Source organism: Bidens hawaiensis, unplaced genomic scaffold, assembly GCF_021521415.1.
Source record: "Bidens hawaiensis isolate Kalapana, Puna unplaced genomic scaffold, B.hawaiensis_p1.1 tig00047692_1, whole genome shotgun sequence".
In the NCBI taxonomy this organism is placed as follows: domain Eukaryota; kingdom Viridiplantae; phylum Streptophyta; class Magnoliopsida; order Asterales; family Asteraceae; genus Bidens; species Bidens hawaiensis.
The window spans coordinates 30,761-102,849 of record NW_027498540.1 but is presented as its reverse complement, the minus strand read 5'-3'; the positions used below and the strand labels follow the sequence as shown (position 1 = coordinate 102,849).

The following is a 72,089-nucleotide window of genomic DNA, read 5'->3' as shown; positions in this document are numbered from 1 at the left end:
ATGTTTTTATTTTATGATAATTTTTATAAATTATTGATAACGAACACGAAACGATTTGCGAGTATTTAGTATTTACTTTGAGATATTACTTTTCTGAAACGCTATCGAGTTATGAACGAATGAATACGTTTAACGCCGAGTCACGGATGTCAATATGACAGCTAACCACTACCTAATATTAATCGTACTCTTACTAGTTTATCTGAATTAGTTAAAAGCCTTACTAAGTACCAAAATATCTCTAGCAAGAACCCTTTATTTAGTCAAACAAAATCTATGTTATCTTACCATCCATCAAACAAAATCTATGTGATCATACCTACCATATTTCTTCATGACATCCTTATCTTTCAAATCTTTTCAAAATCATTTCATCAAAATTTGGTCACAATTTTAATAAATAAATGAGTGAACCATACTCCTCCCATGTTATTAAAAGAAAACTTGAGTTGTTGAAGCAAATCATTTAAAAAATTATAACATCACAAAACATACCTCACTGATCTCTCGTTGGATTTTTGTGTCAGCCACACCCGCAAATCTAAACTCTCTTTGATTTACAAACATATCTCTCTACCTCTCGATATTCTTCACAGCTACAGCCCTACACCACCACTAGACACCAACGTACAACCACCAAACTCTCTCTCACTAAATCTCCGTTACACCGTAACGCCACCGAAACGTCACCATAACACCCCCCGTAATACACCATCACCAATCCCGTTGTCACTAACAGTCACCACCAGAAACAATCTCCAGCCTCCAGCGACCATCGCGAACGACCGCCCCGGAACCACCACTAGCGTTCATCACCTTATCTCTCTAGAATGTCCCTCTTCGGGTAAGGAACACACTACCCACGTTCACTTTCTCGCTCTCTCTTCGATTTATATACAAACACACATACAACCTAAACTAATCTCTATCTCCTTTTGTTCAAGAACAAGAAAGTGTTGGAGGCCCCTTCCAAGAAGATAAACAAGCTTCACTTGGAGAAACGAGCACAAGACTTTCTAATATCTCTGTAAACCTTAATCTCGACTAAGTGAGCTACACCTTCCTAAACCTATTTTTATGTTTTGGTTATGCTAAGCTATCACCTAATATAACAACATACATGCTCATTATGTTATAAGAAACTCTAAGCATATACACATAAACTTATCATACTTAAAAGGGAGTTAAACACTTGAGAATCACTACAAACCGGTTAAATAGAATATAACAAGTGTGTCAATAATATTCTAAGAAAGTTTTAAATATAAACATGGTTAGTAAAGTGGGGTTTATGGTTGAAACGTGGTTTGAAAATGTCTAATATGTCTAGACATAAATTCTAAAAAGGTATAACTTTTTATGACTAGAACTTGGATTAAGAATGATTATTATTTTATACATAGGAATGTATAAAAAGGGTGGACATTTTAGATAAAAACACAAATGTATAAATATGGCGGATCCTGGTAAAAAAATAGATATTTGAAATAACATATAAATGAGATGTGAAAATATCGTTTTAAAAGTTTGAAATTCATAATACGATCAAAAGTGTGCATACGGTTTTATTACCAAAAATAAATGATTTTTTTAAAGACAACGAATTCTATAATTTTGAGTAAATATAACCTTAAAAAGCTTAAATGTGATTTTCAATAAAACTATAAATTTTACGTTTGAAAACAAGAAATAACAAGTATTACTTTTAATAACGCTATTTTGCTTCAAAACGATAATTTTACATAAATATATATTTTTGAGAAATATATATATGTTTGACGTAAAAATAATATTTTTTTACGTGTTAAACGATCAAAAGGGTATATAAAGTTGGTTTGGAGAATTCAAACGAAAATATAAACATACTAGTTTTTACTACAAATATTAAGCGTTACTTAACAAAATACCAAGTAGAAATAAATATAATTTTTATATTTATTAATTACTCGACCAAACGAATCATTTATATATAAATGAAACCGCCACTAATAAGAATTATATTCCTAATAGTTTTACAAGTATATAAATATTTATAATACAAAATTTATCACCAACGGATCGTCTAAAAACTATCGCATGAAAAGCTACTTACGAAATAAGCGAAACGTTCGGTTGGTGAAAGCAACCGACACAACAAGATAAATGTTCGGACGGTGTAAACATTCGACACTGGCAAACGAAACGTTCGGTTGGCGAAAGCAATCGACACAAACAAACGAAACGTTCGGTTGGTGAAAGCAACCGGCACAAACGTATTAACTAAACTCCTAGTTGGGTGAAAGCGACTAGCATAAACCGACTTGTGAGTCTATAACGAACTAACTGACCTTACGCGTTTAGGACATGTGAAGGCGGCGAACTATGATTAATCTGAAATTGCTAGCGAAACTACCACTGAACTCACAAGGTGAGTTTCACTACCCCCTTTTTTACGGTTTTACTGTTTTATTTATTCGGGGGTGGAAAACATACACATATACTTTTATATACGATAATTAGAAACAAAACACACAATCCTTATGCGAACATGAGTTGAACTATGTAGTACTATAAGTCCCTTTCTTGCATACTATAACCATTAGCTAATGTAGTTAGCCACAGGAATATACGAATAGTACTATTGACGTTGACATTTCCCCCTACTGTTAGGTTAGTCGCGCTAACCTCCGATATTGCAACAAAACAGGGTGCGTATATTCCGTCTGTGAGATTTGAATAGGGCAAACGGTTATAAGTCGTGGTTTGGTTATAGGCTCAGGGTTCGTCATATTAATTCGTAGAATTAGCTAGTCTAAGCAGGATCATCGTATTTGTTTCAACATATTATCATATACTTGTTTACAAACTGATTCAAAGATTTATGAATAACGTATTTTCATACGAGTATCAAAACCTGTGAACTCACCAACCATTGTGTTTACTTTTTAAAACGTATGTTTTTCAAGGAATTAACAAGCACGAAAGGAATCATGAAGACGGGACCTCAATGCATAATTAGGATACCTTTTGGGGTTTGCTTGTATAACCCTATTGATATTTAGGGTCATATATGAGAAATCCAAATTTTGTCTCAAACTTATTTTGTTTAAAATCATGTTATGGTTTGTAAACGCTTTTAAAATTAATGGTATCATAATGCTACTATGTTGGCGATAATATATGCTTACGGTATACATGACGTCACGCGCCTGCGCTTCTGTTTTGGCGGGGTGTGACATGATTAACCAAGAGCTTGCTGGGAAGCAAACCTTTCTTGGCTTTGAAGAACAACCTTTCTAGACATAGTGAACCCTGCTCGGATTGACACTAAAGAAGACTTCAAGAAGATAACCTTGCCCGGAAGGCAAAATACCATGCTAGGCTTAAGTAAAAGCTTGCTCAGAGGCCTAAGTGTGCCCGGTGTCCATACTTAGCCATTTTCAGGAAGGTTGAGAAGATTTCAATCTTCCTTAAGCCATTTTCTCTTCCCAACAAAATTTGACTCCATAGAGATAGTGCCTCCATATCCTTAAGGCAAAGATTATGGCGCCTAACTCGAGAACGTGAGTTGTGTAATTCTTTTCGTGTACCTTGAGTTGACGAGAGGCGTAAGCGATTACTTTCTTTCGTTGCATTAGTATGCATCCCAAACCGGAATAAGACGCATCACTAAAGACAACAAAGTCCTCGGTACCTTCTTGCAAGGCCAGTATAGGTGCTTGGGTGAGTTTTTGTTTAAGTATATCGAAAGCCTCTTTTTGTTTGGTTCCCCATTCATATTTGACATTCTTATGAGTTAATGAGGTTAGAGGAACAGCAATTCGGGAGATATTTTCGATGAACCTACGATAATAGCCGGCCAGACCTAAGAAACTATGGATCTCGGTCGGCGACTTTGAAATTTCCAACTTAGAGATAGCTTCAATCTTTGCGGGGTCCACTTGAATTCCATTCACGTTTATGATGTGACCAAGAAATTGTACTTCGTGGAGCCATAATTCGCATTTTGAAAACTTGGCGTACAAGTTCTCGGTTCTAATAATGCAAGTAAGATTCGGAGATGCGAAACATGATCTTCTTTTAACTTACAATAAATAAGTATGTCTTCGATGAATACGATAACAAATTTATCTAAGTAAGGGTTACAGATTCGGTTCATCATGTCCATGAATGCAGCTGGGGCATTAGTGAGACCAAACGACATGACCGTGAACTCATAATGTCCATACTTTGTTCGGAACGCGGTTTTTGGAATGTCTTCAGATTGAACTTTGAGTTGGTGATAACCAGAACGCAGATTGATTTTAGAGAAAAAGCTTGCGCCTTGAAGTTGGTCGAATAGATCTTCGATTCGGGGTAATGGGTATCGGTTCTTGATGGTTACTTTGTTTAAGGCTCGGTAGTCGATACACATACGCATTGATCCTTCATTCTCCTAGACAAAGAGAATCGGCGCTCCCCACGGTGATGAACTTAGACGGATGAAACCTTTCTCGAGCAGTTTGTCTAGTTGTTTCTTCAAATCCTTCATATCGGTTGGTGTTAGTCGGTATGGAGCCTTGGCGATTGGTGCGGTTCCAGGCATAAGATCAATTCTAAACTCGACTTCACGATCAGGAGGGATTCCAGGGAGTTCGTCTGGAAAGAAATCGGAGAATCCGGAGACAATAGGTACGTCCTTTATCTCCTTCGGTTTGGATTCTTCGGTGACGTAGGCCATGAATGCTAAACATCCTTGTTTAAACATTTGTTAGCCCTAATCATGGATATTCTGCTAACTTAGCCAGCGTCTTTGTCCCCTTCAATTAGAATGGTTCGTTTATCAAGGGCTCGAAGTTCAACAATTTTGCTATTACAAATGATACGGGCATGATTGTTGGATAACCAGTCCATTCCAAGTACTATATCAAAACTAGCAAGAGTCATTGGAAACAATTTAATAGGCAGAACATAACCAGCTAATAAGATTTTTCCATTTCTAAGGCTTCAGAGATTTTAACGATTTCACCACTAGCGGTCTTGAAGCTTGGAATTTTATTTAATTTCGTTAGAGGTTCGTTTAATAGAATATAAAAGCTATAATCTATAAACTTAAGTTAGCACCTGAATCGAAAAAAACCCTAGCATATTTTCCGTTAACTAAGAATGTACCGGTGATGGTTTCCGGCATGTCGGCCTCTTTCTTGGTATCTAGCATGAAGACTCTTGCATAGCCTTTCTTCGCCTCATTTCTTTGGCCACTTTCACCCTCACCACCAGCAGCGGGTTTGTTTTTGGGGCACTTGAAGTTGAGGTGTCTCATTTCCTTGCAGTTGTAGCAAGTCATAGTCTTCTTCCAACAATCGGCCATTGCATGGCCAAGTTTGTGACACGAGTCACAAACAGTTGTGGTTGTAGACGGAGCAAAGTGGCATCGGCCTTTGTGGTACTTTTTACAGAATTTGCATTGGGTATAGTTGGAGTTGGTTCCAATCTTTCATGGCTCCACACCCTTGCCCTTGAATCGGGCATTTCCTCCGGTCTTCTTGTGATCGTTAGATGGCACAACCTTCTTGTCTTCTTCCTTATTACGAATTATACCATTCATCAAGTAAACAGCCAATTCCATGGCGGAATCGGCGGTTTGAGGTAAATGAGACCTCACCATGTCGCGGATTTCCCGCCAGAGTCCCCAAATGTATTGTGTTACTTTGCTGGATTCATGAAACTTGATGTTATATTCTCGAAGATTGGTTCCTACGACTCTATGGTTTAGGTATTTGGTTTGAATTTCGTCAGTTTCGTGCATCAGACAGAACTTTGCCAGCACCATCTCTTTGAACTCTTCCCACACTAAGGGTCTGTTTGGTATGGGGTAATGGAATGGACGACGGAATAGAATGGACGTGGTAATGGAATGGACAAAGGAATGGAATGAGTTATTACCATTCCAATGAAATGTTTGGTTACCACATGGGAATGAAATGAATTATTACTTTGTATTGTTGGTAGGTAAGAAAAAAGTAAAAAAATAAAATTAAATTGGTAGTGAGTGGTGGTGGTGGTGGGAGCGGTGGCGGTAACGGTGGAGGTGGTGGTGGCGGTAACAGTGGAGGTGGTGGTGGGCAGCGGTGATGGTGGGCGGCGTGTGTGATGGTGGGGCGATGATTGATGGATGCGGCGGGCGGCAAGAGGTGGTGGGTGGCTGGCACTGATGGCGATGGTTTGTGGAGGTGGGTGGTGGCGGCAGTGGACGTCGATGGTGGTGATTGGTGGCAGTGGCGGCGGTGGTGGGAAGCATTGAGATATATACGGCGGGCGGCTGGCGGTGCTGGGTGGCTGGAACCGACGCCGATGGTTGGTGGAGGTGGTGGTGGCGGCGGTGGACAGCGATGGTGGTGGCTGGTGGCAGCGGCGGTGGTTGGTGGTGGTGGTGGGTATTGATGTTGGGTGGTGGTGGTGGTGGTGATGGGAGGGTGGTGGAGGTGATGTAGGGTGAAGGAGAGAATGGAATGAAAAAAAACATGGGGGTATGGATGGAATGAAATTGGGGTATTTCAGAGGGAATGGAATGGACTAGGTAATGGGTCATTCCATTCATTTGGTCAACCAAACACACTATTTTCCATTCCGTCACAATGAGTCATTCCATTTCATCCCCCATTCCTGCATACCAAACGCTACCTAAGTTGTACAACACCTGTCTTCCTTTGCTCATGATCAGTGTGTTCCACCACTCCAGAGCTTCGCCCTTGAACATTTGTGTCGTATACTGTATCTTCTCTTGCTAGGAACACTTGCTAATAATCACGATTGACTCCGTCTCCTCTAGCCATCTTACAGTCGCAATGGCGCCCTTGTCGCCATAGAATTCTTTTGGACTAAAGTTTTTGAAATCCTTAAAAGAACAACTTTCGATTTTCATTTTCTTAAATTGTTGTTTTACGCCGCCATCATCATTAGACTCATGAACGCTCTCCTCAATATGATATGGTTTAGTACGGGACTAAACGGAATTTCTAGAGGGTTCGACAGAATGAGTTTGTCTAGTTTGGGTTCTTATGTGTGACTCGGCTCTTACGGCTTTCTTGATCATTTCTTGTATTAGATTCATGTATTTTTCAAGTATTTGTTCTTGTTCTTTATTCTTTTTGTGCATGGTTTTCTGCTTCCTTTCGAGAAGCTTTCGTATTACTTTGATTCGACATACTGAAATTGAATTACATTTTTTTCTTAGTGACATATTTTATTCATTATATTTATTTATTCACATATATATATATATATATATATATATATATATATATATATCATAAATGATATATATATATTATTACAAACATATATATATCGTTACTCGATATATATATTCATATCCTTATTTAGAACGATTTAACTTTCTTTATGTGGAACACACATAGAACGATTACAACAACACTTAATTCTATTCTTAGTCCTTCATGAACTTTTTCACCATCTTGGTCATCTTGTTGCATTTGTGAAGAAGCTTGTCTCTTATATTCTTATTTTTGCTTCCTTCTATGGCCACCTTCTTCCTTAACTCATCTGTCTCGTGTAGTGCTTGATCGAGATGTTATTCTTGGGACTGTGGGATCACATTCGGGTAACCGTATTGTAGCGGTGGATCACGGTATCCCATCATCACGATGTCATAGTGAGTCTTTGGATATGGTGACGAGGTAACATCAGACGGGTAGTTATAGAAGGCTTCTGTTGCTGCCTCTTGTTCACGGATCTCGTATGCTTGTTCTTGAATTGAAGGAATTTTGCCTTGATGTGGTGGAAAGGTTGGCGGATACTTGTTCTTGATTTCTTGAAGATATTGCATATACGGATCTACAAAACCATAGCTTGGACTCATATGGAAGAATGGTTGCACACTTCCTTGACCGGATGGGCAGTCACATTTTGTTGGTTCCTCCATTGGAGTTGTTACTGCCTCAGAGGTCTCTTCGTCGGGATCTTCCTCAGGGTCTTCTTCTTCTTCCGGATCTTCCTCTTCTTCTGGGTCTTCATCTTCCTCTATAGCTTTTGCTGTGTCGGCTACCAAAGGGTGCAAGCGATAACTCTCGTAAGGTTGAATGACTCTCATCTTCGGCTTTCGAGAAGGTCTTTCGTAAGGATTGGGGTGAGAATTGATAGCATTGTAGTCAGAGCTTCCAGTGTGCCATCGCCTTTGGTCAGAGTGACATTGCATCCAGTCGGATGAGTCGGACTCTGGTTCCTCCATGATTGGTCTATTGACTAGGAATGTATAAGATGGATGGGGATTGGATGGATGATACATCGGGATGTCAGACGGATGATACTCCAGGATGCTTAACGGATGATACGTCGGAATGTCGGACGGATGATACTCCTGAATGCTTGACGGATGGTAACTTGAGGTTCTTGGGGGATCGTACCTTTGCATAAGTGGATCATCGGGTATGTTGATTGGTAGTTGTGCAGTTCCAGGGAAGTACACCGGTGCGGGTGGTTCGATTGGGTGATCTTGATTGAAGAAGTCTTCGTAGTAATCTTCAATCATGTTGTCTTTCGGCATTGGATCGGGACATCCGGCTCTCCTTTCGCAGCGCATGAAGCCGGAGATTATTTTATTGAAAGACATCTAAGGGTGGTTTAGATTGAGAAGGGATGGAAAAGGTTTACCAGCTTATCTTATCCCTATTTAAATTAAACAAATAATAAAAATTCTTATTCACTTGGATCGAAGCTTAGGTATTAATTAATACCTAATTCGCTAAGATCGATGGCTCCGATACCAACACTTGTCACACCCCAAACCACGGCCCGGGCGTTCGACACAGATGTTGGTACCTCTTTTGTAAATTAATCAGAATTGCGGTTTAAGTGCGGAAATATTATTTGCGTGGATTAAAATATTATTATTTACAATCAAAAGATGGGATTATAAAATACCCATTAAGTGTTTACAAATATTACTTGTTTATCTAAACCATTATTTACATGTTTTAATATTTAACAAAAAGATCTGAGCCATCAGATCTTCTACCATCAACTTCGATTCTTTAAGCGGCTAGTCTTCATTACCTGTAAAATTTTTGAAAATTCGTCAGCAACACATATTGGTGAATAAACTGACGCATAAAATATTTTTCTTTACTTTGTTGCCCCTCGATACATAACTTCGGTCCAACCATCGTGGCTTAGGAATAACTAAGTTAAAACAAAACACAATGATAAACTTAGCTCTACTCGAAACCGCTCGGCAAACACCGCAGCGTTTGATATAACTTAGATACCATCAGGATACACATGATTACCCTTACTCGGACGTAATTTAGGTCCGGCCCATCGTGGCGGAGGCTAATAACCAGGTGTGGCACGGTGTGCCCACTGACCTACCACATAAGTAAGGATCCAAACAAACGTACACGACAGTCTGAGGGCCAGCAGTTACCTTTATTTATAATGTTTTAGAGATACGTAATCTCATGTAATCAATTTTAATTTGACTCGATTAAACAAGTTTAATAAGTTGGGCGTATACACCTTTTAAAGTATCAGCTTCACTTCAGTGATCGATTCTTTCTTGAGCTATCTCGGACCTATAGTACAAGTATAACATTTTATTAATACCAGATCTTTAATCCGGCTTAAGACCTGTAGTCTCTTTTGTATAATCTTTACCTTGATTATATTTTCTTTTTAAACATTTAGTTTAAATATACTTTCTTTCTTTTACAAGTTAAATCTCTAGTTTTACTTGTTTTACTTTTCTTAAACACTACGTTTCTTCTTGAAGAAGAAACGTATACTTTATTTCTTTATTATTATCTAAAATCATATAAATAATAATTACTCTTTATCTATAACAAATAATAATATTCATCTAATTTTATTTATATAGTTTCTTTGTTTTACTTTCTTTTGTTTATTCTCGAGGTATTGAGTATATCCTCGGCTTATGGTTTTAAGCCTTTTAATATTTTATTAATATTTTATTCGGACATTATGCCTACCTTGCTTTGCTTATAAAAACCCTAGAAACTTGGGCAGCACTTCGATGCATTTTTTGTTTCTCGAGCTTCATTGATTAACACCTTCTTCGACACGCGAATCGAGACACCAATCTTCACAACTCGTTGGCACGTACTTTTTAGGCGGGTGTCGGCTCTTCTCCTCGGTGGCACAAACTTCAATATAATGTTGTCGGTACTTCGGGGTATCGTCAGTTTAGGGTACAAGTTACGAGAAAGCTTGGCACGTTTATCGAGGTAGAGAGATATATTATTTTCAAGACAGAGAAATCTGTGAAACTGGTTTGGGTGATGAGTGAGAGGGCTGGAGACCCCCATTTATAGGCTGGCCCAGGGACCCATCGTGATATGTGATGGTCCTTAGGAAAGCCATCGCGTATCGCTACGTAGGTAGCATGAGTCATCAGTAGCCTTGCCATGTGGCGCCACGTGGCGGACACGGTGCCACGTGGTGACACGTGGCGGATTATGTGCCACGTGGTGGGACCATCCCTGTGTCAGACCACGTCATCGCGATACGCGATGACGTGAAGCCTTGGGCCATCGTGTATCATGATCGGCCAAGAATTCAAAATTTTCATTTTCGACTTTCAACTTTAAAACTTGCCAATTTTAGTCCGAAAGTTTCACGATGTTACACTATGGACTTGTTTCTTGCTTGATAATCAATGATCTAATAAGATCCAAGATTAGTTTGGATCTTGGATCTCGGCCGTGATATTAGGGAGTGTTTGTGTGTGTTTTTGAGTGTGTAATGAGGCTAGTAGATAAAAATGAGAGATTTTGGGGTTTTAAGGGGTTTATATACCCTTAAGCCCATGGACCTAAGGCCCATCACCATCCCTTATTCCATCTTTTATTAACTAAGCCCACATTCTATTATTTATTTAATTTAATTAAATATTAACATACTTTTAAATAAACACATTTCCTTTTATTTATTATCAAAAGTAGGATGTTACACTTTGAGCCACTTACGAAATCGGATGGACTATTCTAGGTACGTTGGAGATTAATTCATTCAGCTTCTGCAATTCCTTCTAAATCACTGGACTAGTACCGGAATCTTGCACAGCATCATGGTTAGCTATAGGTATAATAGTATTGCAATTACCAGTATCGGGAGTCCTAGCTAGGGATCCCGAGATAACACCAAATTCTTGAGTAGGAGTGATCCTGGTAGACTGGATAGGATCACTTGTTCTAGCCACAAACTGCGTGGGAAGGAAATCATCATAGTGGTTACCTTGGGATCCTGACGCATCAAAGTTCAGGTTCCTAGGTAGCAATGGAGTAAAGGATTCCTCCACCGACTTCTTTACTTGTGCCCGGATATCCTGGAGCTCCCTCAAGACAGATCTATTGGTTCGCTTTTGAGTCTCCATCTGCTCTTTCATCTGCATTAAAACATCAAAAATATCATCGTTAGATATAAGGATCGGCCTCGTGTTGTTAGACCCAGATCTCTAGATGGACACGCCGGCAGGAGGCTTCGTTGAGGGAGGAAGGGTGTTGTTTGATCCTCCAGTTCCTGAGATGCTAACAGCGTCAATAGTCTTCTTCCTCTGGACAGTAGGTGGAGGAGGAAGTGATTGAGCAACTCCGAAAACTATGGACAACATGGATGAAGATGTAGCTTTTGATTGAGAGACCATTTTTGAGTATAGCTTTTCAAGGCAACGGTTTAGGAAGAAAGTGAATATGGATTTGAGTATGAAAAACATCAGGCGCCAAACTATTTTGTTCAAAAATTACCGAAGCAATAACTGAGCAAGGGTAATATAGTTGACAAATGCGGTAAAACTAAAGGTTGACACGACAATATAGCGAGGAAAAACCTTAGATCCCGGTGAGGAAACTTGGAAAACATCAGAGGGGAAAACTATCCACTGCCTCAATTTATTAATGAAAATGTTGATTACAGCTCGGGAACTAGTTGAGAACAAAAACTAGAATACAAGTGTCAGTATTGTGAGTGCCGAATGTGTCAAATAACGTTCTCAATAGCTTCATTTATACAGGAAATGAAAATAACAAAAAGTGTTATAAATCCGAGAACCCTAGCCGCCATGATTAATTAACGACTTAGTATTCATCCCACGTGTATTTTAGCTGTTTCTCCGAGCTTTTAGGTATAACGAGTCATCTAGCCGTTGTAGACCGTTTGAGTCTTACATAACCTACAATCACAATATAAATATAACAAACATAGTTAGTTAGTTCAGGATTCGGTCTCTAGCTAGGAATCCTAGCTACTAGTGTAACGCTCAGGATCACGTTAGGGATAAAATGACCCCTAACAAATATGAGCAGGCTTGGAATATGCTGAATAAGAATAGACTCTATGGTTTCATAGATTATTTTTGGGTAAAGTTAAAATACAAAGGGACACAAAAATGAGAAGTGTGAGAAGAATTTGTGACCACACGAAAAAACCTCTTAAAATAAATTCAAAAAAATAATAAAAAAGCATAACTCAAAATATAAATAAAAAACTAAAATGTTTCCGCCATCATTCTCGTTCAAAAAAATTTTAAAAAAATAAAAAAAAATTGACGAAAGACACAATGGTGAGATCAAAGACACAATGACGAAAATAAACAAAAGACACAATAAATCGCAAAATATAACACAATGCCGAACAGAATATAACACAATGTTGAGTAATATAACACAATATAAAGAAAAAAAGACACAATGTCAAGAAAAAAAGACAAAGTCAATGACGAAAATAAGCACAAAACACAATGATAAATATAAAGACACGACGACTTTTTCACTTACCATTGTGTTTTTTTTTTTGTATGAGAACAAGAAAAGTGGAAACATTTTTGTGTTTTACTTTTTTCATTTTTTAAATTAAATTTTTGGTTATGATTTTTTTATTTATTTTTTTTAACTTTTTTTAAGGGGGTTTTTTGTGTGGCTAGAATTCCTTCTTATTCTTCTCATTTTTGTTTTCATTTGTAAAATAATGTGACCATACGTTATCAATATATATATATACATGCACTCTCATATTAAGATATACAAAAGCATCTACAATTCCCATAAGTTTTAACTAGGACATCTGACCTCCTTTAAAGATATACACCGATCAGCCGGTGTCCCGATGATTGAGTGCTATGTGCCTTATGTCCAAGGCTTGATGCAAAACTACTATCGAGCCGGGGGTCTCACCGGAAGCAGCCTCTCTATCCTTATGGGGTAGAGGTAAGGCTGTCTACATCTTACCCTCCTCAGACCCTACTATAGCTTTGCTATTGGTGGGATATACTGAGTACGATGATGATGATGATCTGACCTCCTTTAAAGGGCATATCAATGGTCACTATCCAGATGATTTACTACTATCGTCATGACATCTATTGTTCATTGACGGTACACTAACTAGTAACTGCCCCAAAACTTATTGGATCCGCTCGCATTGCGGACTGAAGGTTATCTAGCCTAGAACAATGGTGCCCCAGATGTGCTCAGTCCGAAGCCATGGTCCTCTGATCGTTGAACGCATGGGGTTTACCCATTTAATTAACAAGAAATTCCTCAAATAATTCACATAAAAAATAACATGTTATCATGAATCTTGAGAGTCTAATAATGCAAAAAGTAACAGATAATTTTCCCATGCTTGAATTGAAGTCATGTGACAAGAAAAAAAAATAATTCTGAAGCCTAAAACAAGACTTGATTAAACAAGTATCTCATCTTCACATTTGAAGTCATGAATGCAACTTCACAGCACCTAATTATTCAACTCCAATGCCACCATATGGTTATCCAGTTAATGCAGCATTTTGGGTGCCAAATTCCAGAGGCGCATCAGCCAGCTGCGGGTTCGGGTTCTGGGCTTGATAGGGAGGTGGTACATAAGCCTCAGGTGGAGGTGGAACCGGATACGAGCTCGATGCACCATTATAGGCTAGCGGTGGTTGAGGACCCCATGTCTGTGAAAGTGGGTTAGGTGGGTAAAGAGCCTGGACTGCTGTGGGCCCATACATGGCTTGATGGCCTTCAAACCTTTTGACCTTAGACCTATGTTTTTTACCAGCCACGTGGCGGTCAAAGACTTCCTGTGTATCACACTTTACATTGCACAAGTCACACACCAACGGCATCACCTCTTTCCGAATTCGTGGACCGGCCACCCTCATAAGTTTAGCCCCACCACGCGCGCCACGAATGCCACGCGAACCGCGTTTCATCTTACGTGTCATCCGGTCTTTCTTTTCTTGATTGTCAACTTCATTTTTCACTGCCTCCGGTTTTTCGTTATCATCACCAGCATCCGTTTGCTTATCGGTTTTATCGGGTTCGGTTTCAGTTTCTGGGACGTTTTCTTGCACTTCAGGAGCGACATCTGAAGCGGGTGTTTCATCTTTTTCTGTCTGGACAACCGCTTGGTGAGCAACTGCACCCGCACCCGCACCCGCACCCGCACCCGCACTCTTCATACGTTGCAACTTTTGAAGATTTTTTTTGTGGCGTCTCCCGTTATTGTGCACGTTAAGGACTTCGTCAGTGGTGCAGTCTATTTTACAGACTTCACACCATGCGGTTCGAGCAGGTGGTTGTGCTGAAGATTCAGGATTAGAAGATGCTGGGCCCCGCCTGCCTGCCCTACCCCGTCCACGGTCACGCCCACACCCACGAAAAGGTGGGCCTGATGCACCAGCATTTGGTGGCTGAAAACTGGGGTTTCCACGACCGCCGCCTCTAAAAAGACCTCCACCCCGTCTACCACCATTGTAGGGAGGGTGACCAACCTGCAAAATCATTGAGTTTTAACAAGAATGAATGAAATCATGAAGCATGCAATCAAGAATCTTCATAATTAGATGCACACACTGAATCACAGTATACATTGGTATTTTAAATAATAAGGGCCTGAACATACTAACTACTTGTAATAAAAGAAATTACATGCCTCGCCTAAAGAAAAAACTTCCATATTGTTAAACTCATGAAGTCAACAAGGTCATTTATAGTTGCAGAATAAGCTAATCTAAGGTAACAGCAGATAATAGAGATATGATTCTACAAGACTCACTGTGGGTGTGTCCAGTACCATTTCTAATTTCATATACTTGACATGTGAATAAGAGTGTACAAAACTGTAGATCTTCTGGCATATTTATAGCTGAATTGACCTACACAATGTGATATATCAAAAAAATATGCTACCTCATACCAAAATAACAATACAAACTAGCCAAACAGCTAAACTGAAGCAAAACTATTGCCAGTTTTCATCCCTTGATACTGTAACTAGATCACTGATCACTTAATAATTAGTCAGCTCTCATTGCTAAGCCAATTTACTAATTTCAGTATCAAAAAAAGTGGTTCTGTCAGACGATAATAAATATTAGAGGTGGCAATTTCAAACAATTCACTTATGAATGAATTGATCCGGGTCTCCAAAAGGACAACTGAGTCAAATCAAAAAGAAGTAAATTAGAAGACAGATCAAATGGGTCAAACAGGTTGGAAGACCCAAAGTGGAGTATGCTTACAGCCTTTTTAATGCTTTTTATTTTAAATTTACGTTATTATTATAATAACGTTTTAACTGTTTATAAAAATGGACAAAAATGGCTGTTAGTCAACCTGATCCAGACCTGTTTCAACTTTCAACTTATAATTGAAAGCAAAACATTTCAAGCAGAACTCATTTTGATCCGTAACCTAGCATGCCATCTTGCCACCTCTAATAAATGAGACGCATGTCAAACTCCAGCATCTTCCAATTGAAGCATGAAGTTCTCCATTATCAACATGCAGCTCTACATCATCAAACGATTCAAACCCTAGTAGTTACAAAACATCACATAGGTTTTCAGAATCACAAATGACCAGCTTGAGCAATGTTTTCATATTACAAAGAAACTGAAAACACGTCTCAGTAGGCGGTGTCCAATCAGATTCTCACGCGCGGTGCTAACCTACCTGATGTTTTGGAACACCAGCTTCCTCTTTGATGATATCACATATATATGTTACCTTTATTTCTCTTTTTATTCTTCTTCCATAAGAGACTAAAAAGTGCCAAGTGAAGAACCAACATGTTTTTCCACATCCTCAAACGCATCATTTGTGTTGGGGACATTGAGCAGCATGCTCTCTAACAAAAACCTGAACAGTTATGCAAGTCCAAAGAGAATAAAAACACATTCAATTTGCTTCACAATCATCTCTTGGATCCACAATCGTTAACAAGCAGTGATGCTTGGTGGTTGGAAGTCTGAAAACCCTAAGACATTAGTTTACCACCATGTAGCATGTAGACAGCCATGATAGTAACTGTAATACTAGTGTAATAAATGTGAAATTTGAAACAATGCGTAATCCAGGGCTAAGATCCACTTCAAATGATGGCATTCTATCCCAATAGCAAGTTAGTTTGAAGTTTAAAGCAAAACCAGCGAAGATAAGGAAAAAAAAGACATCACCGAATAAACCATATCTAGGAAGCACTTATACACGAGCTAGAAGCGTTTGGATGCGCGGGTTGAAAGTGATTATGTGATACTAATAATCAAAATCGAGAACCAGCTGTAGCAAAACTGGCAGCGAAAATAGTATTGGGATGTGGTTATGAAGTTGTAATAAACAGAAAACACTATGTTTGAATGTTTGGCAGAAACACATCATGTAAACAGATAACAACATTACTGACCAAACTTGACACATTAAGAAAAGGACACAGGTTATGAAAGTGAAATAAAAGTTACTCAAATTAGAATATAAAAGGGTGAATTGATTAATTTTATTTACCCTTGAATAAAAGGTATCGTTACAGCGAGGTCTGTTATGAAAATGGCTATCCTTATATGACTATATCACGCTTAAATGGGCAAATAACCAAATAAACGTAAAACAAAATGCATTCATCTAATCATAAGAAAATAAAGGTTCGATAATCAGAAACAAAACGCAAATCCAAACGCTCCCTTAATGCCCTTCTTAGATACTACATGGGCATGATGTGAGCTTAATTGATAATTTCAATTTATGCCACACTTGATTTCTTTTAACTATTGACTATGACAAGTACCATTTTATGCCCATCATTCTTTTTTCCTATTATCTTCACCTAAGCCCTTTTATGTCAATCAAAGACAGTGATATTAATATTGTTAACCAACAACATGTTGAGAATCGCACAAATAAATACAAAGAGAACATACACATTGCTTCAAATTTACACAACGAATCACCATATAAGCACTCTGATGGACTATCATGAACTATGAGAGTCCATCAAAATATTATACATGTATGTAATATATACTTGCAGAGAAAAGGCTTTCATAAGTGATATCGCAGTGTAAAAAAATCATATGACATCCAAATTCGAAACACACACATGTAGAAATTATGTTTCACATCCCTAAGCGAGTGTCGCCAATATCATGGACAGTTGATAGATGCATTTCATTTACCATGTTTAAAGTAAAAGTCTCTCATTGCAACAATAAGTAACAACACAACAAGCTCGAATAACACAACTTGTTCAGTGCTTTTATAATGTCACACGTAAAATGCACCTACTTTCATAATCCGTGTTTGAAAATTATTAATATAAACATTTGTATATTTGAATAGGGTGCCGGTTTCTACAACACAATAATAATAACTATATGATTGCAAAAACAATAAAGAATAAACAACATACCGGAGGAGGAAAATGGGCCTGATCAAAATGGCCAGCACCGGGCATCGGAAACTGGGAAAATGCGGCAGTAGGATTAAAAGCATAGGGACGCCCGAACCCTAACCCTAGGGGGGCATTATACGGCGGTGGTTGTTGTTGTTGGTGATAATTATTATTATTATTAGGGTAATAGTTTTGGTAATAAGGATTAGCGTCGTAACGTTCAGGGTAATTATTGTAATAATAAGACGGATCGTACGGCTGCGATGGAACGTAGGGTTGATGAAATGAATCGTAGGCTGCTGCAGATGAAGATTCTTGTTGTTGTTGATGCTCGTGAAATTGTTTCTGGAGTTGTTCGAGTTCTTGGCGTTGGGAATCAGGTAGTTTTGATAAATCCATTGATCAAACTCTTTTTAAGAAATTAGGGTTTTCGGGGATTATTATTATTATTACGAGGAGGAGGAATTAAAAGCGTTTTCGGTTCGGTTTTGGTACCACACCTTTTTTTTAAAAGGAAAAGTTAATATATTATGACTCCCCCGATTAAATATGGAAGGGGAGACCATTTGACCAATAATTCTTAAATTACGCGTTTTAACACTTCGCGGTTTCCTGGCATACTCGGTATAGCCCTTGCCATTAGTTGGCCATCCTTTGACCGTTGATGAGCAAAGGCAATACCGTCTTTTACCTCGTTATGCCTTGATGAACGTTTATATCCCTCGAATTAGGTTTTTACTTTGGTCATATCATAGCCGTCGGCCAAAAAAACCACATTGCCACTCCGTAATTTGTTGATCGAAACTTCAATTGTCAACCAGTCAATGGCCGAAAAGTTGTTCGCTAGTGGATACTGTGTACTATGTTTGCAAGATCTTCAAATTGTTATTGTTATTGAGTGAATAATGGTTGTTACTGGTGATGATTTCACGATTTTCACTACAAAGCTTTTCCATGAAGGCGTGTTCTTAAATGAGCCAGAAAATATATATGAGGAAGGTAAGATAAATTTTGTTGACTATGTGGAGGTCGAAAAATTTTGTAAATGGATGTTGGAACAAATACTTGAAAAGTTACAATACAAAAATCCGTATGTTTATTATCTTCATTACAAACATCCTTCTGTTTGTTTGGATTTGGGTTTAAAGTCGTTGGTTAAAGAATATCATTTTGAAGATGTTTGTGATATGGTTAGAGGTCGTAGCCACGTTGTTGAATTTTTTGTAGAACATGGCAAAAACAATTCGATACATGTTTCCGGATTTAATAGTGCTTTTAAAATAGTGGCACACACAAGACCCGGTGAAAGTGCTGATAATTTGAGTGATAGTAATGCTGGAGGTGGTGTTGAGGAGGAGGATTATACAGCTGAGTTTTAAATACCTTTGGAGGAGGTAGAAGTTGACATGAGATTGTATAAGGCTATTGTTTATTTGGATGTGGAGGAAGACACCAATAATATTTCTAATGGAAATCGTTTAAAACCATACATGGATGATTATGAGAGCTTGGATGATGAGAGTCTGAGTGTGTTAGAAAGTGTGGTAAGGAAGTTCGAGGGGAAACTAAGGAGTAATTTAATTGATTATTGTCCCTTCTATGTTGATCAATTAATAGCGACAAAGGATGAGCTTAATGAGATGGTTAAGAGTTATGTTCTTCATGGTAGAATAGATCTGTATATCAAGAAAAATGAACCATTAAGGTATAGGGTGATATGTTTGGGGCCCAATCCAAATTTGGTTGCTGGTGATGGGTTAAATGTGACAAGTGAGGAAAAGACCAATGTAACAAAAAGGAAAATGAAACCCACTTGCCATTGGACTATGCACGTCTTAAGAGCCTCCTTTGAAGATAGTTGGTGTATGAAGACCATGCCCAACCAACACGAGTGTCTAAAAAGTCGATATATCGGTCTGTACACCATGCCAAAAATTGCCAAAAAGATTGAATCTGAGCTTGAAACAACCTCGAACATAGATGCCAAATATTTAAAGACAAACATCCAGCAGAAGCATCAGATCTAGGTTTCCGAAGACAAGGTACGAAGAGCTAATACAGTAGCTAGGGAAAGGAAGGATGGTGACTACACCAGACTATACAGCAACCTCAGATCGTATATTGATGATCTTCTAAAAGCAAACCTTGGGAGTTCTGTAAAATTAGCTGTGAAATCATGTTCTAGCCCTAGCAGTCCAACTAGGAAATTCAAAAGAATGTATGTATGCTATGCTGCTTTGAGTAGAGGTTTTAAATTGATTGGGAGAGAACTTATAAGTCTGGATGGATGTTTCATGAAAGGGAAGTAACATGGTCAGATATTGATTGTTATTGGTACGGATGGTAATAATTGCTTGTACCCAGTTAACTTTGCAATAGTGGAAGTTGAGTGCGCACAGTCATGGAGTTGTTTCTTAACGAACCTTGGAGATGATCTTGACTTGCCTATTAATGTTAATTTCACCTTCATTAGTGACCGTCAAAAGGTATGTCTCGATTTAAGTTTTGTTTAACATTATATGCAAACTCATAGTACATCCAAATGTTGTTTTGAAACTTGTAATGACTCATTCAAGATGTTGAGTTTTCCCTAGGGCCGAGCATTGGTTTTGTTTTAGACACATTCATGAAAACATGAGGCAAACATGGTAGGGAGATGTGCATAAAGGCTTATTTTTTATGGCAGCATCTGCCACTTCTGTCCCCTACTTCAACAATGCTATCGAGGAGATTAAGAAAATTAATCTTGATATGTTTCTCTCGCTTAATGAAATCCCAGCTAAATATTAGTCACGATCACATTTTTCAAGAAGGGCAAAGAGTGATATCTTACTAAACAACCTATGTGAATCTTTTAACAACCAACTGGTTGGAGCAAGGGACAAGTCTATCATAACATCTATCTATTATAATAAAAGCCTACCATTTTTGCCACTTGTCAATACCATAACCCTCCTCACCTTTTTTTCAACCAATTTTCATATATGGTCTTTATCTTTTAAGTCATTTCAATAAATAACATTAAAATGTAGGTTTATTCCAACTATATCCATTACTACATATAATAGGTATTCTCCATATGGATTGACAAGAGACGATTAGTGAATTTTGAAGTGTTAATTAAAGTGTTTATTATGGTTTATATTCAAAATAATAAACAATAAACATTTGATTCATAATATGTGGAATGAGAAAAATCGACTTGGACTAAATCCTGATAACGTCAGCGGCTAAGGCTTAGCCTTTATACCTAAAAATACATATGATTTTAAAACTAAAAGTTTTCGGGTTAACCCGAAACCTATAATTCAGACCTAAGAACCAACCCGAATTACTTCGGTTCAGGTTCGGGTTAGTATTTTCTTGGGTTCGAGTTTCTCGGGTCGGGTTAGTTTGGGTTCTGGTACGGGTTTTCTTGGGTTGGGTTTCATGCTACGGGTAAAAGTGACAGCCCTACTTTCAACAATTATAAATAAGAATCACTACCTTCACTTTATGTAACTTTAAATCTTCTAATATTCTTCTAACTCATAATAATCACTATTAATGAACATGGCTTTAATGTTAGTATGTATTTTTCATTTTCTTGGCAATTACATTCATATGAAATAAACAAATCATTTTGTTGTATTTAAATTTTCGGTTTTTATGTTGTTTGATTATATAGTTTTTTATTGTAAAATATGAAGTCAATTAAAATTTGTCATAGAGAAATCTGCATTTTGTCTCCCTGGTTTATATCCACATTCTATGGGTTTACCCCTGAAAAAGATTTTACGAAGTTTGGGCCCCTGTGTTTCTCCAGCGGGTTCCTCTGACTTCTACCGTCAGTTGACCCGTCGTTGACTGTTAATCCAGAAGGGTAATTTAGACATTTCGCTATTTATGTCCCCTGATTCAATAAAACCCCCTATTTAGGGTTTTTTCCCCAAACACCCAAATACAAACCAACCGTTCGAACATTGAACCCCTAATTTTTCCGTTCACCGTTGAAATCAAACGTCACCTGCACACATCGCAATGTCGACCTCGTATTCTATTAGGCCGGACAGTGAGTATTGTGACCAGTATGACCTATATGGTAAGGTTTTACTGTTTGCTCAAAATTTTCGTTATTTTGTTTGATTGTTGTTAACGGGTTGAATGTTGTTATAGGTGACAATTATTCACATGCGTTCACCATAAAACTTTTCCATGGAGGGTATTTCGCTACCGAGGGGCAGCGAAGATACGAAGGGGGGAATATCACTTACGTTGATGAAGTTCAAGTTTCTGAATTTCGTAAAAATTTGTTGCTTGGAATACTTTGTAAGTTACATTATGGTTGTGGTACAACTTGTTGTTTTCATTACAAACATCCGTGTATTAGTTTGGACTTGGGTTTAAAGCCGTTGGTTGAAGATTATCATTTTCAAGATGTTTGTGAGATAATTAGAGGTAGTGATGGTATAGGTACTCACATTGTTGAGATTTTTGTAGAACATGGTAGGACTAGTGGTACTGAAATTGTGGTCTATGATTCTGGATTTGTACCTGGTTTTGGTTTTGAAAGTGTTCATGAAGTGAGTGGTCACCATGAAGTGAGTGGTGAAAGTGTCCATGAAGTGGGTGGTGAAAGTGTTGATGAAGTGGGTGGTGAAAGTGTTGATGAAGAGAGTGATGAAAATAGTTCTAGTGAGGAAGATGATGACAGTTATGATAGTGATCGATCAGATGAAAGTGATCCTGAGCATACGGCTGCCTTTCAAACACCTTTGGAGGATGTAGAAGTTGACATGAGGTTGTATAAAGCTATTGTAGATTTTGATGTGGTAGAAGCAGCAGCTGATCATATTAGTGATGATGATGGTTTAAATCCTTGCATGGATACCTATGAGAGCTCTGATGATGAGCGCTTGAGTGTCTTGAATAGTATGCTAAGAAAGTTCAAAGGTAAGGAAAGGAATAATGATGATGAGTGTCCATTTTATGTTGGTCAGTTAATACCATTAAAGGAAACATTGAATGAAATGATAATAAGTTATGCTATTCATGCTAGAAGAGATTTGTATATCAAGAAGAATGATCCTTTAAGGTTTAGGGTGATTTGTTTGGGGACCAATCCTAATTTGGTTGCTGGTGAGGGGTCAAATGTGTCAAGTCAGGAAAAGTTGAAGGTAAAAAAAAGGGAAATGAAACCCACTTGCCCTTGGACGCTGCACATCTCAAGACAATCTGTTGAGGATAATGGTGTGTGAAGGCCATTCCTAGAAAACACGACCGCCTCAGAAGTAGAACAATTGGTTTGTACACAATGTCTACTATTGCCAAAGAGATTGAGTTTGAGCTACAAACCACCCCCAACTTATCTGCCAAGGAATTGAAGGCCAAATTCCAGCAGATGCATCAAGTACAACTTTCTGAATCGAAGATGAGAAGAGCAAAGACAATAGCTTTGCAAAGGAAGGATGGTGACCACACCAAACAATACACCCATCTCAGATCCTATATTGATGAGCTTCTTAAAGCAAACCCAGGTAGTACCATTAAATTAGATGTTGAACCATGTGCTAACCCTAACCTTCAAAAACAAGGCAATTTAGAAGGATATATGTGTGTTATGCTACTTTGGTTAAAGGATTTAAATTGATTGGTAGAGAACTTCTTGGGTTGGATGGTTGTTTTATGAAAATTAAATACCCCGGACAGATTTTGACTGCTGTCGGGACGGACGGTAACAATTGCTTGTATTCTGTTGCCTTTGCAATAGTGGAAGCCGAATGCATAGACTCATGGAAATGGTTCTTAGATCTCCTTGGAGATGATCTTGACTTGCCTCATGATGCCAATTTTACTTTCATAAGTGACCGACAAAAGGTATGTACACATAGGATATATTTGTAATAGGCTAACTCATGTACACTAATTATGGTGATTTGACTGTTGTAGGGACTTATTCAAGAAGTTGAGAGTGTTTTCCCTAGGGCAGAGCATCGGTTTTGTTGTAGACACATCCATGAGAACTTGAAGCAAACCTGGAGGGGAGATTTGTATAAAGGCTTGTTTTATAGGGCAGCATCGGCCACTTCTGTCCCCTACTTCAACATGGCAATGGAGGAGATTAAGAAAACAAATCTTGATATATTTCTCTGGCTTAGTGAGATCCCGACAGCTAGATGGTCAAGATCACATTTTTCAGGAAGGGCAAAAAGTGATATGTTGCTGAACAACCTTTGTGAATCTTTCAACAAGCAACTTGTTGGAGCAAGAGACAAGCCGATCATTACATGCTTGGAGTATATTAGAGAGTATTTGACCATGAGGATTGTGACTGTGAAGAAGATGCAAGCCACTGCATGGGGCCCATTAACACCGCAAGCAACAAAAGCATGGGATGAAATCCAAACAGAAGCAAGCAAATTGACGGTTATGATGGTTGATGATGTGACTTACCAGGTATGAAAATTTGCATGACTATGATATTACAATCAATCTTTTGTTAATATGCAAATATGCTCATAGGTTAAAAGTCTGAGAAGCAAATGTGTGGTGAATGTGGGGGATAGAACTTGCACGTGCAGGAGATGGGACTTGACAGGTATGCCATGTAAACATGCTGTGGCAGCCCTATATAACATGATTGAAAACAACATGTATGTCGGTCCATTGGAGAAGTGGGTTGATGAAGCTTACTGGTTAGACACTTGGAAGAAGGTGTATAATCACCAAATCAGGCCCATACCAGGCCCTAATATGTGGACACCCTCAAATTGCCCAACAATAATAACTCCTTCTAAACATCATACTCAGATTGGCAGACCGAAGAAAAGTAGGTAGAAGGCACTAGGTGAGAAGAAGAAATTGGCAGCTAGCAAGAAGAGGAAGAGGAAGATTGAAGAGGTTCAGCAAGTGTTTTCTGCAGGAGGAAGACTTACCAGGTTGGGGCATGAAAAAAGTTGTGGAAGATGTGAAGGTTACGGACACAACATCAGAACTTGCAGGGCACCAATTCAACAATAATGATGTCAACCATAAAGTTGTGTTTGAGCTAGATTGATGGTGTGTGTTTGAGACTATTTAAGACTTTTGTTTTGAACTTTCTGGTACCATGTCATGGTTTGTGTTTGAAACAATTTAAGACTTGTAGCATGTGTGTTTGATTTGGGACATGATGGTTTGTATGCTATTTTGACAGTATTTTGTTTAATGCTTTTAAAACTAGTAGCATGTAGGCAAACAATGCAAACATTACAATAGATTTAATCATGTCAAATTAAAGTACAATTCAAATGCAAACAATACTAGAAACCAACTACAACGTTACTTCCAATGACAATCATCATTTGACCAGTCAGAGTCCCACACTGGATTGTCTTCATATGGATCATGAAAGTAAACTTCTTCCGGCTCACTGGTGTACTTGAAAGCTGCTTTCACAACCTCAGGGTCATAATCATCACCAGGATCCATTTCATGTTCTTCACTTGGTCTAAATAAGTCATCTTCTTGCACTAAATAAGCTATCAACTCATCTTCACCCAATTGATATTCCTTGTCTTCCATTTGACTTTTGTCTTGGTCAAACGGCACTTTCTCAATTTCATTGTTCCCTAACTCAACATTCTCAGTTTCATCATGGCTGCAACATGACTGATAATGTGGAACACAAATTTAAAGTAAATAGATGAAACAAGAAGCTCTAAAATTTAACATAAACTTAAATAACAACAACAAAGATTACATTATCACATACTACAAAGACAATGTTAACAGCTAATCAATAAAAACACACATAAACGAAGAACAAAAACCAACTAATTCCTAGCAACATCTTCAAGCTTGTTACTTTTTTGGTTTTCATTCTTGCAAAATCATCTTTCTTGTTCATCATCTTCACCATTGCTTGAATTACCTTTTCACAACTAGGGCATGTGGGATCATCAGCCCATTTTAGCCATCCACAAATCCCCTTCTGTAACGGACTAAATATATCAACAAACAAACAACCCTAATTCGATTCACAATTCACAGATTACCTCTAAAATTGACCTAAGCAACACGACAGACCAAATCATCATCGATTAACAGAGTAGAACCCTAATTCGTGAGTAATTAAAACTTACACAGCACAAGAATCGACGCCCCGGGTTTGCATTGGTCCTGGATATCCGGTAACATGTCGCGGCACCACATGAACATCTCACACAAACCTCATCTGCACGGCAAGGCTTGGAAGGTGAACCCGAGGAGAATTGACTTAACTTGGATTGAGACATCCATAAATCGGGTCTCCCGATAATGCCGTTCAATTACAGGTTGAGCTAATCGCCGGAGATGGTAACATAAAGGGAAAGAGGGTAGATCGAGTAGTTATAAACGAATCAGGGGGAATAAAGTAATTTCCTTTTTTTAACGGGTCAACGACGGGTCAACTGACGGTAGGAGTCAGAGGAACCCGCCGGAGAAACACAGGGGCCCAAACTTCGCAAAATCTTTTTCAGGGGAAAACCCATAGAATGTGGATATAAACCAGGGAGACAAAATGCAGATTTCTCTTTGTCATACACAGAATATTAATGACAACAAATTTATCATGATCAATTAATTTCAAATTGTAAAGATTCTAAGGATGATTATATAATCAAAGTTCAGGTATATGGTTTTTGGGATAATCATGTTTTTTTATAAACATGAGCAGATGTTCTCAAATGACATCATATTAATTGATTAAAAGCTATGATATTTTATGTGTATGAATATTTTTTTATTAGTAACAAGGATATATATTATCATTTATCTAGAGTTGGTATGTACTTGGAGAACCTTTTTTGTCACATGGATAACTATATATGGTTATATCAAGAGTTATAAGCATGCATATATGTTACTTTATTAAGAGTTACAATCAGACATGGATTAAAGATTTTGATTTTTGATAAACAACGTATATCTGCTAATACAATCACAAATGTAGTGTATAAGAGCATTCCCAATTGGTTCTCCATACATATCTCTATTTCTAAAATTTAGAAAAATCATCTAAATAACCATTCCAACCCATTCTCTATCTCCAAACTTCGTTTCTAAATTTTAGTGAAATGATATAGGATGCCTCCAAATTTAGAGTGTTGCTAAACACTCCATTTCCAACTACCATATATATATATATACATTGAAAATCAATTTATATTGAAAATGATAATAAAACAAAATAGTTAGAAGTTAAGATTATAAATGGAATAAAGAGAAAAAAATAATAAAAAAAAAGAATATAGAGATGAGAAGGGAGAATGGGTTGGAGGAAGTTTTGAAAAATGATGTATAAATTAAAGAAATTATGATTTAGTTAAAATATAAAGATGGAGATAGAGAACCCATTGGGAATGCTCTAAGGAAGTTTTTACCTATTTGTAACATATTTGTGTAATCTTAGTTATGTAATTTCTATAATTTTAATTTAATTGTAATTGTATTAACAATATATGATCAATTCGTTGACTTTATTTCACTTAATGGTCAAAGTTAAAATTTTAAACAATTACCCGTGTAATACACGGGCCTCAAACTAGTGTTTAGAATATATTAGAGAGTATATGACAAAGAGGATTATGAATGTGAGGAAAATGAAAGAAATTTCCAAGGTCCCTTAACACCATATACAACCAAACAATGGGATGAAATACAAACAGAAACAAGTAAATTGTTAGTTATGATGATGTATGAAGCTATTTACAAGGTAACATTATTAAAGATGACATTATTTGTGATAGTATGATATTATAAGCATCATTTGTTAATATGGTGACTATGTTGGTAGGTTATAAGTATGAGGAGCCAATGTGTTGTGAATGTGGAGAAAAGGACCTGCACATGCAGAAGGTGGGACTTGACAGGTATGCCATGCAAACATGGGGTTGCAGCTCTATTTGACATGGTAGAAAATAACATCCATGTTGGTCCAATGGAAAAGTGGGTTGATGAAGCATATTGGTTAGACACTTGGAAGAAAGTGTATATGCACCAAATCATGGCAATCACGGGGTCTGATATGAGGACCCGTTCAGAATGCCTAACAACATTAACTCCACCTAAACATCATAATCAAGTAAGTAGTAGTATGTTATGTGCAACAACTATTAAACATCTAAGCAGTCTGACTTTATTTGTTTTGTTTTCACATAGAATAGGAGGCAAAAGAAGAACAGGTAGAAGGCACATGATGAGAAGAAAAAAAAAATGGCAGCTAAGAGAAGAAGTGGAAGTTGACAATAGAGGAGGTTCAATAAGTGTTTTTACAGGAGGCAGACTAACTAGGGTGGGGCAGAGTGTGAAATGTAAAAACTGTGGAAATTATGGACACAACATCAGGACTTGCATGCCACAACCAAATGCAGTCACAAGCTCCGGATCAGAAATCATGTCTTCGCAAGGAGATCCACAACCAAGTCAACCCTAATGAAGTCAACAAGGTGACCTGTTATGACGTGGATGTGTTTGGTTTGTGGTAGGCAATTTCAAAACAATTATGGTTTGTATGACACTTTTAAAACTTGTAGCATGTTTTCTAAGTTTGTTTTATGACATATTTAACTGGAATGTTTGACAATTATGGTTTGTATGGCATTTTGATTGTGATGGTTTGAAAAATGCTTTCAAGTCAAAAGAAACTTAAATCAAACACTAGCAGCAACATCTCTTGCAAACACTTTTATTACAATAACTTATTCAAAGTTACACATTGCACTACAATTAAAATGCAAACAAGACTAGAAATCAAGTTCATTGCTATTTCCAATTAGAATCATCATTTGACCAGTCAGAGTCCCACACGGGGTCGGCTTCATATGGATCGTGATAGTAATCTTCCTCCGGCTCAATAGTATAGTCATAAGTTGCTTTCAAAACCTCAGGGGTCATAATCATGACCCGGCTCCATTTCATTTCCTTCATTTGGTCTGAATATTTCATCTTCTTGCACTAAATAAGCCAGCAATTTATGTTCTTCCAATTGACCCATTTCCTTGTCTTGCAATTGACATGCTTCATTGTCAACCTGCCTTGCATCCTTCTCAAATTCATATTTTCCCAAAAGTACTTCATCCTTCTCAATTTCATCATGGCTGCAACATGACAGCTAATGTGCAAAAAAAATCATGTAATATAAGAAACAACAAGCTATAAATATTTAAAATACACTAGAATTACAAGTAAAAACATTACATTATCCTATACTACAAATACGATCCACACAACTAATCGATAAACACAAACATACACAAAGAACAAAAACCATTTAATTCCTAACAACATCTTCAAGTGTGTTACTTCTTTGCTGGCTCACTTAGATGACGGTGGGGTATTAACAAATCCCAATTGGGGAGGGGGGGTATAAACATAATTTCATCATTTTTTAACGAGTCAAAGGATGATCAACTAACGACAGGGGCCATAATGAGCCTGACGGGGAATTGTGAAGGGCCAAACGCATAATTTAAGAAGTAATGGTCCAATGGTCTCCCACCCATATTTCACATGGGGCAAATCATATTTTTTCCTTTTTAAAATGAAATATCTTCAACCTTTTTCACCCATTGACTGACCCCATCTTACCCACCACTTGCACGACCCTAGATCATCGGACGCCTACCCCTAGTACCTGGCTCTTTTGATTTGTTTGATTGCATACACAAATTCATAGATGTTGGTTGTTGATTTGAATATAATTGACCAACCCCACCCGAACCTCTTATTCAATTACTTTAGAAAAACTCCATTATATATGTTCTCTGGAACAATAAGCAGAATTATTTGAAATACATATAATATGATATATTACATACATATTATCTTTATGATAAATGTTTGAAATATCTAAAATTTATAGAGTTTTATGATAATATAAATCTAAAAGACAAGGTGAAACTTCATATTGTATGAAATATAAATAATATCAACAAATACATATTTCAAATTTCAAAGTTGAGTTCATTTTTCATGTAACGAAGCTATTATATGTAACGAAGCTATTATAGTGAATCATAGCTAAACATGGGCCAAGAAACAAAATAAAAACACAAATTGAAAATTTTCGGGTATATTTGGGTAACCTAGTTAAGTAGCACCAAATAGCCATGAAACGTTTTTTACCAATCCAACACTCGAATGCATGTTTTAATGTTTCGGGTCTTCCCGTTGGGATTGAGTTTTATTTGTCATTAATAAAGGCAATTACTATGAGAGGATATGAATGAGAACTAATGTGACATTCGTCAAGTTTCGGTGTCGTGTTTACGTACGTTTTATTACCGTTTGTAGTCGGATCTTCATATTTAATAAAAAATGTTCGATCGTTTAAAGTATCTAATATGTACACTTTTAGTCCCTACACTATAGTGTTTACAACAATTGATCAACAAATCAAACTATAGGGACTAGATGGCAATTTAAACAAAAATATTTTTGTTTCCCTCCTCTTCCCTTGTTCTCCCCGTCGCACCAACAACCCCACCCCCCCCCCTTCCAGTTTTTGATTCAATCAACCCATAAATCACGGGATTTGATTAGTTAGTTTGAACCTTAACATGCACGAAAATCATCTTTATGGAAAGAACGCGTAATTGACAGCTAATCACGTCAATACGAATCATTTTCGTTAATTATGAGCGTGGACTGAAATTGACCTTGTTAGCCTATAAATACGAGTTCAAAACTCAATTAAATTGCTCCACACCATCATCTCACTATCACGAAGCAAAGCCATAAGACATGTGCATCTAAGAAGCCGTTCGGAGTCCCGTTTGAATTCGTATTTTGGCCGTAAACCCTAACTCTTCGTCCTCGTACAATCCGTAACCAATTAAGGTAATTGTTATATGCTTTTGGATCAGATTTGTGTGCTTATCAAAAGCCCTAAATCAATTTTTATCAACTGTAACGAATTAAACAAGTTAATCAAATTAGGGTTCTTATGGTTTAAGGATTTATCTGAGTTTGTGGTTATATATTTTATGTTTCATGATCTAAACGAATAGTCACTGGCCCAGTTGGCCAGTGCACTTCTTGCTAAAACTAAAGACCCGGCCAGGGGCGCGGGTTCGAACCCCCCTGGTCCGGTTTTGTGATTTTATTTTCCTTTTTGTTGTTTTGTTGTTAACCATGTGTACCATTATAATTAAAAATGTAATTATATTAAAACCTAATAATGTTTACACTTGTTTAAAAATCCGAACACTGTTGAAACTCTTAAAAGAAACTCTCGTTAAACGTTTTCGGATATATATATAATCAATTATAAATCTCTTTTTATAATAATAATAATAATAATAATGGTGACTTTTAAGAATATTTAAACTAATAAAATTTTCTTATACATAAAATTTATGTGAACACTTTAACGATTCCCAAATCTATATAAACCTATTTTTGTTTTATATTCATGTTTAGTTCGTTCTTTTCGCTTTAGATATTTATGTTGTTTATACCTTATAACTAGGACAAGTTATCGGGACTTCTTGCGAAACCATCTAGTTGCTTTAATCGTTACCATCTCCTCATTGCCGTATTCCCTATTCCAAGTGAGTTCTTCATAACCCCGTTTTAACGCTTTTAATATTTTTGGGGTGTAGCATGTCACAAGTTTTATCTTGTTAGTTATGTGCTTATTTATAAACCGATTCACAATTAGCGTACATGTTAATATTATTCTTGCATATTGTTTATGATTATACGTGAACTTGCTTGCAACATGTTTACTATTCTTATGGTGGAAATTACGCAAACGCATATGTGACATTTGTCAAATTCGAGTCTCGATTGTATTCGTTTTCGTGTTGTTTTATGTTGTAAACCGACCCGCTTTGTAAACTAAAACTAATGATACATAAAATATTGGATTTTTATGTTACCAAATCATTCCCATTTGTTTAATTTGAAAAACCTCTTTTACGGATTCGAAAACGGCCTTAAAACGAGCAAATTACATCAAAACGAACTTCTGGACGCAACGAACCACAAAAGACGAGCTGGGCCAGCCCCCACCCCCCCACCTGGGCACGCCGCGTCATGCGACCAGAGGAAAAGGGGAGGCCGCACGGCGCCTAGGGAGACCTGCACACATATTACGGATTTTTCTTGTGTTTTGTTTGTTTGTTTAACCAACCTATTTTCATATAAATATAAAAGAGAACCTTGCAAAGAAGCTTTGACCCTTACCCTATATATACACACTCATATTCTTCATTTTACTCTTGCTACATCTTTAAATTCTCTCTCAAACTCCATAGATTCAAGGTTGTTATTTTCTTAGTATTCTTGAAGTTTTGACTTCCAAATGTCAAACTAAGTTTAATCTTTCTTTCTAATTTGTTCATCTAACTTTACTAACACTTGTTATGGTTGTACAACATATATATAATAATACCCCTTGTTACCTTTGGTAGTTACTTCTTCGACTCCGGTTGGTTAAGTTTCGGACCTCGTAAGACAAGGCTTCATGGAGAACTTCGTGTTCTTGATATATATATATATATATATATATATATATATATATATATATATATATATATAACTTGTTTATACATACTAACCATGTTTAACTTATGCTCTTATTAGTTTGTTTGTCATGTTTATGAAGTTCCATGGTGGGGATTGTAGAGACTAACCTCGGTTTAACCGTAAATAGTCCAAACCGTGAACCGAACTTGTTACTAGTTTTGTTAAATAATTATTTTAAACATGCTTTATGTTAGATTTAAGTTTCTAAAATTCATTTATACAAGTTCTTGGTTATTTGGGCATGTGGAGACCATCAAGGAACGTATTGTGAGATGGAAACCGAACCGATCCGATTTTTACCCGCTTAAGACACACAAGTGTGTTTTTAGCTATCAAGACTTATATATTTCTTTAAAAATAGTTTACAAACTGATTTTAATTATTTTCTTAAGTACTTGGAAATGTTGGATCCAATTTGATCTCATAACAAAGTTTGGACCAACAAAACCGAACACCCGCTTAACATACGTTGTTAGTTCTAATACAACAGATCTACATACTTGGTTAAGTCTTATAAAGTTTTATTGAGTTATCTCATAACATTCATTATTTTGGAAAGTTGACTTTGGGTTTGACCAATTATCAAGACACGAACAACAACCCGAACACTCGTTAAAGACCCGTTTTAGTATCTTTAGCCCAATGGAAATTGCATTTTAGTATTTTTTTTTTCCACCTTATTACTTAACATTGGTTAAGTAAATATTAAGGTTAGATACTTTAACCCGGTTTCGATCAAACTTACATTTTTAAAGGGTTATTATTCTAAATTTTTAAAGAGTTACATTTTAAACCTTGAACTTAAATTGTTTACTTTTTGCAACAATTATTTTATTTAAAGATCTTCAAGGCAACCTTTCTAAATCCAAGACTTTCTTTTATTTAGGCTTCATACATTAAACCCTTCGTTCCGGCAAATCTCCAAATTATCAACTTTTCAAGTTTATTATTTGAACGTGAGTACTTTCATACCCCGTTTTCTATCTTTTATCTTGGGGGTGACATTTCATCTTATTTAAACTAAATGTTTTATACTTGGGTCTTAAACCACAAACGTTATTGTTTACTTTACTTAAATACTTGCTCGATTTGGTGTTCTATGCTTATATGCCTATGTGTGCATCGCTTTCGGTTGTTTGAATCCATAAATCCTAGATTACTTGGCATCCCCTTGTAGCAAGGTGTCGTTAATGTAATGCAATTAACGATAATCTATTAAATTCTAGACTATTTGGTATCCCCTTATAGTTAGGTGTCGCTAACGTAATTCTATTAGCGATTTTATCCGAATTATGGCTTTTATTTATTGTTTCGTATACTAGTTTTGTGGATCTTTCTTACTATATATCTATAAGTTCAAACTTATGAATTGCTCACCAACCTTTGTGTTGACAAACTTTATTTTATGAAATGTTACAGGTTTACATCTTGGTTGATTTAGATGCTTGAAGAAAACGTCACAAATACCATTAGGATATTAGCAAAAATGAACAATATTTGATTTGCTATATTTTGTTATGACTTGTTATGAGTATTGTTATATGACATTTTCGATGTTGTGAAATGAAATAAGTTTATTAAATATTGTCGCTTTAATAGTGTCATGTGCTTATGGGCCATCGTTACACCTCGGCATGTTCCGCCGCCTTTGGTCGGGGTGTGACAGCATACACATACACATAGAGTGGGAGGGTCCGACGGGACGTACCTACGCCATCTAACGTTACGACTTCGGTTGTTCGTAAGGTGGTTTTCATTTCCCCTATTACTATAGCCTTGGCTAAAGGAACGGGAGGATGACATTAATTGATTTCATTTATTTTACGCTTGAATATTTATTACATTACGAATGTTGAATCGTGCCTTTTATATATATGTATACTCAAAAACTTATGAAAACTCACAAACTTAATTGTTGACAAATATATTATTTTCAACGTGTTACAGGTTGAATCGATGGCATGCTAAGGATGAAGATCATTAGTATACCTTAGGATATTTGAATAAAGAACTTATTTATTGTTTGATGAAGTGTTTCTTTTTATTTTTAATTATGAATAATTGTGTACTTGTTATGTTATGAAATGAAATTATATAATTATTACTGTTTTAATAGTGTTACAAGCTATGAGTGATCTGTACGTTACACCCGGGCGTATTCCGCTTAAAGCCGGGGTGTTACAACTAAGAGGTTCATATAATATGGGGTAGAAAGGAGGGTGAGGTCCGCTTGATAATGGGCAAGCAAGCCAACGTGAAGGAGAGAGGAGGAAAGCGTCCATAAATCTCAATGTCATTGGGGGAACCAAGGTAGGGTATGGAGTCGGTTAACATTCTAGAGAAAATGAGGCATTCAACCAAACATTTGATTAATTTAAATCTCTATGTTATGGCTTTTTATGTTGTAGTGAATGAACATGAGGAAAAAACGAAGGAAAGTGAAGAGATTGCGGTCAAAGCAATCAGAGCAAAAATATATTACAACAGATTTGGTCTTGTACCGTAATAACAATCACCTTATATGACATTAATGACTGTCATGTTGGACCCAAAATATTTGTTTTCAGTCGGCATTATTATTTTTTAGTATTAGGATTTCTGTTAACTCGCGTAATTTTCTTGGGTTATGGGTCGAACTGGATCACCAAAATAAAGAAAGTGCATCATATAAATAAGGTATATTGGTTTTATTAATCTCAACTATCATCTTTTGGTCGTTGCCGGTCCCAATTAACAAATTGACTGCTAATGGTCCCATCCTTTAACATATTTGTTTCCAGCGATCTGCGACTAATAAAATCCTAACGCTATCACTTATAGATCGCTGTAAAAATGCTTTTGGTTGGAAAAATCACATTTTTTGCCAGAAAACTTAACCTGAACACTGCCACCAACACCAAATGACTCACCGCCAACTGGCCACCACCACTTGAGCACCGACAACCAATTCTGACGATGGTTCTAGGGTTCCGGTGACCTCAATAATTGGGGTTTTTACTATAAAAAGGTTCCTAAAAGTCCAATCAAATGTTACAAAGATGTTTAGAACGGAAATGTTGAGTATCTAGAAAAAAAATGTGAGTTTTGCGACAGAAAAACATTTTTCAAGCGACTTACAACTAACGGGGTTCGAAACAGATATGATAAAATGTGAGATCGTTATCAGCCAATTCATCACCTACAATTAAATACAAATACAAGGTCATAAAAAAATTGCATTTCATGATTGTTGTCTGTTATATTTCATTTCCGGAAAACTATTGCTTAAATTTTATTTCAAAACATTGTGAATTAAATGTATCAAATGATTTGATACCTCCTCTAATTATCAGTATTTTGACTATGGGGTGACAATTGTGATTCATGAGTTGAATAAGTTGTATCAAAATATATATGGTGGGTCATATGTGTCAAACAAAAAAAAATGATTGAAACAGGTCAAAACGGGTTGACATTTCTCGGGTTTTTTTTTATGGAACGAGAAAAACGGAGGAAAATTTTTTGTATTTTTACTTTTTAAGATTTTGATTAATATTTTGAGTTATAATTTTTTAATTATTTTTTTTTAATTTCGTGGTGAGCGGTTTATGAAATCTAAACCCATTTTGACCAATTTCAAAACCCCTCACCAAGAAATTCAAAAAAAATAATTAAAAAATTATAACTCAAAATATAAATCAAAAACTTAAAAAGTAAAAATAAAAAGAAATTTCATCCGCTTATCTCGTTCCATAAAAAACCCCCAAGAAATGTCAATCCGTTTCAGTTATTTTCTTTTTTAGTTTGACCCATCATATAAATTTTTATACAACTCATTTAACCCAGTGGGTCAAAATTGCCAACCCTAATTTTGACTAAATAAATCTGAATTCACAAGGTTCACGTTAAAGAAAAAAAAAACCTCAATAAACTTCACATCACTCACTTTTCTCTCTTTCACTCTATCTCGTCCAAAGAAAATGATTTAATCCAATTAAATTCATGTCACTCCTATTAATTTTTAATTTAATATCAAACATTTAGTTTAATTACATAAATAATAATAATAATAATAATAATTTTCAAATAACCATTGTACATTTTTGTAAGACGCTAAACCCAATTCGTCGCATCATACCTTTGTCGGAACCATGGATTCACTCTTTCCACATCTTCAAGTGTTCTCAAGAATAATGGTCGGTGCATTCGAAAATGACGCTTAAATATATCGCACGTATATGTGGGATTCACTTCTTTAAAATAGTCATCATTAAGCATTGAATGAGCGCGTAGCCGTTTGTGTTTGAGTGCAGCTTTTCGGGTTCATGGCGGCACTTGTAGTTACGGATGAGATTTTTTTCCCGAATACCCGTACCTGTACCTGTTCAGTACCCGTATCTGTACCAGACCTGTACCCGTACGTGTCGTGTCTATTGGGTATGAGTATCAAATTTATTGATTATCGGTACATGTACTTTCGGTTACAGGTACAGGTATTGTGAGTACTTGTACCCGTTTATAATATGTAGGGGATTTTATTAGGTTTACAACACTCATGACTTAACTTTCAAGCATGATTTTCAAAACATAATATATATTAGTTGAATAAGTTCATTCTCAATATATGTGTATATTCATATATTGTGTATTCGTATATTTTTATTTCATAATTGATTGTCGGTACCGTACCGTTACCGATACCTAGTTTAGTGGAGAGATTTAGAAAAAAGAACAAAGGGATACCAAAGCGAGTATCATACCCAAAGTACATGTACCTGTATCCATACCATAAAATTTGGGTACGGGTATGGGTACCAAGATTTATTGATTTTAGGTACATGTACTTTCGAGTACAGGTACGGGCACGGTCCCGATCTCATCCCTACCTGTAGTTGTAGAAAAGCTTGGGCTGTGACTACAACTGTTTGAAAAAAACCTCATCCGCGATGTCGGAGTCGGATGGTGATGAAGAAGAAGATGCTGATGATGAAGAAGACATTGTTTAAAAATTTTTAGAGTATTGATGATGATAAAGATTATTTGATTATTTGATTTGAAATCATAATAAAATGTGAGTTTATATAGTACTACTTTTGGATTAAAAACAAAAAAAGAAAAAAAGAAGAAGCCAAAAGAGTCATTCAACAACGTTAAAATAACAAATCAATTAGTAATAATACATAAATAAAATAACAAATCAATTAGTAATTACATAATTAACACATATTATTCCTTTTAAACCGTAAAAAGCATAATGCATGGGCTTTTTTTAGCAAACTTAACACTAACGAGAAGTGATTATGCATATTTAAAGTGTCATGTTATCTTAACTTATGTTAGATGTTAGAGTATACCCGATGGCCCAATTGTCACGTTAAAACAATGATAACTTCAATAACCAATACTACGATAGACCAACAAATAAGTTCAATATATATTTTTCTCTCACTTTCCACCATAAATCTCACAAGGTTGGATATTCAGATATACAATTAATGTGATATTGTGGTAAGAAGCTTGGATTTTTCAGTGGAGATCCAAGTTCAAACCCCACAAACAACGTTTTGAAGGGGCCATGGGTGGCTTAATGAAGGAAGACTATGATCTTTGTGATCTCCAGTTTGATCTCGATGGCGTCCAGGTTTTACCACAAGTGGGTCTTTGGCGTGTGGGTTTTCCTCGGAACTGGAGATAACTTGGAGTCGTTTAAGAGCTCCGTTCAGCATAGCTGGACTAGCTGGCGGTTGTTTTTTGTCATTGGGTTACGCCGTACGGAGACAATTGGCCGTTCAAACAAAATTTAGTTAAGCTCATACATAAGTTTGCATTTCTTGTCAATACAATCATTTGAATACAATACATTTATCGTTAAAATACACAAAAACTATCATATCGAATCAAAGCCTGCACGCACATAAGCAACTAAACTGTTTCTTCGCTAAAAGTTAAAAAGATTGTCAAACTAATACCGAAAATCCTTATAGATCCCGAAACGTCAAAAAAGTCGGTACCTAATTGGCACCCGATATTAGGTATCCGATTTGGTATGACGTTATTGTGGCACATTCAATAACGTTGATAAAGTCGACCCCGAACCACCTCTCCCTCCCTCACACACTATATTTTGTTACATTATATATGACGTTATTGTGCACATTCAAACTGCCATGAGAAAGGCATGTATTTAATCAGAAGAGCTAAAACACATACCAAAACCAACATGCAAGTTTAATCATATCACAGATGCGGTTGAAAATTTGTTATAAGATTTACGGTGACAACAATATCAATGACTGACTAAACGCCAGTCATAATATCTCTCAAATATAAAACTGTGATGGAAGGACAATTTGGTCAATATGATTCTCTGCTTAAACTCGTCAAAAATCCAAAAATATGTACTGCTTTTGAAAAACATACAAAAACTCTAAAATATTTTATTTTCAGAGTTATGTTTTATTTTCGGATATTTTTACTTGTAAATATTTTGAAACAAAAAGACAAAATACCAACAAGATTTTATTTTTTCTTTTACATATTATTTAATATTTTTAAGTTAAGTGTTTTTGAACGTAAAACACGTTAAGGAATTACAATTTACCACATTGGGTAAATGTCGTTAAGGTATTTGATCATCGGGATACGGGATTTCATTGATTTATTTATTATTTCAAATATTCTTTTATTTAATTGATTTATTTGTTCATTTAAAATTAAATAAATCTGGTTCGTTATTTATGAATAACGAATTGGGGTCATTTACAACGGATTACATTTCAATTCGTTAATCTAATCCGCTTCCGCCAATATGTAATTAATGATCTTAATTCGTTATACATAACTTAACGAATTACAAGCACAAACTAAGCACAAATTATTGCTAATTTGTTATTAATTTGTGTTAAGTTTTAACGATTTAAATTAATTCGTGTGCCACGTGTTTTATATATGATAACGAATTAGTTGATTCGTTATTTCAAATTTAAACGAATCATATGATTCGTCACTTTGAAAACCGTGTCAAACTGTTGCTTATAGGGATTCGTGAAACCCATTCATTTCACTATTCACTTTCTTCTCAATTAAGCAAAGACACTCTAGACAAATTTTTCAGAAAAACTCAACCTTAACGAAACCCGATTTTGATCATCAATTCTGAATCGTACGGTAAAGAGGATTCAAACGCAATGATTTTCGTCAGTTTTGATAAACATTTACATGGTTAATTAATTGCTTGTATAATCGGTTTTTTAAGTTATTCATATAACTTGCTATTTATCTAAGTTAATCCATGATTTGGTTCAAATGGACATTACTGACTATAGTACGATGTGTTTCCGAGATCCTTGATATCATTCATTTGGCTTCACATCGTTACTCATGTTCTAATTGAATCCAGACGGGTATTTTGACTGTTCGTTTTCTTTCTAATTTGACTTTGACTTTAATTAGTCAAACAATAAGTTTTATTAGTGACCATTCGTCATATGGTAACGAAATGAAACTAATTCGTGTTCAATTCATTATTAAAGCTTAACGAATCAACATTTTCAAAAACAATGATAACGAATCAAAGTCCATTCGTTCTGAATTCGTTAAGATTAATTCATATTATTTACTTTATAACGAATTAGTCAATTCGTCATAACAAACCACTAGTTCGTTATAACGAATTAGCCTATTTTAACGAATGACATTATAAATTATTATATATTAATATTTTAATTGTTATAAATTTTCATTTATATTAATATTATTTATTGATCATTTTACTAAATCTCGGGTTATATATTATCAGTTATGGCTGACAATATGGATCAAGATCCTCCTGCTGCTGAGCCACAACAACAACAACAAGAACAATATCTTCTATTAATCCCATACGACAAAGGGCATAACATTTGTGCTTTTGTTGGTACAAACTTCGCTGACGAGGATATTTTTGGTGAGATGCTGGCTTTCATCCGTCGCTCACCTATTAACTATGATGTCATAGTTAATCTTGAGGTTCGGTTCAACATTATCCGTCTGGTCTGGAATACTGCTAGACATGTTGAGACGGAAAATCACAGTGCTGCTGAGGTGAATGAAAGACCAGTTGTAATATCATCTGAGACTATCCAGTGAGTGTTGAGGTTTGGAGATACTATGGATGACCCGGGTGAGTTTCACAAGGAGTTGATTAGTGGGCTATTTAATCGTGTGTTCTATGCTGGTAATCTTGAGAGATCCATGTATAACAAGGCATACTTGTGTCCCACATACAAGTACTTATTACATGTTCTTATACATTGCCCTGGTGGACGGAAAGGTGGTTTTGATGAATGCCGTATCATGCTTCTATAGGCATTCGTCGCGCTAATTCTGAAAAAACCTTTCAACTTTTCTTAGATGATCTTCTATCATCTCAAAGAGAATTGTCTTGTAGAGAAACGCTGCAAGAAATTCTTAATGTATCCTCAATTTATCCAACTGCTTGTTTAGGATGCGATTCGTGATTTTGTGATCGATCCAACACTACGCAATGATAAATTAAAGTTGAAGCATATGACAGCGGATACAATGAGGAGGATGAAGCAGTACCGTCAAGATCCTCAACCAAGATTCAAGTGTTTGATTGGTCATGTATCCAATCTTGATTATGTATGTCCTCCTAATGACCGCTGGATCCACGATGACTCGGATTCTGAGCGTGAAGAAGGACCAGGTGGGAACGATGATGATGACGGTGATGATGGTGGTGAGGGTGGTAATGATCATCCACAACAGATTGAAATTGAGGCAGCTATTGCTCAAGCTGCTCAACGCAAACAAAAAGGGAAAGAGGTGGCTGGTGAAGGGTCATCTACATGTAGAGTGACTGCTGTTGCTGGTGTTTCTTTTGGAGTTCAACCTCCAAGGTCATCCATTATTCAAAGACCGGTGGTGCCACTTATTACTAGCACCCCGGAATTCACACTGACAACCACACTCACATCTGATCCTAGGCTTGGTATGATCCCACAATCTGTTTTATCTACATTGCCAAGGCCTACGACTGCTACATCGGTTGTTTCACCAACACCGACGATGATGCCACCACCGCCTATGGATATTTCATTTATGAGGCTTAATCTTCCTCAAGGTCCTGTTCAGTCGATCCCTCCTCGTTCATGCTATGACACAGAATCAACAGATGAATATGCTCTTGAGCTTACTTCACCTTTTTGAAAATCAAATGTATGCTGACCGTCTGAATTAAGAGCGTATGATGGACAATCAAAGAAAGCTGATGAGCTATGTCTCTTTCTGCCAAAAAGAGACCAAAGCCCTTCGTGAGATTGTTACGTCTCAGGGTGTGAAGATAAAAGAATAAGAGGACATGATTCTGCAGCTTACATGTAAAGAATATGAATTAAAGAAGCTCAGAAATGATGATGAAGATCCAGATGAGTCAGGTGCAGGGGGGAATGAGACGATACAAACTCACGGCTCATCCTTCGGTGTAGGAACGAGCGAGGTTGCTGGCAATGTTGACAATCAGTTGGTCATTTATCAAGACTCGACGAATGCTAAGCCAATTGAGTCGATAAAGCTAATACAGTTATATTTATTGATGGCGAGGGGGTGATCAGAAGCATTGTGAATGCTGATGAAATAGAAGTGGGATAGTTTATGGAACGGTCCTTAACACGAGAGCAGATCTCTATATTGCTGGGTTTGAATGAAGATGAGCTGAACGTGCTAGAGACTGAGAATGATGTGGAGTGTTGGGTCAAGAAATTGACCTAAGGGGGAGATTGCCGAGTCATAGATTTGACCTAAATGAAGTACATGAAAGATTGGAATCTTCTCAACCTCCTTTGAATTCTCTAAGTAATGGATCCGAGCACACCTTAGACATCCGAGCAAGCTTCTACTTAGCCGGGTACGATATTTTGCCTACCGGGCAAGGTTTACTTCAAGTAGTCTTCTTAAGTGGATATCCGAGCAGGGTTTGCAAATTAGTGCATTGCCGAATAAGGTACACTAGTTTATGTAAATCCGGGCAAGGTTCACTTTATCAAGCAAGTCTGTTCTTCAGAGCTAAGTATATTACTCTTCCGAGTAAGGTTTGGTTAACCAAGTCCAAGAAGCCAAGTGATTGGAAGACCAAGCAAGGTATTCATTAATAAGTATGATCCAAGTATGCTTGATAATCTAAAGGAATATCTCTAAGTAATATCGGGCAAGGTTCAGCTCAAGCAAGGAACAGTACTCCCGAGTACACTTTGCTAATAAGTTATTTTATAGCAAAGAGCTGAAATGGATCATTGAAGAACAAGGTTGCTCGTAAGAAGTTGTCGGGCAAAGTCTGGCAAAGTCAAGAAGACTGAAGTCTACTCGGTGAGTATTTTACTTGGTGAAATACTCTTTAAGTAAAGTCTACCCGGAAACTGAACCCGAGCACACTTCTATGTTACCAAGTTATGAAGGATGGCCGAGCATACTCGGAAAGACAAGACTGATGCAAAGCCTACCCGGAAGACTTGTTTTACACTTAGTTTATTTTGAATATGTAATTTGAGTATGTATGATTGTATTTAGGGTTTCTAGAAGGAATGACAGCTGTCTTAGGTTGGCAGGCCTATAAATAGAATATTTAGGACACGCCGCCAAAGAGAGGGCACACAGAGAGAGAGAGAGATAAGCCTTTACACTTTTCGGATAAGAAAGAATATTTCTTGAAAGTGACGGCTGTCCTAGGATTCATAGAAAACCCTAAATCGATTATCCACTTTGTATGATGAATGTTATATAAATGGAAATCTTTTGAGTGAATCATGTGTGTGCTTTCTACCTTTGATTATTCTTTGCAACCGTATGTTTGTTATTGATTCCGCCTTTAACAAACGGATATCTTTCTAAATATAGCAACCCGTTATGAACTCTCTTGTCTACGCATTAATCTGTGTGAGTTATGACATGATTAATTAAGATCCAATTGAAATCGAGGGGATCGACAAGTGGTATCAGAGCTGTTTACTGCTATTTTGGAAAGATTGTTGCTGATTGAAGATTTGAAGAAGAATGACGTAAGCAGACCACTGTTTCATTGATTTGTGACGTCAGCAGCCCTGTTTTTCATTTTTCTTCCAGATCTACAATCTACCGGTGTTTTCTCTTCCTTATTTCAATTAAAGTTCTAATCTTTATATCTAAATCTTGTTCTAATTACATCAGACACATCAGATCTGAGCATTCTGTTTCCAGATCTGATTATTTTTGAAACTCTGTTTTTACAAAGAAACTGATTTTTTGATTTCTCAAAAATGGTACATGTATCCATACCATAAAATTTGGGTACGAGTATGGGTACCAAGATTTATTGATTTTAGATACATGTACTTTCGAGTACAGGTACGGGCACGGTCCCGATCTCATCCCTACCTGTAGTTGTAGAAAAGCTTGGGCTGTGACTACAACTGTTTGAAAAAAACCTCATCCGCGATGTCGGAGTCGGATGGTGATGAAGAAGAAGATGCTGATGATGAAGAAGACATTGTTTAAAAATTTTTAGAGTATTGATGATGATAAAGATTATTTGATTATTTGATTTGAAATCATAATAAAATGTGAGTTTATATAGTACTACTTTTGGATTAAAAACAAAAAAAGAAAAAAAGAAGAAGCCAAAAGAGTCATTCAACAACGTTAAAATAACAAATCAATTAGTAATAATACATAAATAAAATAACAAATCAATTAGTAATTACATAATTAACACATATTATTCCTTTTAAACCGTAAAAAGCATAATGCATGGGCTTTTTTTAGCAAACTTAACACTAACGAGAAGTGATTATGCATATTTAAAGTGTCATGTTATCTTAACTTATGTTAGATGTTAGAGTATACCCGATGGCCTAATTGTCACGTTAAAACAATGATAACTTCAATAACCAATACTACGATAGACCAACAAATAAGTTCAATATATATTTTTCTCTCACTTTCCACCATAAATCTCACAAGGTTGGATATTCAGATATACAATTAATGTGATATTGTGGTAAGAAGCTTGGATTTTTCAGTGGAGATCCAAGTTCAAACCCCACAAACAACGTTTTGAAGGGGCCATGGGTGGCTCAATGAAGGAAGACTATGATCTTTGTGATCTCCAGTTCGATCTCGATGGCGTCCAGGTTTTACCACAAGTGGGTCTTCGGCGTGTGGGTTTTCCCCGGAACTGGAGATAACTTGGAGTCGTTTAAGAGCTCCGTGCAGCAGAGCTGGACTAGCTGGCGGTTGTTTTTTGTCATTGGGTTACGCCGTACGGAGACAATTGGCCATTCAAACAAAATTTAGTTAAGCTCATACATAAGTTTGCATTTCTTGTCAATACAATCATTTGAATACAATACATTTATCGTTAAAATACACAAAAACTATCATATCGAATCAAAGCCTGCACGCACATAAGCAACTAAACTGTTTCTTCGCTAAAAGTTAAAAAGATTGTCAAACTAATACCGAAAATCCTTATAGATCCCGAAACGTCAAAAAAGTCGGTACCTAATTGGCACCCGATATTAGGTATCCGATTTGGTATGACGTTATTGTGGCACATTCAATAACGTTGATAAAGTCGACCCCGAACCACCTCTCCCTCCCTCACACACTATATTTTGTTACATTATATATGACGTTATTGTGCACATTCAAACTGCCATGAGAAAGGCATGTATTTAATCAGAAGAGCTAAAACACATACCAAAACCAACATGCAAGTTTATACTTCAATTATATATAACTTAAAAAGAAATAAAATTACAAGTCACTATCTCATCTATTTTCCCAAAACACTACAACACTTATTAATGAACAAATCAACTGTACATTGGAAGCTCTTTCTGCAGAACCACCACTCTTTAGAAGTTACAAAACCTATCTCTCAAACAAGTATACATATATAAGAGAAAGAAAACCTACTTGTTTGCTTTAAAGTTCAACTTCTTGGAGATCATCATTAGACGACTGTGCAAAATCCGTCTTGTTTGGCATAAACGTATTACAATTGCCACCAGGATTCGCGCCTCCGCTCCAAGATGATGTTCTTCGTGACATGGAATGATTCGTAACCGATGATGTGGATGTTGATAATGATGATGATGATGATCCCTCTTTTGGCATATCATTCATTGATGCAAACTTTTGTATGCACATCGCTGATTGGCTGGTTGCAGAAGAAACCAAGGGAGGAGTTTGGTTATCAGCTGGCTGTTCGGGTGCTGCAGGGGCTGCGGTTGGAACAAAAAAGTTTGGGTTCGGGTTGGGTCGGCTGATGGTAGGAACGGCAGGTGATTGAAACAAGTTGGTCTGGTTTCCGCCGCCTTTGTTGAAAGTATCAACATACCTGTCATTAAAAAGTGCATAAAAGATGATAAGTTCTAATACCAAAAAACACTTTATTTTATCTAATAAATGAATAATAATAACTTACCTTGCTCGAACACCTGTTCTTCCACGAGCAGAAAAGTGATTTGTGGTGGGTGGAATCAGTGGGATTCCTGCAGTATTACTAGCGGGAGCTGAGCTGGCAAACTCAGAGCTCACAGATTCGGTTGATAAAGCGGTCTTTAGGCTATAATCGGGTGATCCATTCTGGAAAGTTGCGATTGTAGGCGGTGGAGCAAGGGCGGCTTCCTCTGCTGGCGGGTCAACCCCTTCTTCCACCCATCTCTTAAGTTTCTCATCATAATAGAACTTATTAGTGTCGCCCAACTTTGCCTACAAACACAAATGGGCCCATTTTGCTTATGCTTTATTAAGAAAAGTTATAATTATTTTGTAATAATAAGAAATTGTACCTGTTTGTCCTGGCGAGACGGTAGAATCCTACCAACCGTTTTTTCATAAAGCATGGACCGAAAACCAAAGCCACGGCGCCCTGAAGTCTTCCCAGATGATTTACTTTGTGAATCAGCAGAGTTTTCCTTCATTGTGTCATCCTGGTCCAACATCAATTTCTTTTTAAAAAAATATTCTTCTTATATTACCACATTTCATTATGATAAGTTTGCATTTTGAAAGTAACTATTTGATGTTGAATAATCAGAATGAGAACCTGCATGGGAGAGCGAACAAAAGCAGGTTCTGAAGCACTACGGTTATGAATCATATTTCTGTTGTTTCCATCTGCCTGATTGACTGGCTCCATAGATGCAGACGGCACTAAAGATGACATTGTCATTGCTGACTGACTGGTTAAAACCTTAGGGCCCATATGCGGGTGTTGATGATAATCGTGTTGGGCATTGCCGCCATATGTTGATGGAACAGGCGGCGGAAGGCCGCCAACAACACGATGGGCAGTGCTATCGATAAGGTTGATCAATTTACCAACTATTTTACCAGGTGCCACTAAGTTTGCAGAAAACCCTCCCTGCAAAACAGGAAAATAAGACATGAACACTAAAGTTTTTCTATTTATTTATATATTAAACTCGAGGGAGACCAGTACCTGTTGGTGAGCTTTTATCCTTTCCTCTAAGGATATAACCAATTGTCTCCAGATTTCTACCTCGGGGATTCGTCCAGTTTTTAATGATTTTGTGACAGCTTGACAGTACCTGAATAAAAATGTGATATTGTTCGACCCGTTATCAACCAAATGCAACCGAAATTTGACATGTTTCCTTGTAAATGAGTTGAAAGTGCCACCTCTAGAGGCAAAAAAAAGGTTAATGAAATGAGGAAAGATTATACATACTTTAAAGAGTCTGACAATCTTCCAACTTCAGCCAACATGTGTGCATAAACAAGTTTATAAGGTTGAAATGGAAGCAAGGTGAACTGAGAGTTTCCAAGCATCTTTGAATATTCATACACCTCTGTTCTCTGTTTGCGTCCAAAATTATATAAGGTTTTGTTAGTTTAACGAACCATTAATAATATATCAAATTATGTTCTTAAAAACTTCAGAAGGCTGTGAATTAGGGAATGTTTGTAGCGCACTAACGCTAACAATTGATAACCGATAAAACACAATTTTTTCCTCTTTGCTGAAAAAATGATAACGGACAACACGATCCAAATTTATATATTAATAATTAGAAACCATTAACTGGTTGTTCTGTGTTTGATTCAAGTAACAGAAAATGAGGCAAGACCTGAATAGCCTCAGGGGAGGCGTATGTACGGGGATGTTTCCAGTGATCTGCACCAATGAGGCAGAGTCTAGCAGTGTCTGAATATGGTTCAAAGTTTGCTTCTGCAACTAAGTAGCAAATGTGGGCTGCAATAATCTGGATCACATTTTTTTAAGGCATTATGAACCAAATCCAAATATTAAAGTCATGCAAGGTAATGCGTTCACGTATACTTACATTACTCCTTTCCTTCCACAAACAATCTCCAAGATGAATAAGCACCAGTTCATCATCTTTTGTTCTGTTGGCAGTGATTACTGCCAAATTATCCTCCCAGTCATCAAGCATACCATTAGGACTAAGCTGACCCTAATGAAAAGAAACAACCAAGATTATGTCATGAGAAACAAATTTGAATAACTAGATCAAGTTGTGTTGACCCGCCATAACTTTATTTCCATTTTCTATAAGTTAATGGCTACATACTAATGAGCCACATTACCTGTGTAGGCTGTTGTTGGAACATATTTACAGCACCACCATTTGTTGTAGCTTCGGCTGCAAATACATCTGCTGGTTGACCAGCAATCAGCAGACATAATGTCCGCAACGGCGATCCTGATACAAACTGGCCAAGAGCCATTTTCTTAATCGTCTCTACATAAAACTGCAATAAAAGTCGCATAAGGTAAAATTAAAATTTGATGACAAATAATGTTAAGAAAATATAGTTTCTCTCAAGGAAAGTTAATCAAGCTGAAAGGACCAGGGGAAATGATACGTGGCATAATCAGTGGGTCAATAAAGGCAGGTAATGGATCAAAATGAATCTGGTCGGTTTGAGCCAACCTATAAAACACTTTTTTGTCTTTTCTTTTCTTTCTTTCCTTGAAGTTAAAAAATATAATGTCTTTGGTGTAACTGAAAACCTAAACTACTACTAAGATAAGAAAATTTTCTGATTTAAAAACGGCATCTAGAAGGTTTTGTGCATTTTGAATATACTTTTTTGTGATGCTCAAAACTTGCAGCATGAGTTATCTTTTAGAACTCCACCAAAGTGATCCATTAGCGGCAAAATAAAACCCAAAATAACCTGATTACCGGTTAATGTGGTCAGAAACGCCAGCCCTAAGACTGGAACAATGGAGGGATGCATATGTGTATCTGTGTGTGTAGAGAGAGAGAGAAACCTGATCACCAAGTTGTGCTGCAAGAACAAGTGCGGGCCCCCACAAGTGACCCTCTTGTGCACGAAAAAGAGCCTCCTTCTTTCTACCAGAAACAAGCAGAGTTTGGACTTCCGCAGCGGTTTCCTAAATCATAACACATACATTATACATAGGCATTCTAACAAAAAGCAATTTCATCATGGGAGGAACAATTAGGATGCATTTCTAGTAGGAGGAGAAATAGAGAACAATCAATACCCGAGTTTGTATTTCTGAAGGTACATGTTGCAAGCAATGAGCAAAAGCACCGCCCTTCACAGAAGCAAATAGCCTAGCAACAGCTACTTCTGGAGCATCATTTTCCTAGTTGAAGAATCAAAAGGCCATATATATAAGTTCAAACTCTTAACAAACAATTTGTTGACAATTTTTATGAAGAATGCAACAAAGCAAAACGTCATCATCATATAGCTATGTAACTAAACTAAAGTCGATCTGATCAGTATATACGGAAGTGGCAATATCGACCCATTTTATGAAGAAAAAAAAAGTGTTATCTTTTACCTTTATGCTAGTGTCTGAACCCAAAGGAGATCTCAATTTCCCGTAATGCTGTAAGGCTATTTTCAGCAACGAAAAGAGCAATCTTAGAGCTTCACCTTTGTTATAATCTACATCAGAAGTTTGAGTGAGTGTAATTCTATCATCAATCCATTTGTTCAACTCTTTACTCCCAGCATTTCCACCAGAAAGTGGGCCAGGACACGGTTGCTGACAGAGATTGTGAAAATAGTCATGTACATCTGCACCTCCAGTAGCAACTTCTGCTAAGTTAAGAACAGACATTGACCCTGAACTCGAACCCTTCAATGAGAAACACACAAAACTGTGAATAAAAGTTTAAAAAATCTTATTATAATATATGAATATTGACTTCTGGTTAAGATGAGTGACGTCTAGATTTTTGTTTCGCGCTTCTCTCTCCTATTAAATAATTAAATATCTAAAATTTATTCTAATATTTTATTAAAACTTACAAAATCATAAGAAAATTTTGAGCTACATCTTATCTCAAAATATAATTTTTTTAATTCTTAAATCATCATTATTTGTTATTTATAATTCTTAAATTTTGCGCGGGTTTTTACTAGTATATATATATATATATTCTTCACAAAATGCTAGTGGGGTGTTTAATTCGAATTTATTCAAACTAGTTGGTTTACCCGCGCTTCGCGACGCAGGCATGGAATTGCGAGTTGTTTTTGTTAGTTAACGTTCGTATATGCATATCCTAATTGAAATGTACGTTGGGAGTTTAGTTACATGATGTCTGGACGGAGCATTCATAGCTTCGTTACAAAATGTTAAAGATAGCATTACATACATAGTTTCACATAAAGGAAAGTCATAGATGTTGTTGACTTCTTATTTATAATGCATTTCTTATTTAAAATATGCATATAGATTAGACGAAGCATACATGGCTTCGTTACAAAATGTCAACACTGATGCATATATAGTTTATGAAGCACAAACCTTCGTTACCAATGTTAAAGCTGCCATTCTTACATCAACAAAGTGTATCTGCAATTACATGGGAAGGTAGATGTCGAATCACACAACAAATAATCTGATTGTCTCCTTAGCGAAACTGAAAAACTGCCCAATGTTATCATGGTCAACAAAAACCAAAGCTGGCTTTTATAAAGTCAAGTAGTTCTATAATATAATTTGACAAAATCATATGGTTATTTAACTATTTTGATGACCAAACAATTTCATATTAAAATGCTAATGTAAATATGTGTGACACTTAGTAGAAAGTTTAGTATTTCTCAAAAATTAAATATTACAATTCTAAATTTCTAATGTTTTGAATAATAACCCACAGAAAGAACTAATACAGGTGATCTCATAAAAATGTCCTACCATTTACTATTACTATTGTAGACATTCATTCTTGGACCCATGGTGTTATAGTGATATTGGTCCTTCAACTAAGCTAATATTTATAAATTTGAGTTCTTAAAGTTTTAAGTAGAATCAGCCTGGATTAAACCCAACACCTTACAATAATTACAGTTTCAAAAGTTCTTCAAAAGTTACAATGTGTGTATTTTATTTTTCACTTTTCCCTCTACAATATGAAATTTGAAACATTATTCTTCTACACAAATTGAAAAATGTACAACCACACACATAAACCTGTCATCCACAGTCATCAATCCAAATTTAGAATCTTCAACATCCTAACAGATTATTCAAACACATGGCAATAACTTAGGCAAAAGGTAAATCAACTTACCTAGTTGTTTAACAATATGACATAGTTCTTTCTTCCTTTTATAAAGCATCTGATGAACTTGCAGATTGCAACCATGTCGATATTATGGTCTGTCCGGCTTCCTTGCAGATTGCAGATCCATGAACATTAGTTGAAGCAGCGAAACCAATATAGGAGAAAAACCCCGTGGGTAACGCATTTTTGTCTTCAAATGGTTGAATTTCATTATTTACTTACATAAACACTTAAAATAGTATAATAAGCATTTTTGACTTATGATGAAACAGCTGAAGCTGGTTTTAACCCGAACCGATTTTGGTATAGAACCTGATTTGTATATGAAGAAACATGAAACACCTTACCATCAGAGCTATCAAACACCTTACCATAAGAGCTATCAAACACCTTACCATCCAGATAATCAATTGAATAACTGAACTTGTCCAATTTCTTCTCCAATTTTTTCACCGATTTCCCGTTCCAGAAAACCTAAAATTCTGGCCGTGAACAAAACCTAAGCCGAGAGTTCAACTCCTCTATATCAGAATGAATATAAAATCAGCGGCTAAAGAGTTGTTATGTGTTTCTAAGAATCGCCAACGGTTAGTCTCTGAATGCCCCTGGAATAAGAAAGTCCATTAAACTTTGAAACCCCAGCCCGCCGTGATCATCCGGCGAAGGTCAGCGAGCCTCCTTCTTCTGGTTGCCATAAGCGTAAACGAAGAACAGGGGAGGCAGGTATACAAGGACACGTCAAAAGCAGAGTTAATACGTGTCAAGATATGTAGGTTTTAAAGGAGTTGTACAACATGCATTAGTAATAGTAGCACTACAACAGTACCATTCTGTGAGTACCACAAACTTTGCACTTAATATATATATATAGTTCAATCCCTCTTTAACTTTTATTTTAGAACACTTTATCTCAAATCTTTCATTGTTAATATTCACCCACTAACTCAGATGAGGATTGAACTTGAGCCTTCATACCACTAGGTCACAACGGGGGATTATTAAATTTTCAACTAGGTAGTAAAACCTCCATACATGTAATAGTTATAATCAAAATGACACGCATCAGGTTTGTTACAATACCATAATGATTATTAAATTTTCAGCAAGGTTTGTTATAACCGTTTTAACAACTTGATTCGTTAGTTAACTGTAGTTGATTCGTTATCAACTGTAGCTACTTTGTGCTCCTTTATTCGTCACCTTGAATCATTGATTCGTTACTGTGATTCGTTAAGTTGAATCATTGATTTTTTTACTCTGATTCGTTACTTTAAATCCTTGTTCGTTAATCTTATTCGTGAGATTAATTCGTCAACTTAACCTGATTCGTTGACTCAGTTCGTTAGTGATTCGTTATCACTTCGTTAAAAACTAATTGTGTGGTACTGTTCCTTCAATTCATTATATTTCCTGTTCACAAGCCTGTCGACTGCACACAAGCCCTGTATGGTCTACATCAAGCCCCGAGAGCTTGGTATGCCACGCTTGCCGACCATTTGACTGATAACGACTTCAAGAGAGGGACTGTCGACTGCACTTTATTTTATAAGAATATTGGTGATGATCTTCTCCTCGTTCAGATATATGCCGACGACATCATCTTTGGGTCAACAAATGACAAGTTATGTAAAGAGTTCGAGAAGTCAATGCAAACCACGTTCGATATGAGCTCGATGGGAGAGATGACCTTCTTTTTAGGGTTACAAATTCATCAGTCTGAGAAAGGAATCTTTCTTCACTAGACTAACTATGTGAACGATGTCTTGAGCCAATTCAAGATAACTGCCGGAAAAAATCCTTCAACTCCTCTCCATGTGGGCCACAATTTATCACCGGATGAATTGAAAGATACCGTCGATCCTATCCTTTATCGAGCTATGATTGGTTTCTTAATGTATCTTACTGCTTCTCGACCTGAAATAATGTTTGCAGTTTTTTTATGTGTTAGGTACCAAGCAAGTCCCCGAGTGACTCACCTGGCAGCGGTCAAGCGTATTCTTCAATATCTGAGGGGTAATCCTGACATCAGGTTAGGGTACCCCAAGGACGATAATTTTGAACTCACCGCATTTTCTTACTCAGACTATGGAGGGTGTAAGATTAATTTCAAATCGACTACAGTAGGTGTCAATTCTTAGGAAGCCGGCTTGTTTCTTGGCAGTGTAAGAAGCAGACAACGGTCTCCACTTCAACCGCTGAGGCAGAATATGTGGCAGCCACGAGTTGCTGCTCACAGTTTTTATGGATCCAACAACATCTGCGCGACTACGATTTGAAGTTTCTTACAACTCTAATTTTAATTGATAACTCTGCTGCCATTAGCATAACCAAAAATCTCGTACAACACTCTAAAATGAAACATATCGAAATTCGATATCATTTCATACGGGATTGTTTTGAAAAGAAATTAATTAATCTTGAGAAAGTACATACCGATTTTCAAAAAGCCGATCTATTTGCAAAGGCATTTAACAAAACTCGTTTTAACTTTTTGTTTGGTTTAAATGGAAACAAGGATAATTATATTTATTTTTGGTTTATTTTTCTTTCTTTTTATTCTGTTTTGGATTTTGGGGGTGAAATAGAAAATACAAAAATATTGTGCTTTTAGTTTGTATAGATAAAACCCAAAAACACAAAAAAACATTGAAAAATTTGAAAAAGTCAAAAATATTGTGTTTTCCTGTTTAAAATAATTTGAAAATCCAAAAACATTAAAAAAAATATGTTGAAAAACCCAAAAATATAGACTTTCAGTATGTATAGAAAAATCCAAAATACCAAAAAGATTGTTATGCACGTTTATTTTGTTTTTATAAAAAAAATCCGAAAAAAATTGTGTTTTATGTATGTAAAGAGAATTTTTTTTTTTGCATACTTACGCTGAAAATTATGTCAGTCACTTACATTTGAAGGACATATACGTGTATATGTTTGGTCCTGATGTTTACTTGTAAAACATTCTGGATAGCCATTTACCTGACAATGGAATGTAGTTGAGGCGAGTGTTATGCGTTTTACTTTATTTTCTCGCTGAAAAGTATGTCAGTTATTTAAGTTTGTGGAACATGCTTGCATGTTTTGGTCCTGTTATCTACTTGTAGATGATAGGATAGCCTTTAATCTATGGACTGAAAGTGACTGGGGCGATTGAATTTTTATTTTTTTTGCTCCTCAAATTTGAGTTTTGAAGCAAAAAGATAAAATGAGTACATTGATCATCTGGTCCCATATCCAGTAAGAAATAAGCTTAAAAGACTGATTGCTTAATTGCATTGGTGCATTGATAGGCCTTAAACAAACTGTTAGAGTAAAGTATGTGATATAAACATAAAGAAATGCTAAATTGAAAGAAGTGTTAGTCTCTAACGAAAATCTCGGTAAGGATGACAGAAATGTAATAGCCTATCATACTCAAGCCTTATATTTGTTTGATCACTAAAAATAAAATAAAGCAACTAACAAGCTTTAGGGTTCTGGATACTGTGAGTCTTTATGCGGCTTAACCATCTGGGTATTCATATGCATGAATATTTCATTCTCTTTTAGAGCAAACTCAAAGTCATTAAACTTGATCACTGCTGTACCTTGTACAAATTTAAAATACCGACTTGATCATAATGCACTGTTAGTCATACATTTGTTCCTCCCTTGTGCGCATCTCAATACCAGTAAGAAACAGACCCCAGGGGATACAATGTATGTAAGCCGACAGATGGACTCGCGCATACTCACTAACAGTAAAGGAAATTTAATGCATTGCTAAAAAATTTCTATAAATTCAAATTTTGATCGACAATATAATGGTTTAAGTCAAGTTGGGGTGATACGGTAAAAAGCAAATTAAGCTTGAACCGAGATTAGAGGCTGATAATTTCTGATATTCTGTGCTCTAATTGAACATTTAATCATATCACAGATGCGGTTGAAAATTTGTTATAAGATTTACGTTGACAACAATATCAATGACTGACTAAACGCCAGTCATAATATCTCTCAAATATAAAACTGTGATGGAAGGACAATTTGGTCAATATGATTCTCTGCTTAAACTCGTCAAAAATCCAAAAATATGTACTGCTTTTGAAAAACATACAAAAACTCTAAAATATTTTATTTTCAGAGTTATGTTTTATTTTCGGATATTTTTACTTGTAAATATTTTGAAACAAAAAGACAAAATACCAACAAGATTTTATTTTTTCTTTTACATATTATTTAATATTTTTAAGTTAAGTGTTTTTGAACGTAAAACACGTTAAGGAATTACAATTTACCACATTGGGTAAATGTCGTTAAGGTATTTGATCATCGGGATACGGGATTTCATTGATTTATTTATTATTTCAAATATTCTTTTATTTAATTGATTTATTTGTTCATTTAAAATTAAATAAATCTGGTTCGTTATTTATGAATAACGAATTGGGGTCATTTACAACGAATTACATTTCAATTCGTTAATCTAATCCGCTTCCGCCAATATGTAATTAATGATCTTAATTCGTTATACATAACTTAACGAATTACAAGCACAAACTAAGCACAAATTATTGCTAATTTGTTATTAATTTGTGTTAAGTTTTAACGATTTAAATTAATTCGTGTGCCACGTGTTTTATATATGATAACGAATTAGTTGATTCGTTATTTCAAATTTAAACGAATCATATGATTCGTCACTTTGAAAACTGTGTCAAACTGTTGCTTATAGGGATTCGTGAAACCCATTCATTTCACTATTCACTTTCTTCTCAATTAAGCAAAGACACTCTAGACAAATTTTTCAGAAAAACTCAACCTTAACGAAACCCGATTTTGATCATCAATTCTGAATCGTACGGTAAAGAGGATTCAAACGCAATGATTTTCGTCAGTTTTGATAAACATTTACATGGTTAATTAATTGCTTGTATAATCGGTTTTTTAAGTTATTCATATAACTTGCTATTTATCTAAGTTAATCCATGATTTGGTTCAAATGGACATTACTGACTATAGTACGATGTGTTTCCGAGATCCTTGATATCATTCATTTGGCTTCACATCGTTACTCATGTTCTAATTGAATCCAGACGGGTATTTTGACTGTTCGTTTTCTTTCTAATTTGACTTTGACTTTAATTAGTCAAACAATAAGTTTTATTAGTGACCATTCGTCATATGGTAACGAAATGAAACTAATTCGTGTTCAATTCATTATTAAAGCTTAACGAATCAACACTTTCAAAAACAATGATAACGAATCAAAGTCCATTCGTTCTGAATTCGTTAAGATTAATTCATATTATTTACTTTATAACGAATTAGTCAATTCGTCATAACAAACCACTAGTTCGTTATAACGAATTAGCCTATTTTAACGAATGACATTATAAATTATTATATATTAATATTTTAATTGTTATAAATTTTCATTTATATTAATATTATTTATTGATCATTTTACTAAATCTCGGGTTATATATTATCAGTTATGGCTGACAATATAGATCAAGATCCTCCTGCTGCTGAGCCACAACAACAACAACAAGAACAATATCTTCTATTAATCCCATACGACAAAGGGCATAACATTTGTGCTTTTGTTGGTACAAACTTCGCTGACGAGGATATTTTTGGTGAGATGCTGGCTTTCATCCGTCGCTCACCTATTAACTATGCTGTCATAGTTAATCTTGAGGTTCGGTTCAACATTATCCGTCTGGTCTGGAATACTGCTAGATATGTTGAGACGGAAAATCACAGTGCTGCTGAGGTGAATGAAAGACCAGTTGTAATATCATCTGAGACTATCCAGTGAGTGTTGAGGTTTGGAGATACTATGGATGACCCGGGTGAGTTTCACAAGGAGTTGATTAGTGGCTATTTAATCGTGTGTTCTATGCTGGTAATCTTGAGAGATCCATGTATAACAAGGCATACTTGTGTCCCACATACAAGTACTTATTACATGTTCTTATACATTGCCCTGGTGGACGGAAAGGTGGTTTTGATGAATGCCGTATCATGCTTCTATAGGCATTCGTCGCGCTAATTCTGAAAAAACCTTTCAACTTTTCTTAGATGATCTTCTATCATCTCAAAGAGAATTGTCTTGTAGAGAAACGCTGCAAGAAATTCTTAATGTATCCTCAATTTATCCAACTGCTTGTTTAGGATGCGATTCGTGATTTTGTGATCGATCCAACACTACGCAATGATAAATTAAAGTTGAAGCATATGACAGCGGATACAATGAGGAGGATGAAGCAGTACCGTCAAGATCCTCTACCAAGATTCAAGTGTTTGATTGGTCATGTATCCAATCTTGATTATGTATGTCCTCCTAATGACCGCTGGATCCACGATGACTCGGATTCTGAGCGTGAAGAAGGACCAGGTGGGAACGATGATGATGACGGTGATGATGGTGGTGAGGGTGGTAATGATCATCCACAACAGATTGAAATTGAGGCAGCTATTGCTCAAGCTGCTCAACGCAAACAAAAAGGGAAAGAGGTGGCTGGTGAAGGGTCATCTACACGTAGAGTGACTGCTGGTGCTGGTGTTTCTTTTGGAGTTCAACCTCCAAGGTCATCCATTATTCAAAGACCGGTGGTGCCACTTATTACTAGCACCCCGGAATTCACACTGACAACCACACTCACATCTGATCCTAGGCTTGGTATGATCCCACAATCTGTTTTATCTACATTGCTAAGGCCTACGACTGCTACATCGGTTGTTTCACCAACACCGACGATGATGCCACCACCGCCTATGGATATTTCATTTATGAGGCTTAATCTTCCTCAAGGTCCTGTTCAGTCGATCCCTCCTCGTTCATGCTATGACACAGAATCAACAGATGAATATGCTCTTGAGCTTACTTCACCTTTTTGAAAATCAAATGTATGCTGACCGTCTGAATTAAGAACGTATGATGGACAATCAAAGAAAGCTGATGAGCTATGTCTCTTTCTGCCAAAAAGAGACCAAAGCCCTTCGTGAGATTGTTACGTCTCAGGGTGTGAAGATAAAAGAATAAGAGGACATGATTCTGCAGCTTACATGTAAAGAATATGAATTAAAGAAGCTCAGAAATGATGATGAAGATCCAGATGAGTCAGGTGCAGGGGGGAATGAGACGATACAAACTCACGGCTCATCCTTCGGTGTAGGAACGAGCGGGGTTGCTGGCAATGTTGACAATCAGTTGGTCATTTATCAAGACTCGACGAATGCTAAGCCAATTGAGTCGATAAAGCTAATACAGTTATATTTATTGATGGCGAGGGGGTGATCAGAAGCATTGTGAATGCTGATGAAATAGAAGTGGGATAGTTTATGGAACGGTCCTTAACACGAGAGCAGATCTCTATATTGCTGGGTTTGAATGAAGATGAGCTGAACGTGCTAGAGACTGAGAATGATGTGGAGTGTTGGGTCAAGAAATTGACCTAAGGGGGAGATTGCCGAGTCAAAGATTTGACCTAAATGAAGTACATGAAAGATTGGAATCTTCTCAACCTCCTTTGAATTCTCTAAGTAATGGATCCGAGCACACCTTAGACATCCGAGCAAGCTTCTACTTAGCCGGGTACGATATTTTGACTACCGGGCAAGGTTTACTTCAAGTAGTCTTCTTAAGTGGATATCCGAGCAGGGTTTGCAAATTAGTGCATTGCCGAATAAGGTACACTAGTTTATGTAAATCCGGGCAAGGTTCACTTTATCAAGCAAGTCTGTTCTTCAGAGCTAAGTATATTACTCTTCCGAGTAAGGTTTGGTTAACCAAGTCCAAGAAGCCAAGTGATTGGAAGACCAAGCAAGGTATTCATTAATAAGTATGATCCAAGTATGCTTGATAATCTAAAGAAATATCTCTAAGTAATATCGGGCAAGGTTCAGCTCAAGCAAGGAACAGTACTCCCGAGTACACTTTGCTAATAAGTTATTTTATAGCAAAGAGCTGAAATGGATCATTGAAGAACAAGGTTGCTCGTAAGAAGTTGTCGGGCAAAGTCTGGCAAAGTCAAGAAGACTGAAGTCTACTCGGTGAGTATTTTACTTGGTGAAATACTCTTTAAGTAAAGTCTACCCGGAAACTGAACCCGAGCACACTTCTATGTTACCAAGTTATGAAGGATGGCCGAGCATACTCGGAAAGACAAGACTGATGCAAAGCCTACCCGGAAGACTTGTTTTACACTTAGTTTATTTTGAATATGTAATTTGAGTATGTATGATTGTATTTAGGGTTTCTAGAAGGAATGACAGCTGTCTTAGGTTGGCAGGCCTATAAATAGAATATTTAGGGCACGCCGCCAAAGAGAGGGCACACAGAGAGAGAGAGAGATAAGCCTTTACACATTTCGGATAAGAAAGAATATTTCTTGAAAGTGACGGCTGTCCTAGGATTCATAGAAAACCCTAAATCGATTATCCACTTTGTAAGATGAATGTTATATAAATGGAAATCTTTTGAGTGAATCATGTGTGTGCTTTCTACCTTTGATTATTCTTTGCAACCGTATGTTTGTTATTGATTCCGCCTTTAACAAACGGATATCTTTCTAAATATAGCAACCCGTTATGAACTCTCTTGTCTACGCATTAATCTGTGTGAGTTATGACATGATTAATTAAGATCCAATTGAAATCGAGGGGATCGACAAGTGGTATCAGAGCTGTTTACTGCTATTTTGGAAAGATTGTTGCTGATTGAAGATTTGAAGAAGAATGACGTAAGCAGACCACTGTTTCATTGATTTGTGACGTCAGCAGCCCTGTTTTTCATTTTTCTTCCAGATCTACAATCTACCGGTGTTTTCTCTTCCTTATTTCAATTAAAGTTCTAATCTTTATATCTAAATCTTGTTCTAATTACATCAGACACATCAGATCTGAGCATTCTGTTTCCAGATCTGATTATTTTTGAAACTCTGTTTTTACAAAGAAACTGATTTTTTGATTTCTCAAAAATGGTACCTGTATCCATACCATAAAATTTGGGTACGAGTATGGGTACCAAGATTTATTGATTTTAGGTACATGTACCTTCGAGTACAGGTACGGGCACGGTCCCGATCTCATCCCTACCTGTAGTTGTAGAAAAGCTTGGGCTGTGACTACAACTGTTTGAAAAAAACCTCATCCGCGATGTCGGAGTCGGATGGTGATGAAGAAGAAGATGCTGATGATGAAGAAGACATTGTTTAAAAATTTTTAGAGTATTGATGATGATAAAGATTATTTGATTATTTGATTTGAAATCATAATAAAATGTGAGTTTATATAGTACTACTTTTGGATTAAAAACAAAACAAGAAAAAAAGAAGAAGCCAAAAGAGTCATTCAACAACGTTAAAATAACAAATCAATTAGTAATAATACATAAATAAAATAACAAATCAATTAGTAATTACATAATTAACACATATTATTCCTTTTAAACCGTAAAAAGCATAATGCATGGGCTTTTTTTAGCAAACTTAACACTAACGAGAAGTGATTATGCATATTTAAAGTGTCATGTTATCTTAACTTATGTTAGATGTTAGAGTATACCCGATGGCCTAATTGTCACGTTAAAACAATGATAACTTCAATAACCAATACTACGATAGACCAACAAATAAGTTCAATATATATTTTTCTCTCACTTTCCACCATAAATCTCACAAGGTTGGATATTCAGATATACAATTAATGTGATATTGTGGTAAGAAGCTTGGATTTTTCAGTGGAGATCCAAGTTCAAACCCCACAAACAACGTTTTGAAGGGGCCATGGGTGGCTCAATGAAGGAAGACTATGATCTTTGTGATCTCCAGTTCGATCTCGATGGCGTCCAGGTTTTACCACAAGTGGGTCTTCGGCGTGTGGGTTTTCCCCGGAACTGGAGATAACTTGGAGTCGTTTAAGAGCTCCGTGCAGCAGAGCTGGACTAGCTGGCGGTTGTTTTTTGTCATTGGGTTACGCCGTACGGAGACAATTGGCCGTTCAAACAAAATTTAGTTAAGCTCATACATAAGTTTGCATTTCTTGTCAATACAATCATTTGAATACAATACATTTATCGTTAAAATACACAAAAACTATCATATCGAATCAAAGCCTGCACGCACATAAGCAACTAAACTGTTTCTTCGCTAAAAGTTAAAAAGATTGTCAAACTAATACCGAAAATCCTTATAGATCCCGAAACGTCAAAAAAGTCTGTACCTAATTGGCACCCGATATTAGGTATCCGATTTGGTATGACGTTATTCTGGCACATTCAATAACGTTGATAAAGTCGACCCCGAACCACCTCTCCCTCCCTCACACACTATATTTTGTTACATTATATATGACGTTATTGTGCACATTCAAACTGCCATGAGAAAGGCATGTATTTAATCAGAAGAGCTAAAACACATACCAAAACCAACATGCAAGTTTATACTTCAAATATATATAACTTAAAAAGAAATAAAATTACAAGTCACTATCTCATCTATTTTCCCAAAACACTACAACACTTATTAATGAACAAATCAACTGTACATTGGAAGCTCTTTCTGCAGAACCACCACTCTTTAGAAGTTACAAAACCTATCTCTCAAACAAGTATACATATATAAGAGAAAGAAAACCTACTTGTTTGCTTTAAAGTTCAACTTCTTGGAGATCATCATTAGACGACTGTGCAAAATCCGTCTTGTTTGGCATAAACGTATTACAATTGCCACCAGGATTCGCGCCTCCGCTCCAAGATGATGTTCTTCGTGACATGGAATGATTCGTAACCGATGATGTGGATGTTGATAATGATGATGATGATGATCCCTCTTTTGGCATATCATTCATTGATGCAAACTTTTGTATGCTCATCGCTGATTGGCCGGTTGCAGAAGAAACCAAGGGAGGAGTTTGGTTATCAGCTGGCTGTTCGGGTGCTGCAGGGGCTGCGGTTGGAACAAAAAAGTTTGGGTTCGGGTTGGGTCGGCTGATGGTAGGAACGGCAGGTGATTGAAACAAGTTGGTCTGGTTTCCGCCGCCTTTGTTGAAAGTATCAACATACCTGTCATTAAAAAGTGCATAAAAGATGATAAGTTCTAATACCAAAAAACACTTTATTTTATCTAATAAATGAATAATAATAACTTACCTTGCTCGAACACCTGTTCTTCCACGAGCAGAAAAGTGATTTGTGGTGGGTGGAATCAGTGGGATTCCTGCAGTATTACTAGCGGGAGCTGAGCTGGCAAACTCAGAGCTCACAGATTCGGTTGATAAAGCGGTCTTTAGGCTATAATCGGGTGATCCATTCTGGAAAGTTGCGATTGTAGGCGGTGGAGCAAGGGCGGCTTCCTCTGCTGGCGGGTCAACCCCTTCTTCCACCCATCTCTTAAGTTTCTCATCATAATAGAACTTATTAGTGTCGCCCAACTTTGCCTACAAACACAAATGGGCCCATTTTGCTTATGCTTTATTAAGAAAAGTTATAATTATTTTGTAATAATAAGAAATTGTACCTGTTTGTCCTGGCGAGACGGTAGAATCCTACCAACCGTTTTTTCATAAAGCATGGACCGAAAACCAAAGCCACGGCGCCCTGAAGTCTTCCCAGATGATTTACTTTGTGAATCAGCAGAGTTTTCCTTCATTGTGTCATCCTGGTCCAACATCAATTTCTTTTTAAAAAAATATTCTTCTTATATTACCACATTTCATTATGATAAGTTTGCATTTTGAAAGTAACTATTTGATGTTGAATAATCAGAATGAGAACCTGCATGGGAGAGCGAACAAAAGCAGGTTCTGAAGCACTACGGTTATGAATCATATTTCTGTTGTTTCCATCTGCCTGATTGACTGGCTCCATAGATGCAGACGGCACTAAAGATGACATTGTCATTGCTGACTGACTGGTTAAAACCTTAGGGCCCATATGCGGGTGTTGATGATAATCGTGTTGGGCATTGCCGCCATATGTTGATGGAACAGGCGGCGGAAGGCCGCCAACAACACGATGGGCAGTGCTATCGATAAGGTTGAGCAATTTACCAACTATTTTACCAGGTGCCACTAAGTTTGCAGAAAACCCTCCCTGCAAAACAGGAAAATAAGACATGAACACTAAAGTTTTTCTATTTATTTATATATTAAACTCGAGGGAGACCAGTACCTGTTGGTGAGCTTTTATCCTTTCCTCTAAGGATATAACCAATTGTCTCCAGATTTCTACCTCGGGGATTCGTCCAGTTTTTAATGATTTTGTGACAGCTTGACAGTACCTGAATAAAAATGTGATATTGTTCGACCCGTTATCAACCAAATGCAACCGAAATTTGACATGTTTCCTTGTAAATGAGTTGAAAGTGCCACCTCTAGAGGCAAAAAAAAGGTTAATGAAATGAGGAAAGATTATACATACTTTAAAGAGTCTGACAATCTTCCAACTTCAGCCAACATGTGTGCATAAACAAGTTTATAAGGTTGAAATGGAAGCAAGGTGAACTGAGAGTTTCCAAGCATCTTTGAATATTCATACACCTCTGTTCTCTGTTTGCGTCCAAAATTATATAAGGTTTTGTTAGTTTAACGAACCATTAATAATATATCAAATTATGTTCTTAAAAACTTCAGAAGGCTGTGAATTAGGGAATGTTTGTAGCGCACTAACGCTAACAATTGATAACCGATAAAACACAATTTTTTCCTCTTTGCTGAAAAAATGATAACGGACAACACGATCCAAATTTATATATTAATAATTAGAAACCATTAACTGGTTGTTCTGTGTTTGATTCAAGTAACAGAAAATGAGGCAAGACCTGAATAGCCTCAGGGGAGGCGTATGTACGGGGATGTTTCCAGTGATCTGCACCAATGAGGCAGAGTCTAGCAGTGTCTGAATATGGTTCAAAGTTTGCTTCTGCAACTAAGTAGCAAATGTGGGCTGCAATAATCTGGATTACATTTTTTTAAGGCATTATGAACCAAATCCAAATATTAAAGTCATGCAAGGTAATGCGTTCACGTATACTTACATTACTCCTTTCCTTCCACAAACAATCTCCAAGATGAATAAGCACCAGTTCATCATCTTTTGTTCTGTTGGCAGTGATTACTGCCAAATTATCCTCCCAGTCATCAAGCATACCATTAGGACTAAGCTGACCCTAATGAAAAGAAACAACCAAGATTATGTCATGAGAAACAAATTTGAATAACTAGATCAAGTTGTGTTGACCCGCCATAACTTTATTTCCATTTTCTATAAGTTAATGGCTACATACTAATGAGCCACATTACCTGTGTAGGCTGTTGTTGGAACATATTTACAGCACCACCATTTGTTGTAGCTTCGGCTGCAAATACATCTGCTGGTTGACCAGCAATCAGCAGACATAATGTCCGCAACGGCGATCCTGATACAAACTGGCCAAGAGCCATTTTCTTAATCGTCTCTACATAAAACTGCAATAAAAGTCGCATAAGGTAAAATTAAAATTTGATGACAAATAATGTTAAGAAAATATAGTTTCTCTCAAGGAAAGTTAATCAAGCTGAAAGGACCAGGGGAAATGATACGTGGCATAATCAGTGGGTCAATAAAGGCAGGTAATGGATCAAAATGAATCTGGTCGGTTTGAGCCAACCTATAAAACACTTTTTTGTCTTTTCTTTTCTTTCTTTCCTTGAAGTTAAAAAATATAATGTCTTTGGTGTAACTGAAAACCTAAACTACTACTAAGATAAGAAAATTTTCTGATTTAAAAACGGCATCTAGAAGGTTTTGTGCATTTTGAATATACTTTTTTGTGATGCTCAAAACTTGCAGCATGAGTTATCTTTTAGAACTCCACCAAAGTGATCCATTAGCGGCAAAATAAAACCCAAAATAACCTGATTACCGGTTAATGTGGTCAGAAACGCCAGCCCTAAGACTGGAACAATGGAGGGATGCATATGTGTATCTGTGTGTGTAGAGAGAGAGAGAAACCTGATCACCAAGTTGTGCTGCAAGAACAAGTGCGGGCCCCCACAAGTGACCCTCTTGTGCACGAAAAAGAGCCTCCTTCTTTCTACCAGAAACAAGCAGAGTTTGGACTTCCGCAGCGGTTTCCTAAATCATAACACATACATTATACATAGGCATTCTAACAAAAAGCAATTTCATCATGGGAGGAACAATTAGGATGCATTTCTAGTAGGAGGAGAAATAGAGAACAATCAATACCCGAGTTTGTATTTCTGAAGGTACATGTTGCAAGCAATGAGCAAAAGCACCGCCCTTCACAGAAGCAAATAGCCTAGCAACAGCTACTTCTGGAGCATCATTTTCCTAGTTGAAGAATCAAAAGGCCATATATATAAGTTCAAACTCTTAACAAACAATTTGTTGACAATTTTTATGAAGAATGCAACAAAGCAAAACGTCATCATCATATAGCTATGTAACTAAACTAAAGTCGATCTGATCAGTATATACGGAAGTGGCAATATCGACCCATTTTATGAAGAAAAAAAAAGTGTTATCTTTTACCTTTATGCTAGTGTCTGAACCCAAAGGAGATCTCAATTTCCCGTAATGCTGTAAGGCTATTTTCAGCAACGAAAAGAGCAATCTTAGAGCTTCACCTTTGTTATAATCTACATCAGAAGTTTGAGTGTGTGTAATTCTATCATCAATCCATTTGTTCAACTCTTTACTCCCAGCATTTCCACCAGAAAGTGGGCCAGGACACGGTTGCTGACAGAGATTGTGAAAATAGTCATGTACATCTGCACCTCCAGTAGCAACTTCTGCTAAGTTAAGAACAGACATTGACCCTGAACTCGAACCCTTCAATGAGAAACACACAAAACTGTGAATAAAAGTTTAAAAAATCTTATTATAATATATGAATATTGACTTCTGGTTAAGATGAGTGACGTCTAGATTTTTGTTTCGCGCTTCTCTCTCCTATTAAATAATTAAATATCTAAAATTTATTCTAATATTTTATTAAAACTTACAAAATCATAAGAAAATTTTGAGCTACATCTTATCTCAAAATATAATTTTTTTAATTCTTAAATCATCATTATTTGTTATTTATAATTCTTAAATTTTGCGCGGGTTTTTACTAGTATATATATATATATATTCTTCACAAAATGCTAGTGGGGTGTTTAATTCGAATTTATTCAAACTAGTTGGTTTACCCGCGCTTCGCGACGCAGGCATGGAATTGCGAGTTGTTTTTGTTAGTTAACGTTCGTATATGCATATCCTAATTGAAATGTACGTTGGGAGTTTAGTTACATGATGTCTGGACGGAGCATTCATAGCTTCGTTACAAAATGTTAAAGATAGCATTACATACATAGTTTCACATAAAGGAAAGTCATAGATGTTGTTGACTTCTTATTTATAATGCATTTCTTATTTAAAATATGCATATAGATTAGACGAAGCATACATGGCTTCGTTACAAAATGTCAACACTGATGCATATATAGTTTATGAAGCACAAACCTTCGTTACCAATGTTAAAGCTGCCATTCTTACATCAACAAAGTGTATCTGCAATTACATGGGAAGGTAGATGTCGAATCACACAACAAATAATCTGATTGTCTCCTTAGCGAAACTGAAAAACTGCCCAATGTTATCATGGTCAACAAAAACCAAAGCTGGCTTTTATAAAGTCAAGTAGTTCTATAATATAATTTGACAAAATCATATGGTTATTTAACTATTTTGATGACCAAACAATTTCATATTAAAATGCTAATGTAAATATGTGTGACACTTAGTAGAAAGTTTAGTATTTCTCAAAAATTAAATATTACAATTCTAAATTTCTAATGTTTTGAATAATAACCCACAGAAAGAACTAATACAGGTGATCTCATAAAAATGTCCTACCATTTACTATTACTATTGTAGACATTCATTCTTGGACCCATGGTGTTATAGTGATATTGGTCCTTCAACTAAGCTAATATTTATAAATTTGAGTTCTTAAAGTTTTAAGTAGAATCAGCCTGGATTAAACCCAACACCTTACAATAATTACAGTTTCAAAAGTTCTTCAAAAGTTACAATGTGTGTATTTTATTTTTCACTTTTCCCTCTACAATATGAAATTTGAAACATTATTCTTCTACACAAATTGAAAAATATACAACCACACACATAAACCTGTCATTCACAGTCATCAATCCAAATTTAGAATCTTCAACATCCTAACAGATTATTCAAACACATGGCAATAACTTAGGCAAAAGGTAAATCAACTTACCTAGTTGTTTAACAATATGACATAGTTCTTTCTTCCTTTTATAAAGCATCTGATGAACTTGCAGATTCCAACCATGTCGATATTATGGTCTGTCCGGCTTCCTTGCAGATTGTAGATCCATGAACATTAGTTGAAGCAGCGAAACCAATATAGGAGAAAAACCTTGTGGGTAACGCATTTTTGTCTTCAAATGGTTGAATTTCATTATTTACTTACATAAACACTTAAAATAGTATAATAAGCATTTTTGACTTATGATGAAACAGCTGAAGCTGGTTTTAACCCGAACCGATTTTGGTATAGAACCTGATTTGTATATGAAGAAACATGAAACACCTTACCATCAGAGTTATCAAACACCTTACCATAAGAGCTATCAAACACCTTACCATCCAGATAATCAATTGAATAACTGAACTTGTCCAATTTCTTCTCCAATTTTTTCACCGATTTCCCGTTCCAGAAAACCTAAAATTCTGGCCGTGAACAAAACCTAAGCCGAGAGTTCAACTCCTCTATATCAGAATGAATATAAAATCAGCGGCTAAAGAGTTGTTATGTGTTTCTAAGAATCGCCAACGGTTAGTCTCTGAATGCCCCTGGAATAAGAAAGTCCATTAAACTTTGAAACCCCAGCCCGCCGTGATCATCCGGCGAAGGTCAGCGAGCCTCCTTCTTCTGGTTGCCATAAGCGTAAACGAAGAACAGGGGAGGCAGGTATACAAGGACACGTCAAAAGCAGAGTTAATACGTGTCAAGATATGTAGGTTTTAAAGGAGTTGTACAACATGCATTAGTAATAGTAGCACTACAACAGTACCATTCTGTGAGTACCACAAACTTTGCACTTAATATATATATATAGTTCAATCCCTCTTTAACTTTTATTTTAGAACACTTTATCTCAAATCTTTCATTGTTAATATTCACCCACTGACTCAGATGAGGATTGAACTTGAGCCTTCATACCACTAGGTCACAACGGGGGATTATTAAATTTTCAACTAGGTAGTAAAACCTCCATACATGTAATAGTTATAATCAAAATGACACGCATCAGGTTTGTTACAATACCATAATGATTATTAAATTTTCAGCAAGGTTTGTTATAACCGTTTTAACAACTTGATTCGTTAGTTAACTGTAGTTGATTCGTTATCAACTGTAGCTACTTTGTGCTCCTTTATTCGTCACCTTGAATCATTGATTCGTTACTGTGATTCGTTAAGTTGAATCATTGATTCGTTACTCTGATTCGTTACTTTAAATCCTTGTTCGTTAATCTTATTCGTGAGATTAATTCGTCAACTTAACCTGATTCGTTGACTCAGTTCGTTAGTGATTCGTTATCACTTCGTTAAAAACTAATTGTGTGGTACTGTTCCTTCAATTCATTATATTTCCTGTTCACAAGCCTGTCGACTGCACACAAGCCCTGTATGGTCTACATCAAGCCCCGAGAGCTTGGTATGCCACGCTTGCCGACCATTTGACTGATAACGACTTCAAGAGAGGGACTGTCGACTGCACTTTATTTTATAAGAATATTGGTGATGATCTTCTCCTCGTTCAGATATATGCCGACGACATCATCTTTGGGTCAACAAATGACAAGTTATGTAAAGAGTTCGAGAAGTCAATGCAAACCACGTTCGATATGAGCTCGATGGGAGAGATGACCTTCTTTTTAGGGTTACAAATTCATCAGTCTGAGAAAGGAATCTTTCTTCACTAGACTAACTATGTGAACGATGTCTTGAGCCAATTCAAGATAACTGCCGGAAAAAATCCTTCAACTCCTCTCCATGTGGGCCACAATTTATCACCGGATGAATTGAAAGATACCGTCGATCCTATCCTTTATCGAGCTATGATTGGTTTCTTAATGTATCTTACTGCTTCTCGACCTGAAATAATGTTTGCAGTTTTTTTATGTGTTAGGTACCAAGCAAGTCCCCGAGTGACTCACCTGGCAGCGGTCAAGCGTATTCTTCAATATCTGAGGGGTAATCCTGACATCAGGTTAGGGTACCCCAAGGACGATAATTTTGAACTCACCGCATTTTCTTACTCAGACTATGGAGGGTGTAAGATTAATTTCAAATCGACTACAGTAGGTGTCAATTCTTAGGAAGCCGGCTTGTTTCTTGGCAGTGTAAGAAGCAGACAACGGTCTCCACTTCAACCGCTGAGGCAGAATATGTGGCAGCCACGAGTTGCTGCTCACAGTTTTTATGGATCCAACAACATCTGCGCGACTACGATTTGAAGTTTCTTACAACTCTAATTTTAATTGATAACTCTGCTGCCATTAGCATAACCAAAAATCTCGTACAACACTCTAAAATGAAACATATCGAAATTCGATATCATTTCATACGGGATTGTTTTGAAAAGAAATTAATTAATCTTGAGAAAGTACATACCGATTTTCAAAAAGCCGATCTATTTGCAAAGGCATTTAACAAAACTCGTTTTAACTTTTTGTTTGGTTTAAATGGAAACAAGGATAATTATATTTATTTTTGGTTTATTTTTCTTTCTTTTTATTCTGTTTTGGATTTTGGGGGTGAAATAGAAAATACAAAAATATTGTGCTTTTAGTTTGTATAGATAAAACCCAAAAACACAAAAAAACATTGAAAAATTTGAAAAAGTCAAAAATATTGTGTTTTCCTGTTTAAAATAATTTGAAAATCCAAAAACATTAAAAAAAATATGTTGAAAAACACAAAAATATAGACTTTCAGTATGTATAGAAAAATCCGAAAAACCAAAAAGATTGTTATGCACGTTTATTTTGTTTTTATAAAAAAAATCCGAAAAAAATTGTGTTTTATGTATGTAAAGAGAATTTTTTTTTTTGCATACTTACGCTGAAAATTATGTCAGTCACTTACATTTGAAGGACATATACGTGTATATGTTTGGTCCTGATGTTTACTTGTAAAACATTCAGGATAGCCATTTACCTGACAATGGAATGTAGTTGGGGCGAGTGTTATGCGTTTTACTTTATTTTCTCGCTGAAAAGTATGTCAGTTATTTAAGTTTGTGGAACATGCTTGCATGTTTTGGTCCTGTTATCTACTTGTAGATGATAGGATAGCCTTTAATCTATGGACTGAAAGTGACTGGGGCGATTGAATTTTTATTTTTTATGCTCCTCAAATTTGAGTTTTGAAGCAAAAAGATAAAATGAGTACATTGATCATCTGGTCCCATATCCAGTAAGAAATAAGCTTAAAAGACTGAGTGCTTAATTGCATTGGTGCATTGATAGGCCTTAAACAAACTGTTAGAGTAAAGTATGTGATATAAACATAAAGAAATGCTAAATTGAAAGAAGTGTTAGTCTCTAACGAAAATCTCGGTAAGGATGACAGAAATGTAATAGCCTATCATACTCAAGCCTTAAATTTGTTTGATCACCAAAAATAAAATAAAGCAACTAACAAGCTTTAGGGTTCTGGATACTGTGAGTCTTTATGCGGCTTAACCATCTGGGTATTCATATGCATGAATATTTCATTCTCTTTTAGAGCAAACTCAAAGTCATTAAACTTGATCACTGCTGTACCTTGTACAAATTTAAAATACCGACTTGATCATAATGCACTGTTAGTCATACATTTGTTCCTCCCTTGTGCGCATCTCAATACCAGTAAGAAACAGACCCCAGGGGATACAATGTATGTAAGCCGACAGATGGACTCGCGCATACTCACTAACAGTAAAGGAAATTTAATGCATTGCTAAAAAATTTCTATAAATTCAAATTTTGATCGACAATATAATGGTTTAAGTCAAGTTGGGGTGATACGGTAAAAAGCAAATGAAGCTTGAACCGAGATTAGAGGCTGATAATTTCTGATATTCTGTGCTCTAATTGAACATTTAATCATATCACAGATGCGGTTGAAAATTTGTTATAAGATTTACGTTGACAACAATATCAATGACTGACTAAACGCCAGTCATAATATCTCTCAAATATAAAACTGTGATGGAAGGACAATTTGGTCAATATGATTCTCTGCTTAAACTCGTCAAAAATCCAAAAATATGTACTGCTTTTGAAAAACATACAAAAACTCTAAAATATTTTATTTTCAGAGTTATGTTTTATTTTCGGATATTTTTACTTGTAAATATTTTGAAACAAAAAGACAAAATACCAACAAGATTTTATTTTTTCTTTTACATATTATTTAATATTTTTAAGTTAAGTGTTTTTGAACGTAAAACACGTTAAGGAATTACAATTTACCACATTGGGTAAATGTCGTTAAGGTATTTGATCATCGGGATACGGGATTTCATTGATTTATTTATTATTTCAAATATTCTTTTATTTAATTGATTTATTTGTTCATTTAAAATTAAATAAATCTGGTTCGTTATTTATGAATAACGAATTGGGGTCATTTACAACGAATTACATTTCAGTTCGTTAATCTAATCCGCTTCCGCCAATATGTAATTAATGATCTTAATTCGTTATACATAACTTAACGAATTACAAGCACAAACTAAGCACAAATTATTGCTAATTTGTTATTAATTGTGTTAAGTTTTAACGATTTAAATTAATTCGTGTGCCACGTGTTTTATATATGATAACGAATTAGTTGATTTGTTATTTCAAATTTAAACGAATCATATGATTCATCACTTTGAAAACCGTGTCAAACTGTTGCTTATAGGGATTCGTGAAACCCATTCATTTCACTATTCACTTTCTTCTCAATTAAGCAAAGGCACTCTAGACAAATTTTTCAGAAAAACTCAACCTTAACGAAACCCGATTTTGATCATCAATTCTGAATCGTAAGGTAAAGAGGATTCAAACGCAATGATTTTCGTCAGTTTTGATAAACATTTACATGGTTAATTAATTGCTTGTATAATCGGTTTTTTAAGTTATTCATATAACTTGCTATTTATCTAAGTTAATCCATGATTTGGTTCAAATGGACATTACTGACTATAGTACGATGTGTTTCCGAGATCCTTGATATCATTCGTTTGGCTTCACATCGTTACTCATGTTCTAATTGAATCCAGACGGGTATTTTGACTGTTC

At 36.2% G+C, this 72,089-nt stretch overlaps 3 protein-coding genes and 1 long non-coding RNA gene across 4 annotated transcripts; 2 read left to right on the top strand and 2 right to left on the bottom strand.

Moving 5' to 3' along the window:
• Positions 1-18,568: 18,568 nt before the first annotated feature.
• On the top strand, positions 18,569-22,620 carry LOC143597171 (uncharacterized). Its single transcript, XR_013146844.1, has 3 exons — positions 18,569-18,843; positions 22,081-22,227; positions 22,273-22,620. It is a non-coding gene; the product is annotated as an uncharacterized LOC143597171 (long non-coding RNA).
• A 32-nt stretch (positions 22,621-22,652) lies between these two features.
• Positions 22,653-24,459, top strand: LOC143597170 (uncharacterized). The gene is made up of 5 exons (XM_077075753.1): positions 22,653-22,799; positions 22,883-23,159; positions 23,261-23,499; positions 23,572-24,078; positions 24,145-24,459. The coding sequence occupies exons 1-5, from the start codon at positions 22,653-22,655 to the stop codon at positions 24,457-24,459; spliced, it is 1,485 nt and encodes a 494-aa protein (XP_076931868.1).
• Positions 24,460-44,967: 20,508 nt separating this feature from the next.
• LOC143597174 (protein transport protein SEC16B homolog) lies at positions 44,968-49,334 on the bottom strand. Its single transcript, XM_077075755.1, has 12 exons — positions 49,001-49,334; positions 48,695-48,799; positions 48,458-48,580; positions 47,767-47,931; positions 47,502-47,633; positions 47,286-47,420; positions 46,886-47,013; positions 46,637-46,745; positions 46,241-46,558; positions 45,984-46,124; positions 45,617-45,903; positions 44,968-45,529 (listed from the first exon to the last, which is right to left on the bottom strand). The coding sequence occupies exons 1-12, from the start codon at positions 49,280-49,282 to the stop codon at positions 45,115-45,117; spliced, it is 2,340 nt and encodes a 779-aa protein (XP_076931870.1). The 5' UTR covers positions 49,283-49,334; the 3' UTR covers positions 44,968-45,114.
• An 11,884-nt stretch (positions 49,335-61,218) lies between these two features.
• On the bottom strand, positions 61,219-65,609 carry LOC143597173 (protein transport protein SEC16B homolog). The gene is made up of 12 exons (XM_077075754.1): positions 65,260-65,609; positions 64,954-65,058; positions 64,717-64,839; positions 64,026-64,190; positions 63,761-63,892; positions 63,545-63,679; positions 63,145-63,272; positions 62,896-63,004; positions 62,500-62,817; positions 62,243-62,383; positions 61,876-62,162; positions 61,219-61,788 (listed from the first exon to the last, which is right to left on the bottom strand). Exons 1-12 carry the CDS (start codon positions 65,539-65,541, stop codon positions 61,374-61,376), a joined length of 2,340 nt encoding a protein of 779 aa, XP_076931869.1. The 5' UTR covers positions 65,542-65,609; the 3' UTR covers positions 61,219-61,373.
• Between the last annotated feature and the right edge of the window lie 6,480 nt (positions 65,610-72,089).

Bases quoted from the DNA above. Each gene is read 5' to 3' on its own strand.
- LOC143597170 (XM_077075753.1), top strand. From the start codon at position 22,653: ATGATAATAAGTTATGCTATTCATGCTAGAAGAGATTTGTATATCAAG. The intron at 23,160-23,260 runs GTAGTACCATTA...CTTTGGTTAAAG, and splicing joins GCTTCTTAAAGCAAACCCAG to GATTTAAATTGATTGGTAGA. The intron at 24,079-24,144 runs GTATGAAAATTT...ATATGCTCATAG, and splicing joins TTGATGATGTGACTTACCAG to GTTAAAAGTCTGAGAAGCAA.
- LOC143597174 (XM_077075755.1), bottom strand. From the start codon at position 49,282: ATGTCTGTTCTTAACTTAGCAGAAGTTGCTACTGGAGGTGCAGATGTA. The intron at 46,746-46,885 runs GTATGTATAATC...ATTTTTATTCAG, and splicing joins AGATTGTCAGACTCTTTAAA to GTACTGTCAAGCTGTCACAA. The intron at 45,904-45,983 runs GTACAATTTCTT...TTGTGTTTGTAG, and splicing joins CGTCTCGCCAGGACAAACAG to GCAAAGTTGGGCGACACTAA.
- LOC143597173 (XM_077075754.1), bottom strand. From the start codon at position 65,541: ATGTCTGTTCTTAACTTAGCAGAAGTTGCTACTGGAGGTGCAGATGTA. The intron at 65,059-65,259 runs GTAAAAGATAAC...TTCTTCAACTAG, and splicing joins GTTCAGACACTAGCATAAAG to GAAAATGATGCTCCAGAAGT. The intron at 62,163-62,242 runs GTACAATTTCTT...TTGTGTTTGTAG, and splicing joins CGTCTCGCCAGGACAAACAG to GCAAAGTTGGGCGACACTAA.